The 72,089-nt window shown below is 46.0% G+C and overlaps 2 protein-coding genes and 1 long non-coding RNA gene across 3 annotated transcripts; 2 read left to right on the top strand and 1 right to left on the bottom strand.

Moving 5' to 3' along the window:
* The first annotated feature begins 46,851 nt into the window (after window positions 1–46,851).
* LOC139831230 (uncharacterized) lies at window positions 46,852–47,481 on the top strand. The gene is made up of 3 exons (XR_011745903.1): window positions 46,852–46,968; window positions 47,109–47,282; window positions 47,376–47,481. It is a non-coding gene; the product is annotated as an uncharacterized lncRNA (long non-coding RNA).
* Window positions 47,482–51,293: 3,812 nt separating this feature from the next.
* LOC127298679 (DEAD-box ATP-dependent RNA helicase 9) lies at window positions 51,294–55,526 on the bottom strand. The gene is made up of 7 exons (XM_051328518.2): window positions 55,063–55,526; window positions 54,088–54,215; window positions 53,573–53,981; window positions 52,886–52,984; window positions 52,568–52,792; window positions 52,274–52,435; window positions 51,294–52,195 (listed from the first exon to the last, which is right to left on the bottom strand). Exons 1-7 carry the CDS (start codon window positions 55,477–55,479, stop codon window positions 51,728–51,730), a joined length of 1,908 nt encoding a protein of 635 aa, XP_051184478.1. The 5' UTR covers window positions 55,480–55,526; the 3' UTR covers window positions 51,294–51,727.
* A 1,874-nt stretch (window positions 55,527–57,400) lies between these two features.
* On the top strand, window positions 57,401–60,472 carry LOC127298678 (nudix hydrolase 26, chloroplastic). The gene is made up of 6 exons (XM_051328517.1): window positions 57,401–57,651; window positions 57,728–57,778; window positions 57,938–58,030; window positions 58,208–58,302; window positions 60,056–60,170; window positions 60,256–60,472. The coding sequence occupies exons 1-6, from the start codon at window positions 57,439–57,441 to the stop codon at window positions 60,340–60,342; spliced, it is 654 nt and encodes a 217-aa protein (XP_051184477.1). The 5' UTR covers window positions 57,401–57,438; the 3' UTR covers window positions 60,343–60,472.
* Window positions 60,473–72,089: the final 11,617 nt, after the last annotated feature.

The following is a 72,089-nucleotide window of genomic DNA, read 5'->3' on the forward strand; positions in this document are numbered from 1 at the left end:
TTCAGCTGTTAGATCATTCTGAAACGTGACACGTCTTGATCCAGCCGTAATTTCCCAAGGTAATACGGCTTCCTGTCCATAGACGAGCTGGTATGGCGAAGTTTTTATAGCTCCATGGCATGACATGCGGTAGGCCCACAAAGCTTCTGATAACGTTTCATGCCAATTCCTAGGGTTCTCGTCAATTTTTCTCTTGATCAGCTTGATCAGGCTCTGATTGGACGCTTCAGCTTGCCCGTTGGCTTGAGCATAGTATGGAAATGATCGGATCAGCTTAATCCCCATGTCATCACAGAACTTTCTGAATTCTTTAGAAATAAAGACCGAACCTCCATCGGTCGTGATAGTTTGGGGAATCCCGAACCTATGAATGACGTGTTCTTTCACAAACTTGATCACATCTTCTGATTTCACCTTCTTCATTGGGACGGCCTCCACCCACTTGGTGAAGTAATCTGTAATAACCAAAATCCATTCATGTTTTTTACTTGACGCCGGATGGATTTTGCCGATCATATCCATGCCCCACCCTCGAAACGGCCAAGGCTTGATGATAGGGTTCATTGCTGACGCGGGTACCATCTGAATCTTCCCGAACATCTGGCACGCTTGGCACCCCTTGTAGTACTTGAAGCAATCTTCAAGCATGGTGGGCCAATAAAACCCTGATCGCCCAATTAGCCACTTCATCTTATGAGCCGACTGGTGAGTTCCACATGCGCCTTCATGCACCTCATGTAAGAGCCGATTAGACTCAGTTGGTCCCAGGCACTTGAGTAGTAACCCTTCCAACGTCCTGTAGAACATGTCGTCTCCTATGAGGACATACTTCATGGCCTTGTATCTTATCCGTTTAGGTGCCCCCCGAGCCGAATCTTTTAAGTAATTGAAGATTTCGGCTCTCCAATCATCCTGTTCCAAGAACTGCACCTGAACTTCTGACCCGTCTGATATGCCCTTATAGCCTGACGCCATTTGAGCGAGATCGTTGGCCTCGGTGTTTTGGGATCTTGGGACCCAATTAAAGTTGATGTACCAAAACTGTGTCATCAACTCACGGCATTCCATCCAATATGGGAAAAGCGATTCACTCTCGCACTTATATTCATCCGTGAGCTGGTTAATCACCAACTTTGAGTCTCCAAAAAGCTCTACTGCTTCTGCCCCGGCTTCCAGCAGCAACTCCATTCCCTTACGCACCGCCTCATATTCAGCGACATTGTTGGTGCAAGGGGTAGATAGTCTGATGGAAAAGGAGTATGTTGCCCCCCGAGGCGACACGAGCAGAATGCCGATGCCACAACCATCCTCACAAGCCGATCCATCGAAGAACATAGCCCATGCACATATAGATAGTGCTGCTATATTGGTATTGATCCGTTCAGCTATAAGATCGGCCAACGCTTGTCCCTTGACTGCTTTCGCAGGCTGATACCGAAGATCGAACTCCGACAATGCAAACATCCACTTACCAAGTCGGCCTTTCAAAACAGGGGCCGACAGCATGTGCTTGACAACGTCTGACTTGCATATGACGATGATCTCTGCCGTCAAAAGGATGTGATGAAGCTTGGTGCAGGTGAAGAACAGGCAAAGGCAGAGCTTCTCGACCTCAGGATACCTTGTCTCCGCGTCCAACATCCTTCTGCTAAGGTAGAAAACGACCTTTTCAACACCCTCATAGAGTTGCACCACCACCGAAGCGATGGACGTGTCAGCTACTGACAAGTAGATATAGAACGGCCTGTCTTGTTGGGGCGGAACTAGCACAGGCGGCGTTGTCAGATACCGCTTAATCTCATCAAACGCCTGCTGCTGTTCTGCCCCCCAGTGAAACTCGTCATCAGATTTAATTTTCACCAGTGCTATGAACGGCTCGATTCGTCCTGACAGATTAGAGATAAATCGTCGGACAAAATTGATCTTGCCGATGAGACATTGGAGTTCCTTCTTCGTGGTGGGCGGCTGCATGGTACGCACTGCCTCTTGACTTTTCAGGCCGATCTCAATTCCCCGTTCATGAACCAGAAAATCTAGGAACTGACCAGCCGTCACACCAAAGGCACACTTCTTCGGATTCATTCTCAGTCCGAACTTCCGAGTTCGGTCTAGGATGCATCGTAAATCATCCAAGTGTCCTTCCATGGAGACAGATTTGACTACCACGTCGTCGATGTAGATTTCCACCAACTTGCCGATCAGATCGTGAAATATATAATTCATGGCTCGTTGGTACGTTGCACCAGCATTCTTCAACCCAAAGGTCATGACTACATATTCAAACAAGCCTACTGCCCCTGGTACTCTGAATGCGGTCTTGTGTATATCTTCTGGAGCCATGAAGATTTGATTATAGCCGGCGTTGCCGTCCATGAAGCTCAACACCTTGTGGCCAGCCGCTGCATTGATCAACGTTTCTGCCACAGGCATCAGATACTCATCTTTTGGAGTGGCTCTGTTGAGATCTCGGAAATCGATGGCCACACGCCATCGGCCGTCCTTCTTCTCTACAGGAACAATACTGGAGATCCACTCAGCATACCTGCATGGCCTGATGAACCCGGCGGCCAACATCTTCTCGATCTCTTTCTTGACTTCTTCCAGAAATTCGGCCTTCATCTGACGTGCTCGTTGTTGGAACGGCCGAAATCCTTTCTTAAGGGGGAGCCGATGTTCAATGATGCTCCTGTCTAAACCAGGCATCTCTGTGTAATCCCATGCAAAGCAATCTGGGTATTCTTTTAACAGAGCTATCATCTGACCCCTGAGATGTGGATCTAACTTCTTGCTGATAAAAGTCGGTCGCGGCTTATCCCCAGGTCCGATGTCGATTTCCTCTAGCTCATCAGTTGATGTAAACCCATACCCTAGCTTCCCGTCACCTGTGAGGTCGACACCAAATGCAGGGAGAGCGTGTGGTACGGATAATACGGGCCGATTGCCGGAATCGGCCTTCCTCTTGATTGTCACCAGGATTTTTTGGAAGTGTCGGGACCGATCGCGTGGAACGGCTTCCTCCTTGTCGTTGCTATGAGAGCAGCTGCCCTCGTCTCTATCCTTACCAGGGTGGTGCCCAAGTCCTACCATGTTGATGTTGAACGAGCATCTTGGCTGGCACCTCCCAGGGCACGTGCCTTCCACCATGTCAACGGCGTATGCCGGTGAATTCGGCACTTCTGGTGCTGCCAACGCGAATGGCGGCGGTGGACGGGACTGGAGTGGCATCTCTCCTTGGTAAGTCCCGAGAGCTGGTCCTGACGGAGAGTATTGATGCCTCATGATCTCCTGGATCACCCGAAGAGCGACACGCTCCAAAGTGTTCACCAGGCTCTCAGAATGGCGGTGCAGCGAGTGAGCTACCATGTAGTTAATCTCCTGACGCAGAGACCTGGTGCGTTCTTCTGACGGGGCGGACAGGTCCACTCCATCGAGCGCGCCTTCAGGTGAGAACCCTTTCCACCGGACGCCATGTGAGCAGGTTCTGTGAAAAGAGCCGATGAGGTCGGCTTCGAGGATCGCTTTGACCTCGTCATACTTCTTCTTGAGCTCCTCGGTCAAATCCTCGTACGTGACTGGAGTGCCGTCCGCCATCTCAGATGTAGATGGCGAGGTGGTTGATGTCGAAGATCGTCCCACCGAGCGTGCCAGAATGTGTTGCGGTCAGAAACCCACCGGCGAGCAGCGACGGGCAACACAGTAGAGCCGGGAACAACTTAGGGCTGCGGCTGGCCCTGGTCCCTCCGAGCGACGGCCCGCAAAGATTCGGCACGCACGTCCGATGCTGGTGCAAGGACGTGCCACCTGACCTATACCTGGTCAGGAAGGTGATGAATGTGCCTCGCTTAGTTTCCTGCATGGCATACACGTAAACATTAAATACGAGCCTCGATCGGCTCTCAGGTTATCCTGTGAATCGGCTCAAAGAGCCGATCCACCCATGATTCGCACAAGGTGTATGAATATATGGTGGTCATGCTTGATCAAAACAAAGCTAAAACGATCTACTACGATTTAGGGTTTTCACCGCATAATCGGAACATCCTACTCGTGATTGAGCCTCGCGGCCACGCACGGTGATCGTAAGCCGATCCTAGACAAGGCCTAAAAACCAACACGAGGTTGATCCCCGGAACATCCTGTCTAGGGCTAGCAAACTACACCCTACGTGCCGCTGGATCCTTCAACCCTTTGTAAGGCCTAACTATGCAGATATTAAACTAATCCTTGCAGAACAAGGAGCAACCATAACGGATTGGATCTACTAAATAATGATCAAGCGGGGTGCCGCCCCTACACCTAAGATAGGTGTAAGGGCGGCTAGATGTCTAAGGGTTGCACGACGACAGCATATGATACGAAGAACAATGCTAACCCTAACACATCTAAGATAACTACGTTGCTCGCCATCAAAAAGGCTTCAGTACGAGCAACGCATGAACAGCGAATAAACTTGTACTGCCTAGATCGCAAGATGCGATCTAGGCAGCATGATGCTTACCCGGAAGAAACCCTCGAGACAAGGGAGTTGGCGATGCGCCTAGATTGGTTTGTGGTGAACGTGATTGTTGTTTATTTCATAAACCCTAGATACATATTTATAGTCCGTAGACTTTCTAACGTGGGAATAATCCCAACCGTGCACGAGTCAAACTCTAACTAATCGACACGTATCCTACTATATTACAGATACACGGGCAAACTAGCCCAAACTTTGCATATAAGGCCGATTCACGTATATCTTCCATGTATATTCTTCAAGTCCATCTTGATCGCGGCCCACCTCTGATTCGGTCAAATTCTGGTGATAACAGAAGTATAGTGAATCAAACTCCCCTAGATTGAATACCGATGGTTTACCTTCTCCAATCCTTTTGATTTCTTCTTGAATAAATTGATCATCCACTTGTTTTCTAATAATCTCATATTTCAAGTCTGAATACATCTCATCCATGATTCTCATGGTTGCTATACTTCCCAATGTATCACCTTGGATAAACAAAATCTGAGCTTCTTCTAGTTCTTTTCGAAATTCTTTTGGAATCTCCCATTCTGTAGGTTGATTCTCGGTACTTTTCCTACTTAAGGCATCTGCTACTACATTGGCCTTGCCTGGTGTATAGTTGATTGTCAGTTCATAGTCCTTAATCAACTCTAACCATCTCTTCTGTCTCATGTTTAATTCTTTCTGAGTGAAGAAGTATTTCAAGCTCTTATGATCGGTGTATAACTCACACTTGGATCCATATAGAAATTGTCTCCAACTCTTCAAAGCATACACAACTGCCATCAATTCTAAATCATGTACTGGGTAGTTGTGTTCATGTGGTTTCAACTGTCTTGATCCATAAGCTATTACTTTCCGATCTTGCATAAGAACACATCCAAGTCCATTCTTGGAAGCATCACAATACACCGTGTAATCCTTTCCAGGTTCAGGAACTGCTAACACCGGTGCTGTGGTTAACTTATCTTTGAGTGTTTGGAAACTGGCTTCACACTCATCAGTCCACACAAATGGAGTATTTTTCTTGAGTAACTTGGTCATTGGTCCGGCAATCTTCGAAAATCCTTCTATGAATCTCCGATAGTAACCTGCCATACCAAGGAATCCTCGTATCTCCTTAGCATTTTTGGGTGACTTCCACTCTAATACAGACTGAACCTTGCTTGGATTTACCGCTATGCCATCTTTGGTTATGACATGTCCAAGAAATTCAACATTATCTAACCAAAATTTGCACTTGCTGAACTTTGCATATAGCTGATGTTCTCTCAAAATCTGCAGAACTATCTTCAAATGCTTGGCATGTTCTTCTTTATCTTTGGAATAGATTAAAATATCATCTATGAACACTATCACGAACTTGTCCAAGTACTTCATGAATATCTTGTTCATCAAATTCATGAAAATAGCTGGTGCATTTGTTAGTCCAAATGGTACAACCAAGTATTCATGGTGTCCATACCTTGATACAAATGTTGTTTTTGGTACATCTTCTTTCTTGATCTTGATTTGATGGTATCCTGACCTTAAATCTATCTTTGAGAAGACTCCAGCTCCTTGAACTTGATCGAAAAGATCTTGTATCCTTGGTAAAGGGTACTTGTTCTTGATTGTTACATTATTCAAATTCCGGTAATCTCCACACATTCTCTTCCCTCCATCTCTTTTATCCACAAAAATAACTGGTGTACCCCATGGTGACACACTTTCTTGAATAAATCCCTTCTATTCCAATTCATCTATCTGAGCTTTCAGTTCCACTAACTCCTTTGGTCCCATCTTATATGGTGGTTGAGCTATTGGTGTTGTGCCTGGAATCAGATCTATTGTAAACTCGATCTCCCTATCGGGTGGCATTCCTGGTAGTTCCTTGGGAAATACATCTAGAAATTCATTTACTACAGGGATATCTTCAATCTTCACCTCCTTCAAGCTATTCAACTCCAATCCTATCTCCAACTGAGTATATTTGTCTCCTTGAAACACTATCTGACCTCCAATAGAGTTGCGAAGTGACACTGTCTTGTCTCCATAGTTGATCACTACTCCATTCTCCGTTAACCAGTCCATCCCTAGGATGACTGATATGTCCTTCATGGGAATAATGAATAGGTCCGCGAAATACACACAGTCACATATAGTGATGACCTGTGCTTCTTTCACGTGGGTTACTAAGATCGTTCCCCCCGCAGATAAGACAGTTATAGGGGTTTCTAACTTAGAACATCTAAGCCCGAATTTTTCCACAAATTCCCGTGCAAGAAATGATGTAGTTGCACCAGTATCAAATAATACTTTGCCAGGATGAGTAAGAATACTGAGCGTACCTAAAACTGCTTGCTCCGACTCTCCTGCTTGCTCCAAAGTTGTACAATTCAGCTTTCCATACGGCTTGCCCTTCTTGTTGTTGTTGTTGTTGTTGTTGTTGTAGTTGCGGTTGTTGTTGTTGCGGTTGTTGTTGTTGCCACTTCCACTTCGTCCTCCTGAGCTCTGTCTGCTCCAAGACGCCTTGTTTGGACACTCCGGCTTGATGTGTCCATCCTTCCCACAACCATAACAGATGATTCTGGGTTTCTGACAATCCTTCTGGACCTCTCTGGCCACAATTGTTGCAAATTATCTGATTGATTGGGTTCTGACTCTGACCTCCCCGGTTGTATTGATTACCAGTAGTAGGTCGAAATCGGGGTTTGAAACTCCGATCAGGTGTTGGTTTGCTAATTGGGTACTTCCTTGGCTCGATGCGAGCCCTCTTCCTTCTATCCTCTTGGACTTGCCTATAGTCATCCTCGAAAGTGATTGCCGAGTCAATCAGTTCCTGGAATTCAACAGTCTGTGCCAACCTTAGTTGCATCTTCATGTATGGATTCATGCCTTTCATGAACCGCTTCTTTCTTTTCTCTTCCGTGTCCACTTCTTCAGGTGCATACCTGGACAACCTGTTGAAATCCCGAACATACTGCATAATGGGTACAGTGTTCTGACGCAGTTCGTCAAACTCTCTCTTCTTCAGCTCCACCACGCTCTCCGGAACATGGGCATCCCGGAACTTCTTCTTGAACTCCTCCCAGGTGAACACCTTATCTGGAGGGTGTACTGCTACAAGATTCTCCCACCATGACGCTGCTGGTCCTGACAACAGATAAGTAGTATACCGAATCTTCTCCTTATCGTTGCAACCAACGGTCTTCAACTTCCTTTCCGTATCCATGAGCCAGTCTTCTGCATCCATTGGTTCTGGGGCTGATGCAAAAGGTAGTGGTCTTGCATTTTGGAAGTCTGATAAGGTTACTCCCTTGCCTTCATTACCCCTATCGTGGATGACATGGGTAAAGAAATCTTGCATGTTCTTGTTTTGACTCTCTTGATACCTCCTCCGATCTTCTTCCATTGCTCTCATGTACTGTTGGAAATCTGGATGCATCATTGGGTGTGGTGGTGGTGGTCCATTCTCTGCTCTAGCTGCTGCATCTGCCTCCTCTTTTTCTCTCGCCTCCCGCTCTCTCCGAGCCTCTTCGGTTTCAACTAACGCCATTCCCCCCTAGTCCTGTAACAAAGAGCGATTACTCATACTTACACCATGCGAATGTTTTCTGAGCTTAACTCATTGCCCAGAACTAGTCACACAATGAAATCAAGAAGCAATTCCAAAACAAACATTTATTATGTATATACACCGTATATAACATAACATACACACATATATTACATGTGGTACATATATAACCACTTATTTGGCTTCAAGCCCAAGCCAACGGAATTTAAAATACGTTCTATTACAATACCACCTATACTACTTCATTCCTCCTTGGATCTCTACTCCTCATCGTCTTCATTCGCCTCCGCATACATTCCTGGGGTCCATCCGGTACAGCGACTTGTCTTCCGGACACCGTCCGGAACGAAGGTCCTTCCAGTAGGTATGTAATCTGAATCAGACGAAGTGCCGAGACAGAGATCAGTCATGCCTAAGTAGCTAGACAATGACTCGTATGTATCCCCAGTAGGATACACACCTCCTTCTTCCATCATCCATGAAGGGTTTCTATTCACCTGCCCCGTCATCTTCTTCTTCTTCTTCTTCTTCTTCTTCTTCTTCTTCTTCTTTACTCCAGAGCTCTCACCTTCCTCGTACTGCGATGGTTTTGGTAACCCCATCTCCAAGTCTAAATAAATGGAATCAGTACCTTTCTCTTCCTGCCCATAGTGTTGGTTAACGTATTGGTTAACCCCACCACTCTCATCTCCTGTATCACATGGAATAGGCTCCTCCTCATCTCCGAAAGGTTCCCCAAAACGCCAACCAGTCAAATTCTCGATCGGTGACTCCGAGCAGTTTAAGTTCCATGAATGATCTCCCCCATATCCAGTATCATATGATGCTGACACATGTGTATAGTGTGGGACAAAGTTGGGTGTAAGTGGATCTCTCTTGGGCAACTGGTCACTCAAATCTACAAGGCTGTTGAGACTAAAGAAGGGTGTTGTGTATTGGGGTTGTGCCCTCAGATCATGCATCCGAGCTTGGACTTTATCAGGGTCCATGAACTCAGCTAGCATGTGGTCAATCTCACCCACCATCTTCATGTGTAAAAGGTACATCGTGGTCAATAAAGACTTACAACTGTCCATGTGCTTTGCTGCAGCTTCAGGACTTCTGTGTGCCAACACCAGATGATTCAGAGTGGGATCCTCATCTTCCTCGGCATGAGGTATATGGGAATACTCTGAACATAGCAGTTCAACTGACTTGTGTTGCCTTATCTCAAGGATTGCCTTGAATAGGGCCATGTGATAGGTTGTGGTGATGGTTTTGGCCTCCCCGTACGGCATTATACGACTCATCATCAGTTGCGCCGGTAGTTGGACCGGAACTCTACACTTGGTTAAGATCTCTCCGTCATAATAGGTATACTTGATAACAGGTATCCGTGGGTCACAATGAAGTTCCTTCAGCATCCCACACAGGAGAGCTGTGATTGGTCCATCATAATCACCGAACCAACCCTCAACCTTCCTCAAAGTCCTCTTAGGAAACGTGTACGCCATTATGGCTGAATACAAAAGCAGAATATTAGTAGTGATGATGCATCATAATAGCTGATGTCTACGCCCCCTCCTTTTCCTGTAGACAGTGTTGGGCCTCCAAGAGCAGAGGTTTGTAGAACAGCAGCAAGTTTCCCTTAAGTGGATCACCCAAGGTTTATCGAACTCAGGGAGGAAGAGGTCAAAGATATCCCTCTCATGCAACCCTGCAACCACAAAGCAAGAAGTCTCTTGTGTCCCCAACACACCTAATAGGTGCACTAGTTCGGCGAAGAGATAGTCAAATACAGGTGGTATGAATAAGTAGCAACGGCACCAGAAAAGTGCTTTGCCCAGGACAGTAAACAAGCAGTAGTAACGCAGTAAAACAGTAAACAAGCAGCGATAGCAGTATTTAGGAACAAGGCCTAGGGATCATACTTTCACTAGTGGACACTCTCAACATTGATCACATAACAGAATAGATAAATGCATACTCTACACTCTCTTGTTGGATGATGAACACCATTGCGTAGGATTACACGAATCCTCAATGCCGGAGTTAACAAGCTCCACAATTCAATGTTCATATTTAAATAACCTTAGAGTGCATGACAGATAAACACGACTAAACCAAGTACTAACATAGCATGCACACTGTCACCTTCACACTATGTAGGAGGAATAGATCACATCAATACCATCATAGCAATAGTTAACTTCGTAATCTACAAGAGATCACAATCATAGCCTACGCCAAGTACTAACACGGATGCACACACTGTCACCATTACACCGTGCAGGAGGAATAAAACTACTTTAATAACATCACTAGAGTAGCACACAGATAAATTGTGATACAAAACACATTGCAGTCATAAAGAGATATAAATAAGCACTTCACTATGCCATTCATAACAGTGAATAAGTATTCTGTGAAATATAGCCTAAGAGACCCACACGGTGCACACACTGTCACCTTTACACACGTGGAGATCACATAAGTAAAACCCACTTGACTAGCATAATGACATCTAGATTACAAGCATCATCATATGAATCTCAATCATGTAAGGCAGCTCATGAGATTATTGTATTGAAGTACATAGGAGAGAGATTAACCACATAGCTACCGGTACAGCCCCGAGCCTCGATGGAGAACTACTCCCTCCTCATGGGAGACAGCAGCGTTGATGAAGATGGCGGTGGTGTTGATGGAGGAGCCTTCCGGGGGCACTTCCCCGTCCCGGCGGCGTGCCGGAACAGAGACTCCTATCCCCCAGATCTTGGCTTCGCGATGGCGGCGGCTCTGGAAGGTTTCTCGTACCGTGGCTTTTTTCGTCTCGAGGTTTTAGGTCCAGGGGCTTTATATAGGCGAAGAGGCGGCGTCAGAAGGTCGAAGGGGCGCCGACACTATAGGGCGGCGCGGCCAGGGCCTGGGCCGCGCCGGCCTATGGTCTGGGTGGCCTGTGGCCCCCCTCTGGTCCTTCCCGGGTGTTCTGGAAGCTTCGTGGAAAAATAGGATGCTGGGCGTTGATTTCGTCCGATTCCGAGAATATTTCGTTACTAGGATTTCTGAAACCAAAAACAGCAGAAAACAGCAACTGGCCTTTCGGCATCTCGTCAATAGGTTAGTTCCAGAAAACGCATAAATATGACATAAAATATGCATATAACATGTAGATATCATCAATAATGTGGCATGGAACATAAGAAATTATCGATACGTCGGAGACGTATCAGCATCCCCAAGCTTAGTTCTGCTCGTCCCGAGCAGGTAAAACGATAACAAAGATAATTTCAGAAGTGACATGCCATCATAACCTTGATCATACTATTTGTAAACATATGTAATGAATGCAGCGATCAAAACAATGGTAATGACATGAGTAAACAAGTGAATCATAAAGCAAAGACTTTTCATGAATAGTACTTCAAGACAAGCATCAATAAGTCTTGCATAATAGTTAACTCATAAAGCAATAAATTCATAGTAAAGGCATTGAAGCAACACAATGGAAGATTAAGTTTCAGCGGTCGCTTTCAACTTGTAACATGTATATCTCATGGATAGTTGTCAATGCAAAGCAATATAATAAATGCAATATGCAAGTATGTAGGAATCAATGCACAGTTCACACAAGTGTTTGCTTCTTGAGGTGGAGAGAAATAGGTGAACTGACTCAACATAAAAGTAAAAGAAAGGTCCTTCAAAGAGGAAAGCATCGATTGCTATATTTGTGCTAGAGCTTTGATTTTGAAAACAAGAAACAATTTTGTCAACGGTAGTAATAAAGCATATGTATCATGTAAATTATATCTTACAAGTTGCAAGCCTCATGCATAGTATACTAATAGTGCCCGCACCTTGTCCTAATTAGCTTGGACTACCGGGATCATCGCAATGCACATGTTTTAACCAAGTGTCACAAAGGGGTACCTCTATGCCGCCTGTACAAAGGTCTAAGGAGAAAGCTCGCATTGGATTTCTCGCTATTGATTATTCTCAACTTAGACATCCATACCGGGACAACATAGACAACAGATAATGGACTCCTCTTTTATGCATAAGCATGTAGCAACAATTAATTTTCTCATTTGAGATTGAGGATATTGTCCAAAGCTGAAACTTCCACCATGGATCATGGCTTTAGTTAGCGGCCAAATGTTCTTCTCTAACAATATGCATGCTCTAACCATAAGGTGGTAGATCTCTCTTACTTCAGACAAGACGGACATGCATAGAAACTCACATGATATTCAACAAAGAATAGTTGATGGCGTCCCCAGAAACATGGTTATCGCACAACAAGCAACTTAATAAGAGATAAAGTGCATAAGTACATATTCAATACCACAATAGTTTTTAAGCTATTTGTCCCATGAGCTATATATTGTAAAGGTGAAGAATGGAAATTTAAAGGTAGCACTCAAGCAATTTACTTTGGAATGGCGGAGAAATACCATGTATTAGGTAGGTATGGTGGACACAAATGGCATAGTGGTTGGCTCAAGTATTTTGGATGCATGAGAAGTATTCCCTCTCGATACAAGGCTTAGGCTAGCAAGGTTGTTTGAAGCGAACACAAGCATAAACTAGTACATCAAAACTTACATAAAAGACATATTACAAGCATTATAAGACTATACATCGTCTTCCTTGTTGTTCAAACACCTGACTAGAAAATATCTAGACTCTAGAGAAACCACTCATGCAAACCAAATTTTAACAAGCTCTATGTATTTCTTCACTAATAGGTGCAAAGTATATGATGCAAGAGCTTAAACAAGAGCACAACAATTGCCAAGTATCAAGTTATTCAAGACATCATACCAATTACTACATGTAGCATTTTCCAATTCCAACCATATAATAATTAACGAAGCAGTTTCAACCTTCGCCATGAAAATTAAAAGCTAAGAACACATGTGTTCATACGAACCAGCGGAGCGTGTCTCTCTCCCACACAAGCATTTATTCAAACAAAAACAAAAACTAAAGCACACAGACGCTCCAAGTAAAGTACATAAGATGTGATCGAATAAAAATATAGTTTCAAGAGAAGGAACCTGATAATTTGTCGATGAAGAAGGGGATGCCCAAGGCATCCCCAAGCTTAGATGCTTGAGTCTTCTTGAAATATGCAGGGGTGAACCACCGGGGCATCCCCAAGCTTAGAGCTTTCACTCTCCTTGATCATAATATATCATCCTCCTCTCTTGACCCTTGAAAACTTCCTCCACACCAAACTCGAAACAAACTCATTAGAGGGTTAGTGCATAATCAAAAACTCACATGTTCAGAGGTGACACAATCATTCTTAACACTTCTGGACATTGCCCAAAGCTACTGGAAGTCAATGGAACAAAGAAATCCATCCAACACAGCAAAAGAGGCAATGCGAAATAAAAGGCAGAATCTGTCAAAACAGAACAGTCCGTAAAGACGAATTTTAAAGTGGCACCAGACTTCCTCAGATGAAAATTCCCAAATTGAATGAAAGTTGCGTACATATCTGAGGATCACGCATGTAAATTGGCAGATTTTTCTGAGTTACCTACAGAGAATTAGACCCAGATTCGTGACAGACAGAAATCTGTTTCTGCGCAGTAATCCAAATCTAGTATGAACCTTACTATCAAAGACTTTACTTGGCACAACAATGCAACAAAACTAAGATAAGAAGAGGTTGCTACAGTAGTAAACAACTTCCAAGACACAAATATAAAACAAAGTACTGTAGCAAAATAACACATGGGTTATCTCCCAAGAAGTTCTTTCTTTATAGCCATTAAGATGGGCTCAACAGTTTTAATGATGCACTCGCAAGAAATAGTATTTGAAGCAAAAGAGAGCATCAAGAAGCAAATTCAAAACAAATTTAAACCTAACATGCTTCCTATGCATAGGAATCTTGTAAATAAACAAGTTCAAGAAGCATAATGCAACAAGCATAGAAAAACTAGACAAGCTCAACTTCAAGATTTTAAGCATATAGAGAGGTGTTTTAGTAACATGAAAATTTCTACCACCATATTTTCCTCTCTCATAATAACTTTCAGTAGAGAAAACTCAACAATATAACCATCACATAAAGCATTCTTATCATGAGTCTCATGCATAAAATTATTACTCTCCACATAAGCATAATCAATTTTATTAGTACTAGTGGGAGCAAATTCAACAAAGTAGCTATCATTATTATTCTCATCATCAAATATAGGAGGCATATTGTAATCATAATCAAATTTATCCTCCATAACAGGCGGTAACAAAAGACTACTATCATTATAATCATCATAAATAGGAGGCAAAGTATCATCAAAGTAAATTTTCTCCTCAATTCTTGGGGGACTAAAAAGATCAAGCTCATCAAAACCAGCTTACCCAAGCTTAGAATTTTCCATAGCATTAGCAACAATAGTGTTCAAAGCATTCATATTAATAACATTCCCATTAGTATGCATATAAAGTTCCATGGGTTTTTTAATTCTCTCTTCAAACACATCATGTCCTAATTCAAGATAAAGTTCATAAAGATCTCTCATATTTTTGTTGTTTTCCATTATGCCTAACTAGTGTAAACAAGAAACAAAAAGTTGCAATTGCAGGATCTAAAGGAAATAGCTTCGAGCACAAACACAATGGCGTCAGAAAAGTACTTTACCTGGGACCGGAGTATGAGTGCCTTTTACCTTTCCTCCCCGGCAACGGCGCCAGAAAATAGCTTGATGTCTACGCCCCCTCCTTTTCCTGTAGACAGTGTTGGGCCTCCAAGAGCAGAGGTTTGTAGAACAGCAGCAAGTTTCCCTTAAGTGGATCACCCAAGGTTTATCGAACTCAGGGAGGAAGAGGTCAAAGATATCCCTCTCATGCAACCCTGCAACCACAAAGCAAGAAGTCTTGTCTCCCCAACACACCTAATAGGTGCACTAGTTCGGCGAAGAGATAGTGAAATACAGGTGGTATGAATAAGTAGCAACGGCACCAGAAAAGTGCTTTGCCCAGGACAGTAAACAAGTAGTAGTAACGCAGTAAAACAGTAAACAAGCAGCGATAGCAGTATTTAGGAACAAGGCCTAGGGATCATACTTTCACTAGTGGACACTCTCAACATTGATCACATAACAGAATAGATAAATGCATACTCTACACTCTCTTGTTGGATGATGAACACCATTGCGTAGGATTACACGAACCCTCAATGCCGGAGTTAACAAGCTCCACAATTCAATGTTCATATTTAAATAACCTTAGAGTGCATGACAGATAAACACGACTAAACCAAGTACTAACATAGCATGCACACTGTCACCTTCACACTATGTAGGAGGAATAGATCACATCAATACCATCATAGCAATAGTTAACTTCGTAATCTACAAGAGATCACAATCATAGCCTACGTCAAGTACTAACACGGATGCACACACTGTCACCATTACACCGTGCAGGAGGAATAAAACTACTTTAATTACATCACTAGAGTAGCACACAGATAAATTGTGATACAAAACACATTGCAGTCATAAAGAGATATAAATAAGCACTTCACTATGCCATTCATAACAGTGAATAAGTATTCTGTGAAATATAGCCTAAGAGACCCACACGGTGCACACACTGTCACCTTTACACACGTGGGACTAGGAGTCTCCGGAGATCACATAAGTAAAACCCACTTGACTAGCATAATGACATCTAGATTACAAGCATCATCATATGAATCTCAATCATGTAAGGCAGCTCATGAGATTATTGTATTGAAGTACATAGGAGAGAGATTAACCACATAGCTACCGGTACAGCCCCGAGCCTCGATGGAGAACTACTCCCTCCTCATGGGAGACAGCAGCGTTGATGAAGATGGCGGTGGTGTTGATGGAGGATCCTTCCGGGGGCACTTCCCCGTCCCGGCGGCGTGCTGGAACAGAGACTCATGTCCCCCAGATCTTGGCTTCGTGATGGCGGCGGCTCTGGAAGGTTTCTCGTACCGTGGCTTTTTTTCGTCTCGAGGTTTTAGGTCCAGGGGCTTTATATAGGCGAAGAGGCGGCGTCAGAAGGTCGAAGGGGCGCTGACACTATAGGGCGGCGCGGCCAGGGCCTGGGCCGCGCCGGCCTATGGTCTGGGTGGCCTGTGGCCCCCCTCTGGTCCTTCCCGGGTGTTCTGGAAGCTTCGTGGAAAAATAGGATGCTGGGCGTTGATTTCGTCCGATTCTGAGAATATTTCGTTACTAGGATTTCTGAAACCAAAAACAGCAGAAAACAGCAACTGGCCTTTCGGCATCTCGTCAATAGGTTAGTTCCAGAAAACACATAAATATGACATAAAATATGCATATAACATGTAGATATCATCAATAATGTGGCATGGAACATAAGAAATTATCGATACGTCGGAGACGTATCAATAGCTATAATAAAGAATTATCGCACTAAAATATATGGTTTTGCTATTCTCAAGTGAATAATCACCATACTTCTAGAGAATCCTTTACTATTTCTACTAGACTCCTACAGGTTTCTTCCCTATACTAGGTTTTTCCAACCTAAGGTCGCAACATTTGCTCTGATACCAGCTACGGTGACCCAGCATACCACTGCATGTTGTAGTATACAAGTCGTTGATATGATCTTTGTGAAGGAACTTCTTCACAAATTGCCATATCCCTCAGAGTGGTACAACAGAAACATTGCAGGTCATAAGATTCCATATATTATTACAAACATTGTCTTAACAAGTTGGTATTCTCACAGGTCCTATGAGAACACCCTAGGATACTACTAAAGTACGATTACAACTCATAACTAAGGATGAAAGAGCTCAACAACTTAATTAGGTAAGTTCTACGTTGCTCGGCTCTATGATGCTAGGGTATATCACTACTCCTCCACCTCCGTGTCATCGGGTCCGTAGACTATCCCTTAGTCTACCCCTTCAACTCCTCCGGTAAGATCAGGTTCCTCGTAGACCAGCTCGTAGCTTCCTTCTGGTGCTCCATCGGCGATAGCCTCCACTTCTGAATCACAGTCTAGCAAGGGTGTCGAAAGAAAGTGAGTACAGAGGTACTCAGCAAGTTCTAAAAGAGTAAAAGGTGTTTGATGCACTAGCTACGACCATTGATCAGGAAATCTCAGGTCAATGCATGTTTTGAAAACATTTCTGTTATCACCAGATTTTGGCCAAATCAGGAGGTGGGCCGTAAGGGAGATGGGCTTGGAAGATTACATATGGAAGATCTCTGAAGCGGCCTTGCACGAAGAGTTTGGGCTAGATTGCCCGTGTATCTTTAATTATAGTAGATTACATCTTAGATTAGAAGATAGAGTTTTACCCGTGCACGGTTAGGTGCACGCCTGAATTAGAAAGTCCCCTGGACTATAAATATGTATCTAGGGTTTATGGAATAAACAACAACCAACGTTCAACCAACCAAATCAATCTCGGCGCATCGCCAACTCCTTCATCTCGAGGGTTTCTACCGGTAAGCAACATGCTGCCTAGATCGCATCTTGCGATCTAGGCAGCACAAGCTCCACGTTGTTCATGCGTTGCTCGTACTGAAGCCTTGTTGATGGCGAGCAACGTAGTTATCATAGATGTGTTAGGGTTAGCATAGTTCTTCGCGTAACATGCTATCGTAGTGCAACCCTTGCGTATCTAGCCGTCCTCACACCTATCTCAGGTGTGGGGGCGGCACCCCGCTTGATCTTTATTTAGTATATCCGATCCGTTACGATCGCTCCTCGTTCATCGAGGATTAGTTTAATATCTGCAATAGTTAGGCCTTAAAAAGGGTTGGAGGATCCAGCGGCACGTAGGGTGTTGTTTGCTAGTCCTAGACAGGATGTTCCGGGGATCAACCTCGTGTTGGTTTTTAGGCCCTACCTAGGATCGGCTTACGATCACCGTGCGTGGCCGCGAGGCCCAATCGTGAGTAGGATGATCCGATTATGCGGTGAAAACCCCAGATCGTCGTAGATCTCATTAGCTTTATCTTGATCAAGCAGGACCACCATATATTCGTGCACCTCGTACGAATCATGGGTGGATCGGCTCCTTGAGCCGATTCACAGGATAACCTGAGAGCCGATCGAGGCTCGTATTTAATGTTTACGTGTATGCCATGCAGGAAACTAAGCGAGGCATCTCCATCACCTTCCTGACCAGGTATAGGTCAGGTGGCACGCCCTTGCATCAGCATCGGACGTGTGTACCAGAAGGCTTTGCGGGCCTTCGCTCGGAGGGACCTCGGCCAGCCGCAGCCCTAGGTTGTTCCCGGCTCTACTGTGTTGCCCGTCGCTGCCCGCCGGTGGGTTTTGGCAGCAACACATTCTGGCACGCCCGGTGGGACCAGCTTCTACATCAACCACATCGCCATCTACATCTGAGATGGCGGACGGCACGCCAGTCACGTACGAGGATCTGACCGACGAGCTCAAGAAGAAGTATGACGAGATAAAAGTCATCCTCGAAGCCGACCTCATCGGCTCTTTCCATAGAACCCGTTCACATGGCATCAGGTGGAAGGGGTTCACGCCTGATGGTGCACTCGATGGGATAGACCTCTCTGCCCCGTCAGAAGAACGCACCAGGTCCCTGCGGCAGGAGATCAACTACATGGTGGCTCACTCGCTACACCGCCACTCTGAGAACCTGGTCAACACGTTGGAGCGTGTCGCTCTTCGCGTGATCCAGGAGATCATGAGGCACCAGTACTCGCCGTCAGGACCGGCTCTCGGGACGCATCAAGGGGAGTTGCCACTCCAGTCCCGTCCACCACTGCCATTTGCGTGGGCAGCACCAGAAGTGCCGAATTCACTGGCATTCGTCGTATGCAAGATCGGTGGTGACCCTAGTGACTGCCAGTTCTTGCAAGAGGCGCCTAAGGAGATCCCTCATGGGTATACGTGCACATATGTGCCAGATTGCGGTAACTGGGCGCTCACAAACCAGGCCGCGACATCAGGGACTTCTGGGAAAGCAGGAGGAACGTCAGCAACAGATGTTGAGAAGCAGACGTGGCTAACTAAATATGCCACCCCGACGAACCTCCAGAGCTCAGCTCCTGCAGTTGGCTCAGAGCTGGAAAAGCAAACATGGCTGGCTAAGTACGCCACCCCGGCGAATCTTCAGAGTTCAACTCCTGCAGCCAGCACAGCGGATCAGATCAGCAACATACTGAGAGACCAGTTCGGCATGGTGCCGAAACGGAGGGCAATCGGCTATTCCAAGCCGTACCCCGACGACTACGAGATGATCCCGCTACCACCTAAATATCGGCTCCCTGACTTCTCCAAATTCAGTGGATCAGATGGTTCCAGCTCCATCGAGCACGTGGGCCGATATTTGGCACAACTAGGACCGGCCTCGGTGTCGGATCCACTACGCGTGAGGTTCTTCTCACAGTCCCTCACGGGATCGGCTTTCGGGTGGTACACCTCGTTGCCACCAGACTCGATCCGGACTTGGAAGCAGTTGGAAGAACAGTTCCATACGCAGTACCACTCAGAGGCTTCCGAGTCTGGCATTGCCGATCTAGCACAACTACGTCAGAAGCGTGGAGAAACTGTGACAGAATACATCCAGCGCTTCAGGAATCTTAGGAACCGATGTTATTCGGTTCGTTTAACTGAAAAGGAAGCAGTCGAGTTGGCAGTAGCGGGCCTCGCAACACCGCTCAAGGACATGGCCTCCCAAGCAGACTATCCCTCACTGGCGCACATGGTTCAGAAAAGCGCAAGATATGAACAGCGCCACCCGAACCTGTACCAGGACAAATTCAAGCGTGCAGTAGTCCTGGTTGAGGCGGAGGAAGACAAAGTTTCTGCGGGAGATCAAGAGGTAGCAGTGGCTGAATGGACTCGGGGGGGAGCCCCCGTGTCCTGCAAATGGGTAAAGCCACCAGGCCCGCCCAGGGGGTTTGATTTTGACGTGACCAAAACTGAGCAAATCTTCAACCTCCTGCTCAAGGAGAAGCAGTTGACGATTCCTGAAGGTCTCAAATTCCCCACGGTGCAAGAGCTGAACGGAAAGCCATACTGCAAATGGCATAACTCGCTCTCCCATACCACCAACGACTGCAGGGTGTGGCGTCAGCACATCCAAGCGGCGATAGAAAAAGGGCGGCTGATTTTCAACCAGTACGCCATGAAGGTCGACACCCAACCCTTCCCCGCCGTTAACATGGTAGAATGTACTTACCCTGAAGGTTGCCAGCCAGGGTCCTCGTTCAGCATCAACATGGTAGGACCTGGGCATCACTCTGGCAAAGACGGAGACGAGGGCAGCTGCTCCCGTAGCAAGGACACAGAGGAGGCCGCTCCACGCGATCGGCTCCGTCATGATGGAAAGCGCTACGTCACAGAGGGAGAAGTGAAGAACATGAGATATCAGCGACCCCTCTCTGATCACCTCCTTAACAAGTATGTGAGTCAGTATGACCAACGCCGACGATCCAGTGATGATGATGAAAGAGATCGTCTGGCTAGAGAAGCCAGAAGACATCGTCGGCACAATCACGATGAGGAGGAGCACGAGCGCCGTGCCAAAGGAGAATCAAGGGAGCAAGATGACAACGACAGGCACTGGGACTGCCCCTTCTTCAGACACTGCTGGGATTCAGGAATGAGCCGATTGCCCACAATCGGCAATTGCCCAGAATGCAACCAGAAGAAGAAGGAGGCAGCCAACGTGTCTGTGTTCAGGCGCTTAGGGCCTCTCCCGCCACAAAGCAAACGCGCTGAGTCCCCTCGGTGGGCAGATCTCGAGGATTCAGAAGATGAGGGACAAGAAGAAGAAGAAGACAGGTACCACCGGCCAAGGTGGTGCCCTGATGGACTCAGCCGTTCCCAAAAGCGCAGGGTTCAGCGATTGCGCGGCCTGGAGGAAGCCGAAAGGTTATACTTGCATACGTTAAGGAAGGCACGACCTGATCTGGCTGCGAAAGTTCAGCGAACCCTGGACGAAGAGGGTCGTCCACGGAAAATGGAGTGGCATCCCAAGCAAAGGAAAGCCGATGATGAAACATCGGCTGGTACAAACATGGTGCTCGTCCTCCCGACGGAGCTTAGTGCTCCACGATTCTACGATGCACTCAAGGTGGACGACAGCAAGCGCATCAAGTCAGAGGTTGGGCTGGTTTTATCCACCAGCCTGACCAAGTAGCTGAAGCAAAGCGATGGGCAAACGTGGCAAGGCTGATCCTTGTGATCGGCCCCAAAAATTAGGAAGGAGCATTACAGAACCTTCAGTCAGCGCCTCAATCGATATGGAGGCCGATTCCAGCAATCGGCTAAAATTATCTTCACCACATGTTTTGCTTGTGTTCAGCATCGAGCTACTGGGCAGCGGCCACGTCGGCGGATGAAAATCAGCACGAATCCTCGCGGAACCGACGTGCAAGTGCAGGGCCCTGGCTAACCACAAAAGCCGATATCTGCAGTCATCTGGCAGATTCGGCTCGGGGGGCATATAGTCAGATGAACATGTGCAGATAAACATGTGTAAACATGCGTGCAGTGAAACATTGGGGGCCAATTAGGAAAAATCGGCCAATAAAAAAAATTTGCACAAGAAGCGAAGCCGATGCACAGCCATCGACTCTAGTACAGTTACACAAGACCAGTGGAACATCGGCGCCCAGGGGAAGGAAACTGATCGATGGGGGCAAGTCTGGCTGATTCTTCATGGTGGCTATCTCGGATTACCAGATTACCTAAGGTCAGAGCCTATTCTCGCCGTGATTGAGGCTCGGGGGGCAGCTCGCCCTGAAAGTTCTCTGCTTTGGGGAGCCGATTTCGGTGAAATCGGCTGGCTCTGCATCATGACTCGGAAAGCAGATGGTGGCGCATTTGGTTGACTCACTGCTGTTCTCGCCTTAATGAAGGCTCGGGGGGCAACTGACTGCGCAGAAAATTTTGAGGAACTGGTGCGTGGCAATCGGCTCATTAGCCATTGACCGAATTGACAATCGGCTAAATTAGCATAAAAGGAATCGGCAAAGTCAAAACTGGAGGAATTCTTCATTGATAAACAAGATTCCTTACAAAGAATGAGTCGATTGCTCAAAGGGAGAGGTACGAAAAGAAGGGTCTGCTGACCAAACTGCTACTACTAGACCTACACTAGTGGATCCTATCTACGGACCGTCGCTGCCCTCGTCGTCGTCCTCGGAGCTCTCATCGGCACTGCTGCCGATGGGCTCTTCGTCGCTGCTTCCGTAGCCCTCTATGGGAGCTTCATCCTCCTCGTCATCATCGCTGTCGTCGTCATCCCACCACATGCGGAGACGTTTCGCCGGTGGGTAGCCCTCGAGGGAGTCGTCTTCGTCTTCCTCCTTCTCTTCTTCGGAAGAGGGACAGCCGTCCCAGGGGAGCAAGTCATCCTCGCTTTCCGATTCCAGTTCCCCATCGGCTAGGAACTGGAGATCTTCATCCCCGCTGGTCAGGGACTTGTCATCCTCGGACCAGACGGAGGAGGCATGGTCCTCCTGGTCCCATTCTTCTGGTGCGCGTACGTCCGGAGGTGTCTTGCGGGAGGAGGAAGACCCATAGGAGAGACCGGAAGAGGAAGAGGAGGAAGAAGACATGGTAGCGTAAGAGGGTTTTTTGGGTGCCAATGGCTGGAACAGAGAAAGGATGAAGAGGGCTAATCAATCGGCACGGTTAAATAAAGAGGAGCCTAGTAGAGATTCAATGCCGTTGCAGTTTCCGAGGGGGTGAGGCCAGAATTGTCAAATCATACAGAGAAGGTGAGAAGGCAAGCCATCATGATGAAGAATACTGCGACAGGTCTGCTCTGCCACGACATGACCCTTCGAAGGAAAAACAGAGTGGTTTTGAAATTATCATTACCAAAACCAGGGGGGCATGTGTTATCACCAGATTTTGGCCAAATCAGGAGGTGGGCCGTAAGGGAGATGGGCTTGGAAGATTACATATGGAAGATCTCTGAAGCGGCCTTGCACGAAGAGTTTGGGCTAGATTGCCCGTGTATCTTTAATTATAGTAGATTACATCTTAGATTAGAAGATAGAGTTTTACCCGTGCACGGTTAGGTGCACGCCTGAATTAGAAAGTCCCCTGGACTATAAATATGTATCTAGGGTTTATGGAATAAACAACAACCAACGTTCAACCAACCAAATCAATCTCGGCGCATCGCCAACTCCTTCATCTCGAGGGTTTCTACCGGTAAGCAACATGCTGCCTAGATCGCATCTTGCGATCTAGGCAGCACAAGCTCCACGTTGTTCATGCGTTGCTCGTACTGAAGCCTTGTTGATGGCGAGCAACGTAGTTATCATAGATGTGTTAGGGTTAGCATAGTTCTTCGCGTAACATGCTATCGTAGTGCAACCCTTGCGTATCTAGCCGTCCTCACACCTATCTCAGGTGTGGGGGCGGCACCCCGCTTGATCTTTATTTAGTATATCCGATCCGTTACGATCGCTCCTCGTTCATCGAGGATTAGTTTAATATCTGCAATAGTTAGGCCTTACAAAGGGTTGGAGGATCCAGCGGCACGTAGGGTGTCGTTTGCTAGTCCTAGACAGGATGTTCCGGGGATCAACCTCGTGTTGGTTTTTAGGCCCTACCTAGGATCGGCTTACGATCACCGTGCGTGGCCGCGAGGCCCAATCGTGAGTAGGATGATCCGATTATGCGGTGAAAACCCCAGATCGTCGTAGATCTCATTAGCTTTATCTTGATCAAGCAGGACCACCATATATTCGTGCACCTCGTACGAATCATGGGTGGATCGGCTCCTTGAGCCGATTCACAGGATAACCTGAGAGCCGATCGAGGCTCGTATTTAATGTTTACGTGTATGCCATGCAGGAAACTAAGCGAGGCATCTCCATCACCTTCCTGACCAGGTATAGGTCAGGTGGCACGCCCTTGCATCAGCATCGGACGTGTGTACCAGAAGGCTTTGCGGGCCGTCGCTCGGAGGGACCTCGGCCAGCCGCAGCCCTAGGTTGTTCCCGGCTCTACTGAGTTGCCCGTCGCTGCCCGCCGGTGGGTTTTGGCAGCAACAATTTCTTCAAAAGGTTTATTTTATTATGAAAACTATGCCCGTCAGTCTTCACAGGTTGACCAGAACTTCATGGAGTTCCTTTCCTGCCGCGTTCGCAGTTCCCTTCCCGGAACAAGGAGTGACAGCCACAATTTGATACACTCTGCAAAGGTGTGTTACTTTTCCCACAAGAGATCACATCCTTTTTGCCATCCGCAGGGACTTGCCCCCGTTCACACTTCCTTTGGTGTGAGGCCAGGTATGAAAATCCAAGCCCACACCGCCTTCTCCGCGACTCTGCAAACCCACCCTTTTGTCCACCCGTACACCACCAGTAGACTTCTCCCGATAATACGGCTTTACTCACGGTGTAATTTGGACAATCCATCATAGACCGTAGAGCTCGACATCACATATGGATGGGGATTTAAAAGGCTATCCCAACCTACGGCAGTGCCTCCAACACCCCGCAGCTCTACCAGTCCGTTGGCGTGCAGGAGGGAAAAGATACGGCTGGCTTCCCCAGAGCCATTATAGATCTCATGGTTAACGCGGTTTGTACGGCGCTAGAATCACTGGACGGCATTGGTAATTAATCCTAGGTTAATATAACCCATGCAATGGAACCTCCACCATATCAACACATACCATGGTTCCATTGCCAGCCACATAGTCATATTCATAGTTGGAAAAGTAACATTTTATTTGCCATGCAGGAATGATAAGTATATAGCTTTGCATTTAAAGTAATAGAAAATACTCAAGTTGGTATGAGCAAGGGTGAACTTTCCTGTGGACTGCGAGATAGTGCAGTTCAATGCAGTTGATGGAACCTGGACCTCGGGTTCTGTAAGAAGCATCATTGTCCGGTAAGGACAATGTTATAAAATCCAAATAATGCAGTCATGTATGTATTATTTTATGTGGAATCCCTTTACCCCAATGAGTTATTACAATTTAGGGTTGAGTTAAGATTTATGCCTTTGGCAGTAATTTGCAATTGCTTTAATGTGTAAACCACTTTAACTCTCATAAAGTAAAATGATTCAAAGTAAAACTACTTTAACTTGGTGATTCATTATTAATTCCAAAATAATTTAAAATAATAGAGTTGCCTCTATATTTTTGGAATAAAGAGGAATAGAGTATTTTCCTTTGGAAAATACCTTTTTCAAATTGAAATGACTTGGAATAATAGAATTTCATTTTAAAATGTTTGAAAATAAGTATTTTAACTTATTTGAGATTTTTCCTTGATTTTTAAATACAAGGAAAATAATAGTTTGAAATACCAAGCTTTTATTTTAAATACATCAGATTCATAAATTTGAATTTGTTTCTTAAATTCAATTTTATATCTTATTCTTGTTAAGAATAATTTTTCATTCACAAATCCAATTTTTAATGGATTTTTAGAGTTGTATTTTATTTACTAAAAATTGGTGAAATTCTGGCTATTTTCTTAATTGTGAAATGACTAAAATACCCCCTGGCCCATATTGGCCAGCCCACTTACTAAGGCCCATGGGACAGCCCACTAAGGCGTGCCCTATAACGGGTCAGTGGCGCCGAAGCGGCCCACCTCGCTCGCTCACTCACTCGTTCCTCTCACTCGCACGACCTAACCCTAACCTCTGGCGACACCCGTGGTGATGGCGTCGCCGCCATGGCCGCCGCTGTGCTCCGGCCATCTCCGTGCTTCCCTGACCTCGCCACCTACCTGATCTGGACCGCCGCGAGACGATCTATCGATCTGTCCGCGTGGTTTCTCCGATTGCTTCCTCTCCTGGCGAATCGCCCCCTCTCTGGATCTCGTGGAGAATCGCCTCGGGCGATTGGGTGATCTCCGACGAGCTCTCGCCCTCGCCGTCGACGTGTGCTCCTCCGAGACCGACCTGGCGCGGGTGCTGCTCACAGCGCCTATGTCGTCGTCTCTGTGCCGTGCTGCTGTGGTGGTGTTCGTCGGCGTCTTCCCTGGCTTTGCAGCTGCTATGGCCGCGCGAGCACTGCCTCGCCATGCCATAGCCTCTGCCACCAGGCGCGTGTAAGTTGCTCTGCTCCTTCTCCTTCTCCTCTCCATGCCTGTGCGCCTCCCAAGCTTCTGTGCTCCTTCTCCTCTTGTTCTACTGCTATCTGATGATCCTGTGATCATGCAGAGCCTTTCTACTGCTGCTTAAGCTACATGTGCTTTCATTTTCTGCAAGCTCTTGCCAATTTACCAATCTCTGGTACTGGCCAGTGTGTGTTGCTGGCTGTGCATGCCATGTGTTGCTTGCTTACTGCTTGCTATGCCATGCTGTTCATGCTTATGAGCTTGCTATGCTTACTGGCATATTATACTTGCTTGTCTAGGTGTACTGCTATGCATCTGTGACACTTGTGAAGGCCTGTGATGCCTGTGAGGTGCCTCTGTGCCTCCTGTATAATCCAATGATCCATTGGATCAACCATTTCATGTTGGCTAGCCTATCTGTGTGGCTTGACTTGGTTTAATTGATCCATTTGATCAATTAAATGTCAGTGGCTTGGTTGTGGATTAATTTCTGTGGCTAAGTGAATTATTTCCTTATTGATGCTGATGCTCAAGCATGCTATTGCTACTGTATGTATGTGTTGTTGCTCTTCCTAGCTCACTGGACTTGATCCAGTGGCTATGATGCAGTGACATGTGCTGTGTATAAATTAATTAATGATGAACTGCTTATGCAGTGATGATTAAATTACTTGCTTGTATATGAATTTGCTGTTCATGATTATCAAACAAGCAAATAGAGTCTGAATTCATTTCTGGATAGTGATGCTTTGTATTTGGCTTGACCTTGGGATGGTTCTAAGTGTGCTGTGATCTCAGTAGCCTTGCTACTGACTGGTTGCTCACATGATTGGTTGGATCTTGTTGGCTACTCATCTTTGCTTGCATATTTGGGGGTCATAATAAATATGAATGCCAATATGCTTGCCTGTGAAGAAATCTAGGGTTTCCTGATGGTTGCATGCTTAGGATTTTCTGTGTAGTCTTGGTTAGCTGCTAATCCTTGCAATACATCTACTGGTGCTATCTGTGCATGAGATCTTGCTAGTGTGTGCATCAGTGCATGTTTACTAGTTTCTGTGCACAAGATCTGTATCTAGATGGTTTCTGTTCTAGTGGCTTTCTAGACTGCCAGTGATCCTTGGTGAAAACCAAGTGATGATTTACCCTTTTGAGCATCTGCTCAATCCCATGACTGTGTCATGCATGATTTATGGATTAGATCCATTGGGTCTTCTCCAGGAACTAGGTATACCTTGTTCCAGCTCCTAGAGTGAGATTTTGTGTTGATGCAGACTTGTGGTTTGTGTCACAGCTCTTCACCTCCAGGTCTTGGATGATCTTCTCAGGTCACCATGATTTCTGGTGGTTGAATGGTTGTGTGTGTTGGTTCTGTTCTTGAGCAAGAACTGGATGAACTATGCTGTGCTACCTTCACCTTACCTTGTGAATCCTTATCTGGTCGACTGGTTACTGTTTCTAGGGTTTGTGCCCCTTTTATATGAACTCTACTTCTGTTCTTGCAATGACACACAAGCCTGGCTTGCTTTGGTGACTAAGCTTGTGCATTGCCTTGTTGTGGCCTGCCCAGCACACATGAGCTGTGTGCTCTCATATGCTGAAACTTGAGCCCCTGGTGGTGCTCAGGTTTTGTCTGCTGTTGCCCTTATCTTGTGTTGTCCAGGGCTTTGGACAAGCACAAGTGTGCAGGACGGTTGGTTCTGTCCAAACTGAATTCTGTCAACACTAAACTCTGTCCAAACTGAATTTCTGTTTAACACTTGACTCTCTGGCTATTACTTGTTGTTTTATGTTGCAGGTTTTGAAGATGAATATGACCATGAAGATATTCTTCAAGTCATTTAGTCTAGGTTTTAGTTTAGGATAAAAATTGCAATCTTCCTTTTTCATTTCTGTTTATTATTCATCAATTCTTGTATCAAGAATATTGTAAAGACAATGTAATTGTGTTATGTTAACAATAAAGCTCAAATTTTACTTATGAGCTTTTGATCTGTGTAATGTTTATATTCTGGAATAAATGTTGTATTTATTATTCACTTTGAAATTCAAAGTTATTTGAATTCATAATTTGTTTTTGAATTTGTGAATTCAATTTCCATATTCTTTTATACTTAGTGTTTGATATTCCAAATGCATCTTGCTTGTCAAATGAAATCAATTCCCCAAAACAACAAGATACAAAAGAGATCATGTCGAAATTTCCCTAATTCACCTTGCCTAACCCTAAGTGCAAAATGAGAGAGAACCTCGATCCCTCTTAGGTTTAGTTGCAATAAGGTGCGAAAATTTCCCCCGTTTTGCGATGAAATGCACATCCCATTTCTAAATCTACCCTTCGTTGTTCCTATGTTCTGGGTTATTACAAAAATCCGGCTGGTAATGATAGCCATGTTAGTCTTTTACAAGGAGAACATACAGAAACCTCCGTTACCATTTTCGCTGCGAAGAAAGAACACTCAGCGTGTTCAATCGTCCTCCTCGTTATCGTCGCCGTGGTATTGCCGGCGGCAGCGCGTTTCGTCAAACACCTTGATGCTCATATCCGCCTCGCCTAGGTAGGAGAATGTGAGTACGCAGCTGGCTTCGAGGTCGTGGTAGCGCGCGCACTTATCCCAGCCGGTGTGGAGGTATATCTTGTCGCGCCCGTCGAAGAGCACGTCCACCGGCAGTCGTCGTAGCCAGCCTCCCGCAGATGTAGCGCGGCCGGCTCGTTGCCGGCGACGAAGTTGGCGAACTTGTCCGGCAGCCTCTAGATGCTGAGTGGGTCACCCTTGAGGATGACGACGAACTCGAACAACACTTCTTGCTCTTCCTGCAGGTCCGACGACAAAGACGACGGTGTCGCAGGCGACGGCGACCGTGCAGCTCTGCTGCGGCCATGACCACGACCATGGCCGTGACCTAGGCCTCGGCCTCTGCCTCTACCAGCCATGGCGTCGACTCTTGAGATGGTGGCGGCTAGGGTTGGGGAGAGAGGCGCTAGGGTTTCTGTGTGAGGGACGGTGCGAGAGCGCCCCTTTTTATAGATCGGAGGGAGGCGGGGGAGCGGTGGCGGTCATTAACGCTGGCACGGAGAGCTAGGCGCGACGAGACACTTTGATGCGCCTCTGTGGAAACTGCACCGTCGCTGCGCGCCAATAACTTCCATCACGAGGTAGGCGACGGTTAGGTTTAACTTGAATGTGCCGCTGACGCGTCGGTCCCGCCACTCCCCGCTGGCGTCGACTTTTGGGATGTGTGGCTGACATGCGGCTCCCACGGCCAAAAATATTCGTCTCGCGAGGCGCTGGCGCGCCCGATTCGCGCCCTTCGCGAAGGGGTGGCACGGGGTTGCTGGCACTTCTATTGGGCTCGAAAAAGCGCCGACTCTATTTGGGGCGCGCCGGTGCGAGCCCATTTTCGAGGCCGGCCCCCATAACTCTGTCGGGACAGCTATGGGTGCGCCGGTGGAGATGCTCTTAGTAGGATCAGGTAGGATCAGGTGCTCTAGTTCCTACCAAAGAAACCAACAAAGGTCCCCCAAGTTTAATTCTTCACTTTTCCCAGTTGGTGTGCCCTCCATATTAATAGTATGAAAATCATGAGATTTTTGTGAACATTATTCATCGTCAAGAGTTTTATTATAAAAATCGTCACATCAAGGACTCCATGTCCTCCTTGATCATTAGGTTTGGACATTTTGCCCCAAAATACAAGTGTAGAAACTTTCTATTCTCCTGTACAATATATTTTCTTTTTTTTGAAACGGGCAAAAAAGCTTTTGCCTTATATTAATATAGGAGAAGAAAACATGGGGATGGCCGAAGCCAAAAAGAAAAAGAGAAACAAGGGGGGCTATCACAGAGGCTATCAGCCTAGAAGAAGCTAATCTGCACCACAGAGGCTATCAGCCTAGAAGAACCCAAAATATAGGAGAAGCTAGTCTGCACCACAGAGGCTATCAGCCTAGAAGTTCCCTAAGACCTTTTGCACCGGCAAGAACCCAGTCCTTGCCCTCCTCTCTAATTTTATGCATGGCTCCTGAAATCCTCTCCTTTCACTCTCCTAGCACCTATGCACGCGCATGCGCGTCTCCTCAAATCAATTCTATGGTCCATCCATATTACATAATATGTTGATAATTTCCTAGAATACTGCATTTCACATGACTTTCATCGAACATGATATATTACCGTACTTAAGCAGGAGTAATATACTCAAATTATCAATTATACTCTTGGAAAATGTTTTCATGACAAATGAATTTAAATGTTCTTATAAGCACTTATCCGGAAACACATCAAAATTTAGTTTGGGAAAACAAATCTTACTTGAATATTACAGGTTTTCCATTTTTTTATAATAAAATCTAGTTGCGGTCTAAACAATATGAAAATTATCATGTGTCAAGGTGTGACCTCATAAGACTATGTTAAAAATGAATTTTAGAAAATTTGGATTGTACAAATTCAAACTCATGCATCTCTCTCAATGCATCACTGTGTTCAAAGGCAAACTATGAAGTTTGAACCCCATGAAATTTTCTTCATTATTTGCACTTGAGGTGCAGACTAGCTTCTATCACTAATATGAACCAGTGATACTTCAAGATCCATGTTGTTATGGAATAATTAATATATCTATTTTTGAAATAGCAACTAAAGATGCATTATATATGTAGGACCTTTCAAAACTATTTATAAAAATGTTAATAGCCCCTCCTATCTGATACAAAAGGGTCCCATGATCACCCCAAGTTTGTCTATTGAAAGCTATTCTTGAACTAGACCACTTGGTTAACAAGAAACTAAATCCTACAATAAACATAGCATGAAAATGGCATGAGTAGATGGATTTAAATATTATGAACAGTTAAATATATTTTTCATATTTTTTAAAGTCCATATGTATTAATATAATAATTTTTTACAAAAGTGTTGGCTTTCATGTTTTTTCTCAAAAGAAAAAATAGAAAAAGTAAAATGATTTATTGGGTGTTTGGCCTAGCCCGGTTGGTTTTTTTTTTTTTTTTGAACTCAGCCCGGTTGGTTTTAATGTGTGATGCTTTATGACCATAACGGTTTCCTCATTTATTCATAAAGTGCATCATCTAGCATACTTTTGATCTCCCGTGGGAAATTTGGTCACATATCTTTAAAAATCTCTAAATTTTTGGTGGGTCACGGCCCACCTACTAAGTCCGCCAATGCATGGTGCATAGTGCTCGTGCACGGGAGTGCATGCGTCCTCACCTATGCGGGTGCATCGTAAATCTACTGCTTTTCATATTAGTCACTAGTTCTTCTCTCTAGTAGTGTGAGGTCGACTACTTCAGCGCGCTGCAGATTTGCATTGTTTAGTGCGCGCTTGGTTGAGAGTAGTGTTATGTTTATGTGTTTCCCATGTTGTCGCTAATACTTGTATCAGTTTTTATTTGGTTATTCATCCTTTAACTAGGAAACCAACTTCCTCGAAATTAATGGGCATTTGTCTCATGTTAAAAAAAACAAGGCTACTAATTATGTACACTTGGTTTTAAAAATAAAATTCTGTAGCGGGCTCCTCATTGAGTATGGATAGTGAGTACCCACATGCCACGGATCAACTAACAACTACTACCCCCGTTTCAAGAAATAAGGCCCACACGCATTCCAAGATGAACTTTGACCATAAAAAATAAGCAATAAAATTTTGATTATATTATATGTAATTAGCATCGTTGGATTCGTATTGAAAAGAACTTTTTAATGATACTAATTTCATACAAACAATCTTGATCTATTTGAAGTAATTCTTGGTCAAACAAAATGCTCGTAAAACGATGGCGCCTTATTCCTTAAAATGGAGGTAGTATAATCTTCACACATATGCACTTGTTTTGCGACGACCAGCAAGCACACATTTCTCGATTAAAGGAAAAATCCGGCACTGCATCACACGCAAAGCAGAGAGGCGAATGAATGATGGATGGATCGCCTAGGCTAGCGTAGCTACTGCTACACCATACATGCACATGAACTTGAGTGATGTTAGATGTATCTGTCTATTGTAGTTTCTCCATATGTTAGGGGGTTTTCTGCATATGTGCACCTGTACATGTACTATATATTGTGGCATTTGGCCCCCTGGTAATACAACAAGTATATTATCATAACATGGTATCAGAGCAAAATCGATTCTAGTTCCCGGCCGACGTTGCTTGTTCCCGGCCGAAGTTCTTCCTCCGCTCGATTCCCGGCCGAAGTTGGTCGATCTCCTCTGCTCTGCCTCGATTCCCGTCCCCGTCCTTCCTCTGGCCGATCTTCCTGGGATTCGCGCGGAGTCTGCCCCCGCCGGCCGATTCCGCCCGTCCCGCGCGTGGCGCCCGGCCGATTCCGCCCGCCCGACGCCCGCCTGACTCCGTCTCCGGCCGATTCCGCCCGTCCCGCGCGTGGCGCCCGGCCGATTCCGCCTGTCCCGCTCGTGGCGCCCCATCGGCTCCTCCCGATCCCGTCGCCATCCGCTGATCCCGTCGCCAGGCTCCTGTCGCCCATCGACTGATCCCGATCTCATCGATCTCCTGGCCCGCTTGGCCCGCTCGCCCCTGCTCTTCTTGATCCCGCGTCGGCCCTCTTTTTTCTGCGCCGGCCCTCTTTTTTTTTCCTGCTCGTTGACTTGATCTGAGGTAAAAAAAAATCAAAAAAAAAAAGAAAAAAAAACGTCGGCTGTTGTTATCCGATGTCTTCTTCCGCTGATCCCGCCTTATCTTTGGGCCTCCCATCGGTACTTGGTATTTGTTCGCTGCCTCCGTGTATGACGGCTCGCCATTCTTCGTCGCCGTTTGCGGCCTGTTCACGCGACTCTGTCCGCGCTTCACCGACTTTTGCGGCCTCTTCATGCGGCTCTGCCCGCGCTTCGCCGACTCCGTCTACGTCGGTCTCTTCATGCGGCTCTGCCCGCGCTTCACCGACTTTTGCGGTCTCTTCATGCGGCTCTGCTCGCGCTTCGCCGACTTCGTCTACGTCGGCCCGCCGCTGTACATCGACTTTTGCGGCCTCTTCCCGCGGTTATGGCCGCGCTTCGTCGACTCCGTCTACATCGGCCTGCCGCTCTACATCGACTTTCGCGGCCTCTTCACGTGGTTATGACCGCGCTTTGCCGACTCTGTCTTCATCGGCGTGTTGCTCTCCGTCATCCCCTTTGGTGGCCTCTGTGCGTGTGGGTGATAGCTCCTCGTCGGCACCTGATTGTACGTCGACCTCTCCAGTCGCGCCCCTCTCTGCGCATGAGATAGCGCAGCTTCACCGCCTGCTTGATGCTTGGGATTCCAGTTTACGTCAGCAGCCTCGCGGTCCGAGTCTCCGCCCTCGTCCTCATTGCACCTACTGTGGCAAGGTTGGCCACACTTCCTCCACCTGTTGGACGCGGGATCCCAGTTTACGTCAGCAGTTCCAGGATCGTCAGCAGGCTGGCTCTTCAGGATCTTCTACAGTTGCACTCTCTGATCAGGACATTCTCAGGGGTCATCGTGGTCTGCTCGCTACTCCAGACTCTTCCTCGCCGGGCGCTGCTGGTTCTGTGACTGCCTCTTCTGGCACTGCGCGACCACCACTTTCTACACAGTCAGGTACGTCCACGAGGAGAAGTGTGAACGAAAAGTGCTGGATCATGAAGACTAGGAGAGAAACCAGCAGCAGTCACGACAGAGGCGAAGCGCTCAAACCAGGCACGAGGGGCCTGTTTGAGACCATAGAGAGAACGTCGAAGACGACAAACCATCCCATTGGGAACAGAATACCCAGGAGGAGGCAGCATGTAAACCTCCTCACTCAACTCGCCATTAAGAAAAGCATTCTGAACATCAAGCTGGGAAACAGACCAGCGGCGAACAGAAGCAACAACAAGAAGGGTACGCACAGTAGTCATATGAGCCACAGGGGCAAAAGTCTCATCATAGTCACGGCCGTGCTCCTGCTGAAAACCACGAGCCACAACACGCGCTTTATAGCGCTCAAGAGATCCATCAGAGTGAGTCTTAATTTTATAGACCCACTTACACGTGATGGGACGAACACCAGAAGGGGGAGAAACAAGATCCCAAGTGCCAGTGCGCTCAAGCGCAGCGATCTCCTCAGCCATGGCAAGCTGCCATTCAGGATGACGCTCGGCATCCCGATAAGAAGTCGGCTCGGAAACGACAGAGAGACCATACTGACTAGGAGAGTAACGAACTGGAACACGACGCTGACGAACAGGTCGGGAAGGGGGAAGCTCATCTGCAGAAGACAAGTCATCAGAAGAAGAGGAAGAAGGGACAGCATCGGAAGGAGCCGAAGCCGGAGAACGAGGGGTACTAGGTGGACTAGACGAACGAGAGGATGGCGCCGAAGGGGGCGCATCAGAAGTAGGAGGGAGGGGAGGAGGGACAGCAGGGGGTGCATCCGGAAAAAGAAGAAAAGAGATATCATCCACCGGGTAAGTACCCGAGGTGGGGCGAGGATAGAAGGGACGCGTCTCATCAAACGTGACGTCACGAGAGATGCGCATCCGACGACCAACGGGGTCCCAACAGCGATAGCCCTTATGCTCATCACTGTATCTGAGAAAAACACACTCAACAGACTGAGCGATCAGTTTGGTGCGTTTGCGAGGAGGCAGAAGGACATAGCAGACGCAACCAAAAGAACGGAGAGTCGAGTAGTCTGGAGAAACACCAGAGAGACGCTCGAGAGAAATGCCACCCTGTAGAGCAGCGGAAGGCTGAATGTTAATGAGGTGGGCCGACGTAGCGACAGCCTCAGCCCAGAAATGTGGCGGAAGAGAAGAGGCAATCCACATATACACTTCACAACAAGTGCTACCCTCTCGTCCTCTCCTCTCTTTTCTTTATCCCCTGATTCCCTCCCAGTCGGCTACCAGGGGGAATCCTGTGGCATGGCAAGATTACACAAGGTGAGAAGGTCCAGGCCATGCGCGCGCATTAATTAGTGCGTTACAAGATATATGTATCTGAACAACCGATTTCCTATTTCACTTATATGAAGAAAAATTACAAAAAATATATATCTTGCTATCTAATTTACCTTGGAAACTAATATTAAGAAACCACAGTGTCCTCTACAAGGACAAAGGTAAAGAAAAAATAGAGTAGAGCAAACAAAAGGGAGCGCCTACAAGCTAGGCTATTCCCAACTAGGAAGACAATAATTAAAAGGGAGACATCAAAACTACTATAGTTGCAAAAGCTCTAAAAATTTAGAACCACGACACATTTTTTCACGACGAGGCGGAGTTCACGGGACAGAGGAAGCAACGGGCGGGGGAATTGAACGAAGGATGAAATGGATCAACGGAGTAGCAGGAAACGGAACGCTCTCGTCCTTTTTAGGTAGTAGAGATATTGCAAGGAGGTTCACATGTCGTTCTATTGGTTTGAAAAACCTTAAGTCAGCTACATAATGGAAAGCTGCCCGTGGTACAAGACTGAAGACTCCACACTGGGAAGGAGTTTCCTTTAATTTATTTTCTGGCAGCGTCGTCGGGAGGAGTTTGAATTCATTGTGAATTATCGATCATTCGTCACACATCCGGAGATCCCATATCCCTGCCTCCCTCTCCTATGGTTGATGCCCAGGGAATGACCTATTCATGCCTTTATCGTGGAATCCTGTGGCAATTTCTCTTTTCGAAAGAAAAAGAGTTCCCAAGAAACCATATTGTCCTCTACAAAGACAAAGGTGAAGAAAAAACAAAGTATAGCAAATCAAAAGGGAGCGCCCATGAAGAGAATAATTAAACGGGAGACCGCAAACTACTATAGTTGGAAAAGTTCTAAAAATTTAGAACCACGACGCATTTTTTTCAGACTGAACAAGGATCGGCCAGGGGAATCCTATGGCATGGCTGAGAACGTGTTGCCGTTTGAGTTTGGACACAAGGTTCAAGCCATGCGCGCCTTGATCTCTTCATGCATGCATGCCCCCCTCCCTCCCTGTCTCTCAGCTTTACGTCGGATCGGAGGCTGACTGAGTCTTTCAAATATTCGACGTCTCCCGCTTTAGTTTTATGTCAATCGGAAGATCGAGATCAATCAATCATTTTTCCCCATCTCTCCGGCACTCCTGTGCCCGTCCGGAACTACGGTACGGAGTATGCTTACAAGCAGACTATAAATACACGATCGAGGTGCTCCTTCCTTCCCCATCCATCCAACCAGCACCCCAAGCGCGCCCAAGAGCACCATTCGATAGCAAGCAGCCAGAGGCAGTGAGAGCAGAGGGAGGGAGCCGCGGCCATGGCCATGATCAAGAGAGTGGCGACGGAGCACCTGAGGCTGCTCGTCCTCATCTTCATGCTGGGCAACGGCCTCAACACAGTCCCAGCGAACCCGCCGGCCAACCACTGCGAGAGCGACCTCTACCGCCGCCTTCTCAACACCCAATATCGCCTCGTCGCCAACATCATCATGGCCGCCATCCACCTCCTAGTGGTCCGGATGGCCGTCAACATGGTCGAGGACCGCGCCGTCGCCGCCGCTCGTGCCGTCAAAGGCAGCGCCTTCGACGCTGCCCACGAGGCCGCGGCTGCCGCCGCCAACGGCATCGCCTTCGTCCCCGCCGGCTGGGCCGACCTGCGCTTCGTCCGCTCTCTGCTGTTATCAGGCATCTTCTTCTCCGGCAAGGCGTCCTTCCTCGCCGCTTGCGCCTTGGGGGACGGCTACCTCTACCGGAGCGGCTGCCACAACGGGCACAGCGCGAGCTCGCCCTGGGATAATAGCCTGACGGTGCTCATGATGCTCATGCACAGCTACTCCGCGTGGGTCGCCATATCCAAGAACTAGTCCATGTATTCGCCTTCGCGCCGGGCAGCAGCCGGCCGGCCGGTCGCCACTAGTCCGTATGTGTGCTTGTGTTGCTTAATTAGAGAGATCGATCCAGGTTGTCCTAGGTCCGTGTTAGGGGTATCCAGGTTTAGGAATGAAGGAGGTGCTTCTGTCAGTGTTCAATGTCTGTGTGTCTGTGGTTTGGAGTAACAATGAACGTGCAGTGTAAGTGTGTTAGGACTGAAGTAGGTGCTTCTGTGTTCTGTCAGTGTTCTGTGTGTGTCTGTGTGTCTGTGGTTTCGAATAACAATTAACATGCAGTTAAGTGTCTCGTGTTCTCTTGTCCTTGAGAATTTGCGGTACTGCTACTTTATCCTTGCTATGTTGTTATGTTGATAAGAACGAGCCGAGGCTGACAGAGTATCGTATCAGGTGACAGGGTAACTTCAGTAGCCTGGCAGTTGTTATGTTGCGAATTGAGACGAGATTAACCCTTTAAACCCCAAGCACGTACTATCATATCAACACGCGAAGAATGCCCAATACAGATGTACACGGAGCACAATGGTGCTGATTGGTGAACACAACGGGGGTGCAATCAAAAAGTAGATTGGGCTTATTCAGAACTATAGGGAAAGGAAACCAAGGAATCGAGCCGTGTGACACAATAAAATATATCTACGCTAGTTCGTGTTTCAGCGTGCATGATTCCAGTATTCCTACATATTAAGGGATTTCTTTGTTCCTAACCTTTTAGGGTGTGTTCGGTTGGTTTGGGGATGGGGTGGAATGGAATGGAACCGTTCCGCACCCAGAGCCCGTTTCTGCGTTCGGTTGCAAACTGGAATGGAATGAAGTGGTTCCTCCAAATGGAATATTCCCCTAGATCCGGAATGAAGTGGTTCCTCCGATTCGGCCAGACGAGGTGGAACGGGTGACTGTCACACGCTGATTAATTAAGTTTAGCAATAATTAATTAAGTTTAGCAATAATTAACCATGTTTAGCAATAATTAATCAAGTTTAGCACTACTTAATCAAGTTTAGCAAATAAATAATCGAGTTAGAATAATTAATCGGTGACTATCTCACCCATTCCATTCCATTCTCATCCCATTCCAAAACCGAACACAGGGATGGAACCGTTCCGTGACAAAAAAATTTGTCCAAACCGAACACATGGATGGAACAGTTCCGTGACAGATAGAATGGAAATCCACCCCATCCAAAAAACGAACACACCCTTAGAATTGCGCGATGCTGAATGGAATCTAGAGACTAGAGAGTCGGTTTGTTGGCAAAGTAAACTACTTTCTGAGATCAACTGTCTTTATTAATTCACTCCTAACTAGCTTACAAATGTTCATGCTATATCTTTTCTTGAAGTTCCCATTGGTGTGCGCAAGCGGTTAGACTATTTTAGGTCTAGATTATTTTGGCAATAGATGGTACTTTGCATGTTAATTTTGTATTTTGCATGTTAATAATTTTTGATAAAAACTTGGTCAAACTTAACATAGTTTGACTTTCTGAAGAAAAAAAATAGGCCTCAAGCCATGGGATGGAGGTAGTACTAAGAAAAGTATATAGGTTAACTAATGGACTATTTTATGTCAGCCAAAATATCAGGGAGGCCTAAAAATCAATGTACTCGAGTTTAAAAAAATGTTTATTAAGAAAGTGGCTGTTCAAATTGCTCAACGAAGAAGGATTATGGCAACAGTTGTTCCGCAACAAATATCTTAACAAAAAAACTCTTTGTCAAGTTCACGCAAAACCAATGGAATCACCTTTTTGGAACGGTCTTACGCGAGTTAAGAATAATTTCTGTAGCAGATGTCATTTCTATATAGGATCTGGATCAACAACACTGGTGGAAAAACAGGCTTCGGGTGAGCCCCATAAGTCGCGATGCTGCAGGAACCGCGACTAATGGTACCTTTAGTCGCGGTTCGGGAGGAGAACCGCGACCAAAGGCCCTGAGCCTGTGCGCTCGGTGGCCAGCCGGTGCACGTGGGGGTCTTTAGTCGCGGTTGGCCAGGCCAACCGCGACTAAAGGTGCCCGAAGGCGTTTAGTCGCGGTTGGCCAGACCAACCGCGACTAAAGCCCCTCCCCTATATATACCCATCCAGCAGCCAACACTTAGCCATTTGGTGCCATTCTCTTCACAAGCTTCACAAGTGGGTGTTAGGTTTGCTTTTGGTTCCTCTTATGCACATAAGGTGTTTGATGAAATGCCCCAAGAGCATGAAACAAACATGATATGAAGTGTTGGAGCCACACTTGAGCTTTCTCATTTATTTTTTCCTCCTCGATCGCGGTTAGCAACTTGAACCTTTGATGTGTCGTTGATAAAATGTGCATGTGTGTGTAGTTCATTGTTTAATTTATATTGTTTGTAGCTAGTTAGTTTAACAAATGCATGATGGTTAATTATATATTTTATATTATAATAATGCGAGATGAATCGACAATGGATGTACGGTAACCGACTCTCCGGCGAGTTCGGTGCGGGTTTGAAAGATTTCCTCGTAGTGGCCAATGCGAACAAGCGGGGGGTTTTGTTATCTGTCCATGTGTTAAATGTAAGAATCGGAAGGGTTACTCTTCCTCAAGAGATGTTCACATGCACCTGCTTCGGCACGGTTTCATGCCAAGCTATAATTGTTGGACCAAGCATGGAGAAAGAGGGGTTATAATGGAAGAAGATGAAGAAGGGGATGATTTCATCGATGAAAGCTATCTTGCTCATTTCGGTGATACTTTCATGGAGGATGCTGAAGGTGAAGGGGAAGGTGAAGGGGAAGGTGAAGAAGAGGCACGTGATGATCCCGTTGATGATCTTGGTCGGACCATTGCTGATGCGCGGAGACGCTGCGAAACTGAAAAGAGAGGGAGAATTTGGATCGCATGTTAGAGGATCACGGGAAGGCGCTGTACCCGGATGCGATGATGGTCTGAAAAAGGCTGGGCTACTGCTTTGGATTTGCTGAGATGGAAGGCACGAGCAGGTGTAGCTGACTCGGCATTTGAAAACTTGCTGAAAATGTTGAAGAATATGTTTCCAAAGAATAACGAGTTGCCCGCCACTACGTACGAAGCAAAGAAGGTTGTCCGCCCTCTAGGTTTAGAGGTTCGAAGATACATGCATGCATCAACGACCGCATCCTCTACCGCGGTGAATACGAGAATTTGAATGAATGCCCGGTATGCACCGCATTGCGTTATAAGATCGAGGCGATGACCCTGGTGACGATGTTGAGGGCCGAAACCCAGGAAGAGGGTTCCCGCCAAGGTGATGTGGTATGCTCCTATAATACCACGGTTGAAATGTCTGTTCGGGAACAAAGAGCATGCCAAGTTGTTGCGATGGCACAAAGAGGACCGTAAGTCGGACGGGGAGTTGAGACACCCCGCGGATGGAACGCAATGGAGAAAGATCGACAGAGAGTTCAAAGATTTTGTAGCCGACGCAAGGAACATAAGATTTGGTCTAAGTACGGATGGCATGAATCCTTTTGGCGAGCGTAGCTCCGGCCATAGCACCTGGCCCGTGACTCTATGCATCTACAACCTTCCTCCGTGGTTGTGCATGAAGCGGAAGTTCATTATGATGCCAGTGCTCATCCAAGGTCCGAAGCAACCCGACAACGACTTCGAGGTGTACCTAAGGCCATTAGGTGATGAACTTTTACAGCTGGGGCAGACCTGGTGTCCGTGTGTGGGATGAGCACAAAGAAGAGGAATTTGACCTACGAGCGTTGCTTTTCGTAACCATCAACGATTGGCCTGCTCTTAGTAACCTTTCGGGACTGTCAAATAAGGGATACAATGCATGCACGCACCGCTTACATGAGACCGAAAGTGTACATTTGCCAAATTGTAAGAAGAACGTGTACCTTGGGCATCGTCGATTTCTTCCGAAAGGTCATCCAAGAAGAAAGAAAGGCAAGCATTACAACGGCAAGGCAGATCACCGGCCGAAGCCTGCGGAACACACCGGTGCTTGAGGTATTTGATATGGTCAAGGATTTGAAAGTCATCTTTGGAAAGGGTCCTGGCGGACAATCAGTTCGAAGGAGCTGACGGGCACGTAGCCATGTGGAAGAAGAAATCTATATTACGGGAGCTAGAATATTGGAAAGTCCTAGAAGTCCGCTCTGCAATCGACGTGATGCACGTTACGAACAATATTTGCGTGAACATCCTAAGCTTCTTGGGCGTGTATGGGAAGTCAAATGATACAAAGGAAGCACGGCAGACCAAAGAAAGTTTGAAAGACCACGATGACCGGCATCCGGAACGGTTTCAAGGTCGTGCCGGCTACGCTCGACCAAAGAAGAGAAGGTCATCTTTTTGAATGCCTCGAGCGTATGAAGGTCCCGTCAGATTCTCGTCCAATATAAAGGGAATAATAAACATGGCGGAGAAAAAGTTCCAAAACTGAAGTCTCACAACCGCCATGTGATTATGACGCAATTGCTTCCGATTGCTTTGAGGGGCTCCTGCCGGAAAATGTTCGACCGCCCATTGTGAAGCTATGTGCATTCCTCAATGCAATCTCTCGTAAGGTAATCAATCCGGAAGTTCTACCACGGTTACGTAACGATGTGATCCAATGTCTTGTCGGTTTCGAGTTGGTGTTCCCGCCATCCTTCTTCAATATTATGACGCACCTCCTGGTTCACCTAGTCGATGAGATTTCCATTCTCGGTCCTGTATTTCTACACAATATGTTCCCCTTCGAGAGGTTCATGGGAATATTAAAGAAATATGTTCGTAACCGTGCTAGGCCGTAAGGAAGCATCGCCAAGGGCTATGGAAATGAGGAGGTAATTGAGTTTTGTGTTGACTTTGTTCCTGACCTTAAGCCGATTGGTCTTCCTCGATCGCGGCACGAGGGGAGACTAAGTGGAAAAGGCACGATCGGAAGGAAATCAATGATATGTATGGACGGCCATTCTCTCGACTCAAGCACACCACACGCTCTGACCAATTCCAGCTTGGTGGCTCCGTACTTTGAGAAACACAAGAATATTTTACGCTCGGACAACCCCGGGAAGCCCGAATCCTGGATTAGGAAGGCCCACATGGAGACTTTCAGCTTGGTTGAGAAAACATTTAATGAGTGACAATAAGGTTGTAGATCAGCTGTACATGTTGGCCAAGACACCATCTTCGACTATAACGACTTTCCAAGGGTACGAGATAAATGGGAATACATTTTACACGATCGCCCAAGATAAAAAGAGCACCAACCAAAACAGTGGTGTCCGCTTTGATGCAAGAACCGAGAATGGGCAAAAGGTCACATATTATGGTTACATAGAGGAGATATGGGAACTTGACTATGGACCCTCCTTTAGGGTCCCTTTGTTCCGTGCAAATGGTTCAAGCTAACAGGAGGTGGGGTAAAGGTGGACCAGCAATACGGAATGACAATGGTGGATTTCAACAATCTTGGTTATCTTGACGAACCATTCGTCCTAGCGAAAGATGTCGCTCAGGTTTTCTATGTGAAGGACATGAGTAGCAAACCGAGGAAACGGAAAGATAAGAAAACGATCAGTACATCATGCGATGATCCAAAGCGCCACATTGTTCTTTCAGTGGAAAAGAAACATCGTGGGAGTGGAGGACAAGACAGACATGTCGAGAAGATTATAATATGTTTGCTGAAATTCCGCCCTTCAAAGTGAACACCGACCCAAGCATTAAGTTAAATGATGAGGATGCTCCATGGATACGGCACAATCGTAAGCAAGCAGGGACACAAGGGAAGAAATGATGTGTAATAATTTATTGTACCAAACTTTGTTGAATGAATCATGTGAATTATATTACCCGTGATGTGTTTGGTGTCCATTTTCGAATGATTCAATTGACTCGAGATAGCACTGATGATACATGAAATTTGGAGTGACTAAGTCATACTCCTGCATGCATACATGAAATTTGGAGTGACTAAGTCATACTCCTTCATACAGGAAATTTGGAGTGACTAAGTCATACTCCTGCATACATGAAATTTGGAGTGATTTAGTCATACTCCTGCCTAGGCGTATAATATGCATACTCGTAGTCTTCATAGCCGCCGCCGTTGTACTGGTAGTCGTCGCCTTCTAAGTTGCCGGCGTCGTGCCGCTGTCGTCGCTGCTCGTCGGGCGGCGCTCGTGGCTCGAATCGAGGGTAGCGCAGCGGGGGATATCGCCGGCCGTGATGTAGTCCATGACGCTCTGCAGAGTCCGGCCGTACCACCATAGCCGACGGCCGGCCTCGTGGAAGTTTCCGGGGAGGCAGACCGTCCTCCTCATACAGCGAGCGCCCTCTCACGCCGATTGATGAAGAAGGCGTCCCAAGTATGCTGGTTATCGGGATGCCAACGGGGATTCATCCGCTGCTCCGGCGTGAGGTCGAGGTATTAGTGGTTCGTGATGGCCGCCCGGCGTGCAGTACCCTGAGGGACGGGAGGGACCGGCACGCCGCCGGCGCTTAGGCTCCCGGGCGAGACGCGGTAGCCCGGAGGGCAAGGGTAGTTCGAGGCGCAAAGCTCCTCCACCTGCTGGTAGGTTAGAGTGGGTGCGGTGGAAGCCATGAGAGAGTGATGAGAGATTGTAGAGATGTGATGCTGGCCAAGGCGGGCTACCTATATGTAGTAACAAATGGCGGGAAAAATGGGAGCGGGAAGACAGTTGGCGGGAAGAAAGAGGCGGGGAGAAAGTGGCGGGAAGAAATTGGCGGGAAAAAATTGGCGGGAAGAAAGAGGCCGGAAGAAATTGGCGGGAAACAATTGGCGGGAAGAAAGAGGCGGGAAGACAGGGAAGAAATGGCGGGAAGACGAGGAGGGAAGAGGGGGTCGGCGGAAAGAGGCGGGAAGAGGGGGCCAACGAACTTTTGAATTGAATTAGTTTTATTTTTATGAATTTTTGATAATTTGTATTTTTAAAATTTTGAATTGAATTAGTTTTATTTTTCTGAATTTTTTGATATATTATTTGTATTTTTAAGATTTTGAATTGAATTAGTTTTATTTTTATGAATTTTTTGATATATTATTTGTATTTTTAAGATTTTGAATTGAATTAGTTTTATTTTTATGAATTTTTTGATATATTATATGTATTTTAAACATTTTGAATTGAATTAGTTTTATTTTTCTTAGTTTTTTGATATATTATTTGTATTTTTAACATATTGAAATGAATTAGTTTTATTTGAATTAGTTTTATTTTTCTGAAATTTTTTGATATATTATTTGTATTTTTAAGATTTTGAATTGCATTAGTTTTTTTTCTGATTTTTTTGATATATTATTTGTATTTTTAAAATTTTGAATTGAATTAGTTTTATTTTTCTGATTTTTTTGATATATTATATGTATTATATGATTTTCAAAAAAGAAAAGTATTTTCAAAAAAGAGCTTTAGTCGCGGTTGGCACGGCCAACCGCGACTAAAGGTCCTTGCGCGAGGAAAATAAAAACACAGCGAAAATACCTTTAGTCGCGGTTGGGGTCCCCAACCGCGACTAAAAAATAACCTTTAGTCGCGGTTGGCGACCCCAACCGCGACTAAAGGCCCACCCCTATTTATACGCGCGGGCGCGGGCGCGCCCCATTCGTCTTCTCCGCCCGCGAACTTCTTCTCCGCGCGCCCGTCGGGCTGCCGTCGTCGCCGCCCGTCGTCGCCGCCCGTCGTCGTCCGCCGCCGTCGCCCGCCGCCTCGCCGTGCGTCGTCGCGCGCGCGCCGCCCTCTATCTGCTCGCCCGCCGCCGGCCCTCGCCGATTTTTGGCGCGCGCGCGCTCCGCGCCCTCGATCTCTGCTCGCGCCGGCCCTCGCCGTACACGTCGCCGGCTCGCGCCCGCCGCCGCCCTGGCCGGCGCCGCGCGCGCGCCCTCGCCAGCCGCGCGCGCTCGCTCGATCTCTGCTCGCCGGCCCGCCGGCCTAGCTCCGGCCACGCGCGCGCGCGGCGCCGCACGGTCATGCGCGCATGGCAGAGAGATGAGAGGAGGGAGGAGAGAGAGTGTGAAAAAAAGAGTGTGAAAAAAAACTAAAATTTGACCTAAAAATTGTAAACTAAAATTGTAAACTAAAATTTTAAACTAAAATTGACTTAAAAATTGTAAACTAAAATTTTGAATAATTAACTCAAAATTGTAAACTAAAATTTGACTTAAAAAAGAGTGTGAAAAAAAACTAAAATTTGACTTAGGAAAACTAAAATTTGACTTAGAAAAACTAAAAACTCAAGTTTGTGTAAAAAAAAAACTAAAATTTGACCACCGCGCGCGCATATATGGAGGGGGCAGCGAGCCCCTCGTCGCCCCCTACGTAAACTTAACAAAATCTTGACTTAACAAAATTTTGACATAACAAAAATTTAACTTAACAAAAAATTTACTTAACACCGCCACCGCCACTGCCACCGTGGCGAGGGTTATGTGTCCTCGGCGAGGGTTATGTGTCCTCGGCACCGCCACCGCCCTTTCGCCACCCCCCTTTCGCCAGCGCCCTTTCGCCACCGACCCCGCGTGTATATGGAGGGGGCGGCGAGGCCCTCGCCGCCCCCTCCGTATACGCGCGGGGTTTTTTTTTGTTTTTTTACGAGAGAGAGGATCGGCACCGCCACCTCCACTGCCACCGCCCTTTCGCCACCGCCACCGGTCTCTCGGTCACGCGGTCACTGCGAGGCGAGGTCGATCATCCGCATATACACATCTAATACGCGTCACCGCCACCGCCCTTTCGCCACCGTCCTTTCGCCACCGCCACCGGTCTCTCGGTCACGCGGTCACTGCATGCGAGGCGAGGTCGATCGTCCGCATATACACATCTAATACAAGCGTCCCCCCTCTCTCGCCTCCCTCGTCGCCCTCTCTCTTTATATGTAGAAGAGATGTGATAATGCTGGCATATACACAATTAATTTGTTTTTACTACATGTTTTCAGGACTGACATATGGCGGACGATAGAGCTGACCCGATTCTGGACAACTATGATCCGGACGCTGAAGACCATATGTTCGGCATTATAAAAGGCGATATTCCATATGTGCCGACCGGAGAAGAAGAAGATGATATTTCTTCTTATCTGAACCTTGAGGGTGAAGATGAAGGGCGCCGTCAGCAAGCAGATGATGCCGAAGAAACGTCGATAAACGACGATCTTCAATTGGAAGTAGCAACCACCTCCGGCGCCGAGGTATATATATATACATATTGAGCGTCTGGTGATACAACTAACTGATTTGAATAAATGTGTGTGTACTAACGCGCGCGACTCTCTTTCTTATTTTAGCCCTCGGCCGGATCGTCGAAAAAATCGAGTACGTCGTCAAAGCGTGGCGCAACCAAGACGATGAAAGCAGGAGAAACATGCACCATCGATGTTGTCGACGAAGCAACCGGCAGGCCGCTGGAGCCCAGCAAGAACGCCACCAAGTTTGTCAGCCAATGCGGAGCCGTTGTTAGAGACAACGTCTCGATCACCCGCCAGGAGTGGAATGAGCCAAAGAAGGCACGTGTTGGTTTCACTTTTGTCGATAAGAGAGAAAAAAAAGATTGCTTCAACAAGCTTATGGAACATTTCGTTCTACCTCCGGAATACCGCAAATACGATGAGGAGGGTAACAAGATTGCGGAAAACAAGGAGAGGCGCAAGCTAGTCAAACGATTCGCTTCTTTCTAGGATGGCCAACGCATTCCGGAAATACAAGCAAAATCTAGCCCATGACTTTGTCAACCAGGGCAAGACTCCGGATTTCAAAGGACAATATGAGAAACTGCAACATGATTGGCCAGAATTTGTGAAGCAAAAGAAATCGGAGCAGTTCCTTGAACTATCGAAAAAAAATAAGGAAAATGCGGCCAAGAAGGAGTACAATCATAAAATGGGGCCAGGAGGGTATCGCTTTTGGCAGCCTAAGTGGGAGAAGATGGAGAACGAGCTGAGTGAATATCTATGCGGAAGTTAGATATGAGCATCACTTCAAACATTACTGGGTACAAATTCCTCTGAGTGAATTGTTCCAGCTGTTCAATCTGCGCGACCTCGACAAATCTATCATCAGTTGCTACGTTCTGTAAGTGATTTATTAATTTCTACCCCATCTCGTTCATTGCCGGCCTGCACTATATATATATATATATATATATATATATATATATATATATATATATATATGTCCTAACTATCTTGTTGTGTACGCTATATATTATGCAGAATGAAGAAGCGGGAAATGCGAATAAGGAACATCCATGATGTTGGGTTCATTGACCCACACATCGTTAATTCATATGTGTTAGAACACCACCCCGCCGACGTGGAGGATGACCTGTGGCGGTTTATTAGAAAACAGCAACAGAAAAGTGATATTCTATTTCCTTACCATTTTGGGTGAGTGTTTCTGTCTTGAGCACATTCTCTTTTGTTTATGGTATGTGGCTAATCGATGAGTTATGCATGACTGTGCATGTATCGTGTCCGCAGGTTCCACTGGATTCTTATGGTAATTAAAGTTCAGACCTCCTCAGTTCTCGTCCACGACTCTCTGAATATGGATCCGGCGATTTGGGGCGACATGAGAAAAATGATGCAAAAGTAATTATTTTCATTCATTTGCGCTCTATATCGATCGGCCTATTTCGTTCATCATTTCCTAATATCAAGTAACTAATTAATAACTCTCTTGTTTATTTAATTTTCTTTGCCTCGTAGGGTTTGGAGACGGTTCGTAGATACCAAGGTCGGTGAATTCGAAAAGGAGCTACATTTTAAAATGGCGGTGCGGACGATCGGGGATATTCAGCCACCGGGGACCAATCTATGTGGATACTATGTTTGTGAGAGGATCCGGAGATACCGCAATGAGCGGGACCAGACGTGTGAGAACAACATCCCGAGGAATAACCTCCGGAAGACGCTTAGTCCAGTAAGCTCGCTTCCGACCACTTCAAGAGGAACTAGCTGGATGGTTGGCGAGGGAAGTCATCGATCCTAGAGGAGAACACTATTACGATGACGTAGAACTTTATATGCACCAGAATTTGTAACTAACTTGTTCAAAATTGTATATGGTCATCCGATATTGAATATATATTGTATATGGTCATCCGATATTGAATATATATTGTATATTCCTCTTGAATTCTTTTTGGTTCTAATTTCAAATTTGTTTGAAATTGTACATTCATATGCATGTATGTATACAGTACCGTAGAATATGTGAAACTCCTTCAAAATTAAAACCCAAAAGAAATAAAACAATACAAATTAAAAAGAAACCAGATTTAGGGGGAGGGGGGCTAAAACCCTAAACCCTGCGGAGGCCTTTAGTCGCGGTTGGCCAGAAGAACCGCGACTAAAGGTCCTCCGCCCTGGTGCTCCCCTGCGGCCCACGTGGACGGGCCTTTAGTCGCGGTTCGTAAGGAACCGCGACTAAAGGGGGGGGCCTTTAGTCGCGCTGCTTTGGTCGCGGTTGGGCCACCACGACTAATGGCAGTTGCCAACCGCGACCAAAGCCCTTTTTTCCACCAGTGCAATCCGGTTATGGAAGGATGTTTGGTTAGGTGATACACCTCTATCGTAGCAACATCCATCCTTATATAACATTGTTCAAATGAAATGTATTAGTAGCAAATGGACTGGCTCAAACACCGTTGAAAATTGGTTTTAGAAGAGTGTTGAATGAATATAAAGGGAATGAATGGTTGCATTTACGTTGTAGGCCTATGGCGGTTTAGCTATCATTACCCCTGACAGTTTTAAATGGAACCTTAATGATACATGTATTTTTTTTGTAAAATCTATGTACGTGGACTTGATGAATGGCATACTAGATTTTTACGTAAATATCTTTAAAAATGAAAATCCCGCTTGAAGTAAGATATTCATGTTGTTCCTAAATAATAAAGTGGTACTCACGAAAGATAATTTAGCAAAACGAAAATGGAATGGTTGTAGGATGTGTTGTTTTTGTGATTTTTTTGGAGACTGTGGATCACTTGTTTATTTCATGTCCTTTTGCACACATCATTTGGCTTATAGTCTATTTCAATTTTAATATACCTCCTCCAACTAATGTTACCAATATGTTTGGCAATTGGTTAAATAGAACGAATAAGAATAATAGAACTAGAATTCGTATTGGATTTTCAGCATTATGTTGGTCCATTTGGCGCATATTTGGGCCAGGTATGCGTCGCCGCGGACGGACCAATCACTTTGCGTCGCCCCGCTGGAGCAAGGCTCATACGCAATTTCGGTCACGATGGACACAAACGGTCGCTCAGCGTCTGCGTCGCTCCATTGAAGATGCCCTGAAAATAAAGAAGGGGAAAAGTGTGGGTGTTGGGTGGTGCGGGCGGAGCATAATACTTGTCGGAACGTCGAAGGAACCGTAAAGATAAACACAAACGTTTGTTCGGTTGAGAGGGACATGCAGGGCAGCAGGTTTGATTGTGAGAGACCAATAGCACTAGGCCAACTTAGGCTGGTCATAGTGCTAGTATCATAGCTAGTATCATGCATATTGGTCCCACAAAAATGATGATGTGGCAGCTAATTAAGGAGGAGAGAGGAGATTAGAGTAACATAGGTGGATACTGTATCATAGCACATATCACAAGAAAATTTAATGACAAACAAATCTTATACACAAATTTGCATTGAGATTCTAAAAAACAATAAATATAGCATGGCTATGATACTACTTTATGATATTACCCACTATAGAGATAGTATCATACACAAATATCATATGCATGATACTACTACATGATACTTACCACTATGATCAGCCTTAATCAGATCCAGCGCCATTTGGCATAGGTATGTTGCACGACGCTTTTTTCACGGAGGCTCAATCCATTAACTATGGCACATGATTAACTGCTGATCCTAAAAGCGATGCAAAGGATGCTATGAATCTATGCAATGGTGAGGGCCAACTAATGCCTAGGAAAAGAAAAGGTGATATGCAATGACAATAAATAAGGCATCTGGCAACAACAGGAATGACATCATCTTACGAAACAAAGAGTTTGATTTCGAGCCGCCGGAACCGAACTTTTCCGGCGGATTTACGGGTTCAGGCCAAATGTGTCGCAGATCAGTGATCGAAAAGATGGGCCGGTAAAATAAGTTCAGGGGACCGAACAAATCTCCGAACGGCCCCTATTAAAAGGGTTCGCGGAGGGGAGTTCGGGTCGCAAACCCTACTCCCCTCCGCCGTTCCTCTCCCTCCGCCGCCGCCAAGCACCATCTCCGGCGAACAATCCAGCGAGCACCAGGCAGCAATCCACCGGCCGACGGTGGGCGATGGCGTCCCGAGGCGGCTCCGCAGGCCGTGGCGCCGGATTGGGCGGCGGCGACTCGCCGCCGCGTCCGCCGTCTTCCGCACCGGTGCGGAGCGGCGCAAATGGAACCGGTCGGAGGGCGCGCGCAAGCGCAGCGCCCGCCGATGGACGAACTGGGGGCCCACGCCCCCAGGGAAGCTCGCCAGGTACGGCAACGCCGGCGAGGGCTCCTCGTCCGGCCAGTCATGCCGCGCACCGCGGCTCCCCGTCGCGTACAACAGCGACGACGACGACCTCGTCCCCGCGCGGTCGCCCACCTTCTCCGCCGGGGACTATGTCCACGGCAGCGACGAGGAGGACGCCGTCCTCGCGCAGACCAAGGCCATCAGCGCGGCGGAGGCTCACCAGCGTTTCCGCCGGGAGGAGGCGGAAGCCGTCCGCCTCATCCGTGAATACGAGGCGGCCCGCCGGGAGGCCCGCGTCCACCGTCGAGCTTGACGCGGACGACGCGTGAAGCTCATCCTCGACAGCGTCGGCACCATCTGCCGCCGACACGCTGCGCCACCACCGGCACCGCCGCGCGCGTAGGCCACTTTATAGGCCGCATTTTGCTTAGCTTAAGTAGCGCTCGCCGGTGTACCAGTACTATAGGTTTGATTTTACTTTTGATGCTCAATCGGAGCATCAATTTGATGTCAAACTATGATCATCGCCGAATTTACCCACGCCCTTTCAAATTCTGCTTTTTCAGTTCCAGTTTTACAAATTCTACTTTTCAGTTCCAGTTTTACGGTTTCTAATCCGCACCACTGCCAAATTCGCACGAACTATCGTTTTCAGAAGACTGAAAACCACTTTTTCAGTTTGCACTTTTTCGGGCTCTGTTAGAGATGCTCTTAAGGCACGCATGCTTGGTAAGGAGCAAAATAAAAATTTGTTGACAAATAAAGCTAGAACTCCAGCACTTGAGAAGCAAACATTGGACTTCAAACAGACCAGTGATAGTTTTACTTGCCACGACATAAGCAATAAATAGTACTACCTCTATCCATACATCCAAATTTAGAAAAATCTAACATCTTTCATGGACGGAGGGAGTAACTGAAGCGAATGCAGAAATAACCATCTGTAACATATTCTTCTAGAGACTATAGTTCGGGTCATTAGATAGGTCCGCTGAGGGCTGCTTAATACAATACAAAACTACAAAAAAAAGAAAAGCAGATATAATACTGTTATCCGCAAAGAACAGACACACTGCATATATTACAAGGAACCCTACTGCAAATAACTTGCAGCAGGAAAGCACAAAAGAAAAAGAACACAAAAAAGCCTCGTGATTATTTCCCGGCTGCCTTCAAAGCTGGCAGCTCCAGACAAGCGTATGGTGTTTGTTGCGCTAGAAATTCGGCCTTGGCCGAATAAGAAGAATAGTCACCTCTTCTGATAAGAACCATCACAGCTCCAGTTGGCTGGGTTTGGCAGTTTCCTCCAATTAAAGGGTTGCTAGGCTATGCTGAGTTGCCAAACCCAGTGGATAATCTTTTAAGAGCTTTTGCTTCCAAAGCTACCAAATCCACTGAAGCCAGAGCCACCGGAGCCGCTACCAAACCCACCTGAGCCAGAATCTCCAAACCCACCACTGGACCGACCAGATCGACCAAACCCTGAATCGCCAAATCCACCGCCACCGCCGCCGCCACCAGAGCGGCCAAACCCTGAATCACCGAATCCACCGCCACCACCTGAACGGCCGAACCCTGATTCGCCAAATCCACCTGAGCGGCTGAATCCACCACCTGAACGACCAAATCCTCCGGAATCACCGAACCCACCACCTCGGCTTGAAGAGTTGCCATAACCACCACCGCCGCGCCCACCGAAACCGCCGCCACCACCACGCCCACCGAAACTGCCGCCACCACGCCCACCAAAACCACCGCCTCCACTTCCGTAGGAATCGAAACCACCAGACATCATCAAGTCAGATCCTTCAACATTGATCTTCGGAAGCTGGGAATAAATCAACAAGTTGAGTGTAATGTCATGAAACATAATTCTAACAGAGAACTACACGATGCAAAACCTCACCTCTTTAAACTTGCCTCCAACGTCATTCTCAATCCCCCTGACAGCTCGACTTTCGTTGTAGGTGTGCATCGCAATTGCGGTACCCTTCTTCCCAGCACGGCCAGTACGGCCAGTCCTGTGAACAAATATCTCTGAATTGTTTGGCAATTCAAAATGTATCACCTGAAAAGGAACAAAAGCCAGTCAAGGAGTTGACAGAACATGTTCTACTCAGATGCACTTGCCGACACCAAACAGTTCAAATCACAGTTCTAAATGAGAAATGAAGAACTCAAAAGGCAGAAAAACACTAACCAGATCTACATTTGGAATATCCAAACCACGAGCAGCAACATCTGTAGCAATCAAAGTACTAAACCGCCCTTCGCGAAATCCTTGAAGTGTCCTCTCTCTCTGGGCTTGTGTAATATCTCCATGAAGGGCCTGGCACTGGATACTCCGACCCATGGCGTACGCCAAATTATCAGCATCCCTTTTTGTTTGCGTGAACACGATGCACTTACCGCCTTTAGCATGATCCTGGAACAATACAAAATTACTTGAGTGCCACAAAAAAACTAGATAGAAATTACATAGTACTTATTAAGTACTAGAAACACAGAACACCCTTGCCTTAATCAGTTGTCCAAGGACAGCAGGTTTCTCACGTTTCTCCGTGGCAATAGTAAACAGGGTAATTCCTTCTGCCAGCTTCTGGTCATCTTCACCCACCTAGAAAACAACAAGTATCATAAACCAGTTCCAGATGGTAGCTACTGATTTCTTAATAGAACAATGTGCAGCTGAAACCAAGAGCAAAGCTAACCCCTACTTTTTTCTCAGTTCATAGCATTGCAGTTAGTGATGTGAATTGGCTTTTTACTCTGGGGAAGTACCATACCACAATTTGCCAATACTAGCTTTCCCATCACTAGCGCTTAACAATTCAAGCTGAGTTTTGCAATTTCAGTACAACAGTAAGAAAAGAGAAATTTGCAGGAAGACTTAAACATTGGCATCGCTATAACAGTTTCCTTATATACAGCTCGATACTAACAATATGCTTATGTACAGACAACAGAAGTCAGAATTAACAGTTATGAAGAATATGGGTACCCAGCAGAAGTAAAATGCTAACATAAGAGAATTGAAGTTATTACTAAGGATAAGCTCTAATTCTAAGAAGATGACCATCCCAAATAGACACAGCAAATACATGGCAAACTAGTTCTGATATGGTTCCACCAATTATGCAATGAAATTGAAGTTGCAGGGTTGAGCAATTAGAGAAGTGTGAACACAACAGAAAGTAGCACTCACAAGGTCAACTACGACAGGATTCTTGAGGTACTTGGCTGTCAGCTTACGTATCCAGGGTGGCATTGTTGCAGAGAACATCAAGGTTTGACGTTTCACAGGCACCTTTTGCAAAATGACCTCAACAGCTTCATCAAAACCCACTGACAACATCTGATCTGCTTCATCAAGAACAACAAACTGGACCATTGACAGATCCAGAGTACCTCTTTTTAGCAGATCAATTACCCGCCCAGGTGTCCCAACGACTATATCAACACCATAGTCAAGTGCTCTTATTTGTTGCTGAATCGGAGATCCTCCATACACACAGAGTGTCTGCAGATTGGAAGAATCAACAAATTCTTTCTCAACTTGTTTCGCAAGTTCTCTTGTAGGCGCCAAACATATCGCCAGGGGGCCCCGTCCAGGTCTGTGAATCCAAATATTCAATTAAGATGAAAGTATGACGCAAGAGCACGTCAAAAGGTGTACAGGAAAAATATTAATGCATATGATCTTGAAAGTGTCCAACTTACTTGTTAGCTTTGTTATGGCGAATAATTTTATCCATAATGGGGATTCCAAATGCCAAAGTTTTGCCTGTCCCTGTTTTGGCACGACCAACCATGTCCTTTCCTTCCATTGCTGGCTCGAGGACAGCTTTCTACACATGACATGTAAAAAAGAAGCCAAATTTAACATCCAAAACATTTGAAACGTCCAGCAATGGTGGGTGATCAGGTAAGCAGCAAACAATCTACAATAGTGCCACGGTGATGACATATGGATGTAAAATAGGAAAATACTTGTAGGGGAGCTCTTGCTTCATTTATCTATACAAGGATGTTCTGATTGTTCAAATCTAGAAGCAGTAAGTAAGAAGTGCTGAGCATGCATATAACTAACGTATGCGTAAATCAACCAAGCGGGCAGACAATTGTACAAAGTGATGGAAACAATTCATCGACTGCTGAGCAGTTCCTCGCAACCATCAATTTGTGTCTCTGGTTATAACAATTAAGGTTATGTATGATGTAGAAATTTCTCTAGCAACAAATAATTTCTCCATTAGTACCAACCGAAGATCAAGTTTGCTTCACATTGGCAGTGAGACAGTTGAAGACAGCACAAAGCTAAATCATGGAGTTAACATGTTTCGTACGATTGCTGCATCTGAAAAATATCATACTCCCTATGTCTCCAAATAACTCTCTCAATTTTTTTTGTAAATACGGATGTATCTATAACTAAAATGTGTCTATATACTTATTGATCAAGTTATTTTGTGACGGGGATGGAGTACTGAGGACACCCCACAGGCAGAAATGCAAAACAATTGCCAACACTTAGCTATATTGTTATTTTATACGGGAATGAAATTAATTGTTCAGCAATCAAGCAGTATCTCGAGAGAGCAAGCAATTCACCGACGATCACAGGACGAAGTAATAACCACGCTCCAATCGGAGAGAGGAGGGGGAAAAGAGGCGGCCCCTGCCCGCTCCCGTTACCTGGATGGGGAAGAGCTTGGTGATGCCCTTCCCGGCGAGCTTGGAGACGATCTCGGGCGAGATCCCGAGCTTGGCGATCTCGAGCCCCTCCTCCTTGGCCACGCCCCCACCCCCACCCCCAACCTTGGCCCCAGCCCTGACCCCCGCCGCAGGCCTGCTCTCCTCCTCGTAGCTCCACCCCTCGTCCGCCGCGAACTCCGGGCGCGCGCCGGCCCGCGCGGCGCCCGCCTCGCGGAACCCGAGGAACGCCGGGGCCGAGTGGAACCAGTTCGCCGGCGGCGGCCGCGGGGCGAAGGCCGCCGCCTTCGCCGCGGCGGCGGAGGGAGCCGCGGCCGCCGGGCGGTGGCGCAGCGCGGCCAGGACGGCGGACGCGGCGCGCCGGCGGAGCGGCTCCGCGCGGCGGATCATGGCGTACATCGTGGGCGGCGGCGGCGGCGGCGGCTAGGGTTTATGGCGGCGTCGGGGTTTAGGGTTTTTTGAGGTGGAGGAGCCGAGGAGTGGGGAACGGGCGAGAGGGAATGGGTTAATAGGCGCAGGGCGTCGGATATTTCTGTGGCTCCGGCGCGCGCGTACGGGACAAAATATCTACTTCGACTGATGTCACCGACAAGTGGGACCGTATAGTTAGTGAGCCCTGGTGTCAGTGGGTAGAAATGGTGGAACCGTGGGTGAGGACGTATTGCTTGGAGGAAAAGCAAGGACGGTTGGGCCAGACGCTCTGCTCGGTTTGCTTTGCTTTGCTTCGTATGGGCTGTGGCGAGTAGGCCGACGCACGCTGCTGTAACTGCCACCTAGTCATTTCTCTTGAATGGGCCGGATATTCAAGTTCTCTAATAATTGCTTTTCGTCCAAGCAATAGATAAGAATCAATTCAATTTCAGAGAGAAAACTGAACTGCTAAGAGAAGAAGACAAATGGTACAATGGATAAAATAGTATTCTCTTGTTTCATTAGAGATGATGCCATAGCTAAGCGAAGGCATCCTTCTCTTTCTCCAATCTCTCTCCCCTAACTAGAGACAAAATCAATGGTGCTAATTACTTTAAATATATTAGAAAGTGTTTTTCAATATGAAATCAATGGTTCTATTATATATATAATATAATCAAAATTGTGTTGCTCAATTTTTATGGTTAAAGTTCATATTGAAATACGCGTACGCCTTATTTCTTGAAACGAAGGTAGTACATCATTATGTCACATGTGTTCTACTCATCTACATATTGGGTTTGGGGGATCAGAACTAGAAGATAAAATATGTATTAATTAAATGCATCCGCTAGAAACAATAGTAACATTTGTGACATATTATTGGAGTATAAAAATTATATAGCCTATAGTGAAAAGTGTCTCTGGCTCTTCGGCATCAATGCTCCTGCTGTTTAAAGAAAATGGAAAATCATATATATTTGTTTTAAAAAAATTAAAAATAAATCTGGACATAGTAAATGCGGTAACCTACAAGGGTGTAAAAATTTAATATGAAATTATTTATATTGTAGGCTACAAAATAAAGGCAAAATCTGTTGAAATCTGGAAATTTGAAATATGCATACCTAGATCCACATGTTTGTCATTTTATTTAGCCCATAGTATTTTGTATTTAAAATTGAAATTTTGCACGTTTACGGAATAATTCATTGGTACACCATGAATTTTTTTTTGAAATATATAAGTGTAAATTTTTATTTTAAAAAAACAGGGGGACTGGTACCCAGGAGCCAAAAGTCTCTATCCCAAGTATAGTTGGATATCGAGAAGTGGACATGGGGAGTTCTTCTAGTCATCATCCCCTATAGGATGCTGATGGTGATCATCAAAATAAAATTTGAAATGGGGGTGATCATCAAATTTGACATACTAATTCCCCGGTAAATAAATTTACCAAAGATCTGCAAGGAAAGGGCCCCCACGTCCCTAGTACTACATCAATTTTCCAAATTATTTTTTTAATTCTTTGAATCTTCCAACTCGCCCTTCGTTTTTCCCCGAAGGAACAGCAAGGCATCATCAAATTTGGCATACTAATACCCTCATAAATTCATTTTCCAAAGGTTCCTCGTGTAACATGATTCTCTAGTTTATCGATGTAGATACCATTTTTATTTGGGGTCTTTGAGTCTTCTAACTCACCCTTTGAATTTTGTTTAGGGTACTCTCTCTCTGGCCCTTGGAATTATCTTTTTTAGAGAGAACCCTTGGAATTATCTAGAAAATGAAAAAGAGCAGACGTGCTCGAGGCCCACGTTGCGACCACAGGGCAAACCAGTCCAGGCCAGGCCAGGCCAAATACGAAAGCAGGCCCACACTGACTTCACCCAATACCGCGGCCCCACTATCGTCTCTTCCACTTGCCAATCCATCTTCATCTTCTCGATGACGGTGGCCGCCGCACGCTGCCTCATTCTGACCCCCACCATATCCTCCTCCGCCTCCTCCTGCTCCGCCCTCCTCCGGTTCCCCAGGACCGTCCGCCGCCGCCGCCGCGCGCTCTCCTGCTCGGCCTCTCCCTTCGCCTCCATGGACGCGCCGCCGGAGGGCTACCGCACCAACGTCGGCATCTGCCTCGCCGACCCCTCCCTCACCAAGGCACCCGCCCCCTATCCCCGTACTTCCCGTTTATACTGACCCCTTCCTCTCCCGCTGATCTCTTCTCCTGCCGCAGATTTTCTCCGCGTCCAGGATCGACATCCCCACCGCGTGGCAGATGCCTCAGGTATAATCGAAGTTTCAAGACTCCACTAGCACTGTTATACTGCCACTCGGGAATTCGTTTTCAGTAGCCTAACTACCGATTACTTCCATCGGTATTGCATTATGCTACGCACGAACCCAACCCCTAGTTGACTTTCCGGGCTGCTCTGTGTCCCCACAGGGTGGCATAGACCCAGGCGAAGAGCCGAGAGCGGCCGCTGTGAGGGAGCTGAGGGAAGAAACCGGCGTTACATCCGCCGAGATCGTCGCCGAGGTCAGTCATCATTTTCAAGCATAGCATAAACGAAATGACCACTTCCAGCTGTCCTAAAGACTGATAAAACTGTCTCTGCCTTCTACGAATATGCGGTTGAACTAATCCGTTTCCATGACTATCCCCACAAGAGGTTTCTGCTGATCGGTCGTGTCCTGTGCGTCCGCGTGTGTGTAGGCTCCCAATTGGTTAACGTATGATTTCCCCGCGGACGTGAGAGACAAGCTGAATGCGAGGTGGGGGACCAACTGGAAGGGCCAGGCTCAGAAATGGTAAGCCTGGTACTATCTTGAGCTAAGAATGATGCCCAGTAACCACAGTTTGCTGTGGGTCTTTTCCCGTTTCGACCTGCAAGATTAGTCATACAAGAAACATGTTATACCTAATCAGCATCATTAGTTTGTTTTTTCTAAAAGAACCATTGAGTTTGAGTCACCCAATTTTCAGATGCCATTGCAATAAACATACAGCATACTCCAACCCCAAGATACAACTGGGTAGCTATAGCCCTCTCTGCAAACTACCACGCTATTATACTTGACATATAGTGATTCGCAAACTAAATCTGATACCAGTTGACTTGTTAGAAAAACCCATTAAAACATGTTGTATCGTAAGTATCCTTGCGGATATCTTAAAACGTCCTATTATACAGCAGCATCCTTACTGATATTAGAACATGCTTCACTATGCATTTTATGCAGTACACTATGAATTATAACTACAATGCAAGATCTTACATGCGTAGTTGTATGTGACATACATGTCACAATTCCATTTCCGAGAAACCATCTTTTGTATTGTTAGAAGTCTGTGTTTAACGCCTTACACGTAGCAGGATGCTCCTGTGCATTTGAGCTTGCAATTTTTAATTCTACTGATGCATTTGTATGCATGTGCCGGGTACATTGTGCACACTTGTCTTGCACAGTGTGCATGTGCATGTATACATGTCTCCAGCTGTAGCACATTGGAATAAATTTATATGGGAATCATGGACAAAAGTTCAGTAAGAAGCTCCTTAGGTGAGCATAGGTAGGAAAGTCTGAGGAGCCATTTAGCTGTGAGTGATGGACAGCTTGAATCTATCCAACTCACTCACATGCATCCAAGGGTCATACTTGGTACTGATCCAAGTTTTCGTAATGCATCCCTTGGTAGGAAGCTTCCTAATGAATTTTAGTACAGGACTTGTAGTTTCCCGTAGCCTGTGCTTGTTAGACAATATTTGGTTTCAGTGGAACTCTGGGATCCGAAGCCCGCAAATTGTTAGGCTACACGAAATTAACTCTAGTAAGGTCGAACTATGCATCTATATTGTTTTTTTTTGCAAAAAGCCTATATATTGGATTGACATAGGAACACAATCCATTTGTTGGCGACTGAAACTCTTTCTAAGTTACACCTCTGTTCTCTCATCTTATGGTCTTACGATTTTGATAGCTTGGTAGTGGGTACGTGCCCAGGGGTGGAGGCAGGATTGAACCAAAAGGGGCCCGAGCAAGCTCATTTTCATATAAGGGGGGGCAGGTCAAAGTAATCTCCACTGATTAGCCCCACCAATCACCTCTAAACCTGGGAGTTCTTTTTGCTGCATGTTGGCATAGGGTGGGCCGTGGCCCCTGCTGCCCCCCTAGCTCCGGCACTGTACATGCCTATTATCTTTCGTTGGTCACTGGTATGAAATTTGTGGTTGGTAGTTGGTATATATGGGTATCCCAAATTTGGCTCGAGTTTAGGGTTTAGTGATGTATGGTACAGCCCACTTATACCATCTCTTCACCTCTTTGATACTCTTCCATTTAGTCCTTCTAGGCTTGTGCCTTGACTCATCTTGTCGTGCATTTAGGTCCAGCTAGACTTGTGTAAGTTGCAACTTGGTCAGATGTTATCATGTGTTAATTGCTGTCAGTGGCACTTAAATCTTCCCGTTGTTCTTGATCGAAACATTGATCTATATACGTAAAACATTTATGAATTAACCATGTTTGTACTTAACTGCGGACTCATAATGCAAATGAGCAGGTTTCTATTTAGACTTACTGGGAGCGATGACGAGATCAACCTGATGGGTGATGGATCCGAGAAGCCAGAGTTCTCGGAATGGACATGGATGACACCTAAGCAAGTGATAGAGAAGGTGAGCTGCTTTCTAGCTCAATAATACCCGCCCTCCTGTTCCTTCAATCTGGGATACGTGCCTAATATAGTTCCATGTCGAGCAGGCTGTTGAATTCAAGAAGCCTGTGTATGAGGAGACACTAAAGCACTTCGCCCCGTATCTACAGTCTGATCCAACGACTTCATCATAGATTTGTGCGGCTTCCATAAGTTATATGTCTAGAGCTGCATACAGCCTCAATAATTTTCTCAGAATGTACCTGAACCGTGCGAGTATTTTTGGCATTTCGCCGCTAAATGTTATCTTGCCATTGGATCCCAGTTGTCCGGTTGCGCCTCACGAGTCTGCATTGATATGAGTACGCTGTTACAATAAGAATCTAGCTACAGTCTCCTCCTATGCTTTGTTCCGTTTCTTGTTCTGGCTAATTTTCGTGCCATGCAACAAACCAGAAGGGCTGGGTTTTTATTTTATTTTTTATAAACGGAAGGGGCTGGATATTGTCAGCAAGAGAAAATAGTATTGCCCCTGTCATCAATCCTTTCCAATTTCTTGTCATCGACATAACTCGAATTTACAGGTACAACCAACTCCTTGGCAGCAGCTTCTGATACTTAGGTTCCAACCATGAAATTTTGTATAGATGAATATGTTCTTAGTATCACTTGGCAACAAATATCACAAAGACCTGAATCGGAGAATAACTTGCTGTGGGAGCACATGATCAATTTTAGCATTCTACATTTTGTACTACGTGTCTGTCATGATATTGTCTGTCTGATAAGCTCATGAGGAAATGCAATGCGATGTGGCTGGTTACGGAGATGGATGCACCTCCACTGCAGAGTTGAGCTGCATCAGGATTTGCCATGTTAACCGTCAGGTATAAATTCTTCCTATTAGGAATATGATTGATCCAAACCTTGCCATTCTGTTCTGTTCTGTTGTGTTCATAATGCGAGAATAACTACGTTAGATTTGTTAGATGTGCTCACATCAGTTAAGTTTTAACCGCTGATATCATGTTATTTGTATCCAGCTGAAGAACATTTAGGAATGTAGGACTGGAGCATATCATTTGGGCATTATTTTTTCAGTGCATTTGCAGTGAATTTTAATAGGTTTCTTTCTTGCGATTAATTGCATGGATTTCTTGTCTAGTTTAAGGTGTTTGGTGTCATTCTGGTCACTTGTTCACCTCATCTATTCTGTGCTTATAGGTTATACCATAATTCCCACGAGCAATATAAACGACTTGAATACGATTTGAAAGTGGAGCTTCTATGCCATTTTGCCCTCTGTAGTGTAAGGCTTTTAGCTTACATGGAAATTAGGTTGTCGAAGTTTTAGAACAGCACATTATGAATTTGTTGTCTGCATGCTGCACTCTCGTGTATGGCAGGAGTATTGGCATATACGAATGGTGACAAATGCAATCAGATATTTAGTAAGACTATGATTTATGGTTTTGAGTTTGTACTCTGCATCTTCGTGTTGGCATTTTCGTCTGTATATCTTTAGGATGAATATTTTCTGGGGAAATAATTGCTATGTGATGTTTTTGTTTTAGTTTCTCATTTACTGTCACTAGTCAAAAATGATCGGCATTGTCTGTATTGAAATGTGCATGGCTGTATTCATTTCTGGTATTAGTCATCTTCATTTTATCTTACGTGTCCTATTTGTTTTAAAACCTGAGTATTGTATGGTCGACTTCCTATGCTCTGAGCTTTCAGCTTGCTATATCATGAAACACATGCTTCCATAGTGAGTGATTACTTTAATCTCATTCTCCTGATAGAAACTTGACTATCGGGGAAAAGTTCTTGTTTGTGAGGAGCAATAACTGCATGTTATCAATTAAAAAGGGAACATCTGTATATGTTTAGGAAGTTATTCACATTCTGTGGTGGTTATGCCATGTTGCATTTATTTATGGTATAGTGCCAACTTAGGAAAGATGAAGTAGCTATTTCCATATATCACTAGCTTGCGAAAATTCAGGTTATTATGTGCATAGCTTTAGATACCATTACAAACTAGAGATTGCCATCAATTCACTTCAGGCTAGAATCTTGTGTGATTGCTGGCTATAGATATTTCATTTATCTTTTCTCCCTTGCATATGTGACAGAACATGTAACATTTTGCTGTTGAGATATTATGTTCGTTATGTGATGTTTTATTCTTTTATTTCTATTTGGTCTTACAAATTAAATACTGTTACATGTTTTCTACAGATGGAGATGGACATGGAAGACGATTCCCTCAATGATGGTACTGTGTTCTGTTCGAGATGACGGTACAGGGTTTTAAATATTCTCAATTTTTTTTGATCCGATGACAAACTGTTCCCTTATTTATTTATTCCAAACCTTCATTTCCTTCTGCTTCTTCCCCAGAGATCGCGTGTGTGTGTACTAAAATTGAAGATGCCCGAGTCGCCTGAATCTTTATGTCGTTCCTGCAATGCTGGAGTTTTTTGGTAGCAGAAATGAAACAACGCTATATAAGAAGACCTCAGTGACACCCGCCTGAAGCTATGTTTCTCGGTGACTGGATAGTTGCTCATACAAACTTTGGTGCCCTGGAGGGTATTTTTGGATTTTTAGGCTTGTATTACCCGCCTCTAATGACAGATATGAATTAGGCATAATATTTTACGAGGACAATGAACAGAGAGACCAGGTGTATTCAGGTGATCAGTTCCATTCTTTTTAAACTCCAAGTCATGGTATGACGAGGCTGGTTGATTTTAGACCAGTTCTAATGACTGGCTTCGCATTTGCTTGTTTCTCTTTGTTCTGTACCATATTTTGTGTTCTTTTCTCAGGATATGCAGCTCATGGTCGGATCCCTTTTTCTGTGTGGGGATTGTGGGATCCCTTCACAGTTCCTTGTGTGGTAAAAGTGATCATTTTGTACTGACAGATAATAGTCATCTAGCAATGCTGTCGTGTTTGGTCTTCTTCGTACAAAAGATTAAAAGTTTTTGTTCTCCGTAATTTAATCCATGTCTAACCTTTCAACTGTCTGAGATTCTGAGAACATTTTTTTTTCCCCCTTCACTTTGCTGCCAGATGAGGTACCGAGCACAACGATCCCGCTTAGAAATAAAGGTTTCACTAGTTAGGTGAGCTTTATTTAGTTCCTTTTTCTGGAAGAACAAGGAGCTTTAGTTCAAACAAAATAGGCCAAGCGAACGGAATGCTTCCCAAGGGGATCTAGTTTGTTAGAGAGCTGAGCACTGAGCTGGCTCTTTTTCTTCTTCTTTTTGATATGAGCTGGCTCTTCTTTTGTTGCTCTGCCTTTGATAGCTGCAGAATAAAAAAAACTATGAAATGAAGTGAAGACTTGATCGCTAGGACAAGCAAGATTTGAAATTCTTGTGAACTAGCAGAATTCGTTGCTGCAGATAGGCAAACTTTCACCCTGAAAAGTCGAGCTGATGATCATATGGTGCATGCAAGATCAAGATTCAAGTCGATGTGTTGTTTGCGTAATGCTAACTAATAACTAACTAAGTAACTAGTGATGTTCCTCTAATACAATTTCCTGCAATTAGTTCAGTTGGCACTCATGGTTTGTAACATAAACCACAGATTCATTTCTGCCTTTGGCGGCGCTTTGTCATGGTGGCTAGCTCTGAATTCCAGGCAAAGTAATGCTGCAAATAGCACACTGCATGTGGACCGCTGAGCTTTGCATGTCTTTAAACGACCGATCGCAAATGCAATGCAAGGACCTGAAGAAGTACGAAAAGGGCAGGACAGCGGTTAATTAGCAAAAGGTCAATTTGTTTTGCGGAAGGAAGACAAGCATGAGGTTGCAGTACTACTCGTCCAGACACATTTTTGTCCTCAGTTTGAAACCTTCCATTTTCCTTTCTACCGCTTCCTTATAAAGCCCTCATTACTTAAATTTTAAGGAATATGATGCAAACCATCACTCTGCCAGGTTCCTTAACACAAACTATTTCTCATAAAATTGCCGATCTTTCTTGTATTTGGCTTCCATTCTTGTCTCACTGTTGGCGGGCGGCGGGCTAATGGAAGAAACTGGGTCCACATAGTTGCCCCTTCCCACGCGATGAGAGGAGCCTCCCTTCGGCCCCTTCAGCCTCGCCTTTGACAATTAAGAGTATCTCCAATCGCGTTCTCTAAAGCGATCTCCAAAACTTTTTGAGGCGCGCCGGACCTTTAACCGGCCCCGGTTGGGCGCCCCAAAGGTCCTTTCCATCCGGCGCATCCCAAGATGTTGTCCAGCATCTCGAAAACGTCCCCGCTCCACAGGAGACGCTTCGGGCGCGCCGAACAGAGCAAGAAACGAGGCAGGGAGTGGCGGGCCCGACGCGTCATTGACACACGAATGAAGCGCTGCAGCTTTGCCTTAATGGCGACGGAGGGCAGGCGAGACGCCCCATCGGTGCTGCCCGCCTTCCCGACGTGTCTCTGCGCCTCCTCCACGCGTCGTCGCCGGTCGCGCGCCACCGCTTGTTCCCGCTCTTTCTTCCCGCGGATTCTGGCCTCTTCTCGCGCTTTCTTCCCGCCTATTCCCTTCCCGCGTCGTCGGGGCCTATAAAAGGTCGCCTCCGCTCAACAGACGCCACCACAGCCGTCGGCATCCCTTTCTCCACAGCAAAAATGCGTCATTGCCTACACATCACCTACGCAATGATGAGCTACGCCGGCGGCGGCCAGTTGCCTCCACCACAGTCTCTACTTCCACCTCCATCTCCACAACCACCGAAGTTTGACGTTGACCCGGAGCTGGCGGACAACGAAGTGTGGGAGGAGGCAGCGCAAGCGGCCACCATAGAGGCGTTTGATGCTGCCGCGGCGGAAGAGACACGCCTCAGCCAGAGGGAGGAGATGGACGAGCGGCGGCGCGCTCCGAACGAGCCGGAGCTACGGTGGAGTGCACATGATTGCACAAGCAGAACGCATTGAGGAGCTGCGGGAGCGGCAGCGGCTGCGCAAGCTCCAGCAACGGTAGCGGCGGAAAGAGCTGAAGCAGCATCTGCAGGAGGAGGCAGTGGCAGCGGAAGCGGCAGACTGGGAGGCGGAAGCAACAGTGTTGGCAGCAGCGGCGGTGGAGGAGGAGCAGGACGACGAGGATGAGGAGGAGGATGGCGACATCGCCTGGTCCGATGACGAGCTAGACCCGGAGGAGCAGGCGGCGCATCAACGGGCGATCGTCGAGTCCTTCGAGTCGCAGAAGAAGCTTCATGACAACGCCCGTGCCCTCGAGGAGGAAAATGATGCGCGGGTTCGCGGCGGCGTCGAACTCTCCCTCCAGCAGGAGGAGCAGCGGAGGGGAGGCGACGACGCAGCGGGACATCGTCTTCTCATCACGCTCCGAAGGGAGAGGTGGCGTGCGGCGAACGAGCAGCGACGGAGGGGAGGCGAACGGCGCGGGACGTCAAACGCACTGCCGGGCGGCCAGTAGGCTAGGTTTTAGATGATCCTTAGCAGTTTTCATTCAAACTTGTAAAATATAATCGAATTTGAATGAAAACTTTTATTTTCGTGCATCTTTATTGTTTTGGAGCCTCTAAATGGGGGCGCGATTGGGGAGCGACGCATCCAAAGCGCGGCACCACGGTGTCCCCCAAACGTTCAATCCGACGCCGTTTGAGGACCGCTTTGAGAGACGCGGCTGAAAATGCTCAAATATTCTTTGTTGCGCCACCGCTCCCCTACTAGGAAAAACACTATAGGGGACCCTCACTGGTAGTGCACAAGCTTAAGGGTTTGTGTAGGATTTGGTTCCTATGAGAAAATTTTCTATACATGTTGTTTGATTCATAGGAACATAGCCTATAGGAAAAATTCCTATAGGAATGTAATTCCTATAGGAAAAAAGCATTAGCCCATACCTCATGGAAAAATTCTTTTGCTACAATCAAATAAACTTCATCTTCCTATATGATTCAAGTAGACATGTCATTTCAATCCTATACCTTTCCTATTCCTATTTTTTCCTATCCTTCAAATCAAAGGAACCCTAAACGCTTAGGATTGCTATTAGCAGTCGTGGGCTGAAAACGTGCACACGATTGATTTGTATGCTCGTGCTGGTACCGTTTAGGAGATAGCGCACACAACTACTCCGTACTAGATGGGCTCTAAATGCAATCAGGTTTAGAAAGTACCCACATCGGACGCCAATGAAGACACGTGACTGTGTCCATACTCCATAACGGTCGCATGTCCTTTTACTTACCCGCTTCCAATATAGTAGTTGACTTTTGGATGGCCATTGCCGCACGAAAATAGGTAAAATGGCCGTTGTAGCATGTCCTATTTTCGTATGGTACTACTAATTAGTTTATAAAAAAAAATCATTCGAGATGGACATGTGTTATGTCATCTAGTTCTAAGAAAAATTAACAAACATTAATTTCGATCTATTTTTCAAAATAACGCCATGTTTTGGTAAAATGGCTTTAGATATTTGCATACGACTTCCCATGAAAAAGCTTTTTATATGAAAATCAATGTTGAGGAAATCGTTTATCGCGGTCAACTCAGTCGGCTGGCGATTAACGATTAATAGGCAAATCGGCCGATTAATCGAGCAATAAATGAGTTGATCGGGCGATAAATGAGTTTATCGGCTAATCGGTGACAACTGAATAGGGATTAATCGGGCGATTAATCGTTGAATCGGACGATTTTTTGAACAGTGATGAAAATATATATGCGGAAAATTTTACATCCGATCCGATTTCAGCTGCCTACGAAAGTCTATCAATTTTTTACATTCCAAAAAATCAAAAATGAAAACAAAGTTTGTAGGGAGGTTTTAGATTTCGATGAAAAATAATGTAAATCTAAAAAAGTTCTCTTTCTCGCTTCTCCATCCTCTTTCCCTTGTCATCTTCCACTTCTCCACCTTCTTTTCTCATCCTCTTTTCCTCGTCCTCTTCCACTTCTCCACCTTCTCTCCAGGGCCGAGCCGGTAAAAATTGAGGCCCTATGCGAAATTTTAAAATAAGACCCTTTAGCACTAGAAAATGTTAGCTATTCATGTCAATCAGAGTATCTTAATTACATAGAATTTGGAATCAGGCTTTCCTATATTGACTCCTACAAAAAAAGATGAACAAAAATACAACACAGTTAAACAAATTTGAGAATTGGGATTGAGAAACACCTAGCTAGTACCGATGTAGCCTGGTAAATCAACTACAGAATCGATCGGAGGATCGTAGGAAGAACATTTGCAGAATGCCAGGATCCACCGTCCACGGAAAGAGGCGGCGACAGAAGACGAACTAAGTAGTGACGCGCTCACGTCGCTTCGTCAAGGGAGCAAGGGAGTCAGTTGATCGTAGGCTTGATCGATCATCCCCATGTTCTGTGGATCGCCCTGGCTGCTCGCGCTCTCGGGTATCACTATTAAAAGGGTTGCCTTCGCGAAGGGCAGTGCCCTCGTCCGTGCGTCCACAAAACGAGCCAGCTTAAGTTGCCTCAGTGCGTACGTCGCCGCGCGCGTACTCGTCCCGCGCCGCGCGCGTAAGTTGCCTCGCGCGTACTCGTCCTGCGCCGCGCGCGTACTCGTCCCGGCCACGCGCGTAACCGCGCAGGTACAGTGAGTACAAGTACAAAACAGCACACAAGCAGGTACAGTCACGCACAACACAGGAGTACAGTTGAACACACATGCGAAATCTGCACACTCACGCACACGAGCGATGCGATCGCACAACACACGAAATCTGATTGAACACACAGCGAAGTAAGTACAAATCTGATCACGCACACGAGCATGTGATCGTCCACACGAGCAATACGCACAACACACGAGTACAATTAAACACACGAGCGACTACAAGTACGATCGCAGACGAGCAGTACAAACGCGCATACGAAGGTGATCGTGAACACAAGCAAGTACATGTACAAGTACGATTCAGCGCACGAGCAGATCTGATCGCGTGTAAATACAGTACAGCCCCCGCATTACTGCACGAGTACAGTTAGCGAGTAAAGGGAAAAATTACACCAAATACACTAAAAACAGAAGTACTTATCAGTTGAAACACGAATACAGTTAGGTACAGACCACAGGTACAACCACAATATTATTGGAAGTACAAAAAAAAGTATCTCCAAACCTATCAACATGGGATCTAGTTTTGAAGATCTCGACGCGGGGATCTCAAAAGTGAAAACGGTTCGTGATTTGGACTTACGGTTCTCGAGATATTTCATTTTGAAAAAACGAATCTACAAAAAAAAGGGAAAAACTGACACAATCTAGCCTCCCCGTTGCTTTCTCTTTCCTTCCTCATCCCCACCTTGCTTCCCCTTGTGACACGTGGCGAGCAGGGAGACCACTTCCCAGAGATTTTCTGGCACCACAGCGCGCCACTTGTCGCGTGCGGAGCGAGTTGCGTTTCCTTCGCGAAGGTCGGCCTTTTTCTAGAGTTTTCCCGCGCTCTCCCATCGGTTGGGATTCCTTGGGAAGGGTCCAGGTAAGGCCGGCCATTTTACTTTTACATGTTGATTTTTTTACACTGAATAATTGTATAGGCCTATACCAAAATTTGGGGCCCCAAAATTTATTGCGCCCTGTGCAACTGCACAATTGGCACTCCTGCCCGCCCGGGCCTGCTTCTCCTCTCCTACTCTTTCGCTTCTTCACCTTCTTTCCCATCCTCCTCTTTCACTTTTCCAGCGCCTTCTTTCTGTTGCCACCAAACCAATGCCCTGCTCCGTTTCCCATCTCCGGCACCTTGCTCCGCCACCGCCAACGCCCTGCTTCATCTCCTCTCCTCTTCTAGATCTCGTGAACTCCAAGAGGAGGCGACATGGACTTAATTGCTTTACTTTTGTTTTTAGGGTGTTCTGTGTAAAATCACGTGGACAGTTTGGCGTTGGTCCTGGCTTTTTAAAAATAAAAAAACACACACTAGCAACGGACCAAAAACACGCACACAACTGGTATAGTAATATTAGCCCGCCAAAATCGACACGTGACTGGTACCTGGACTACCAGTGGTGAGGTACCAGTCGCAGGTCAGGACACGCGACTCGCAGCTAAAATACACACGCGACTGGTAGCCTATTATGTACTAGTTCCCCTTGTGTACTCCATCCTCCGACCATTTTGCCTATTTTCGTGCGGCAACGGCCATCCAAAAGTCAACTACTACGCGGTGCCGCGGTGGAATATGAAGTTACATGCGGCACGAGCTGACACGGCATATAAGTTTGTATCATTATGGAGTTTAATAGTAAATATTATACAAAGAGAAGAAAGAAGAAAATAATAAATATATAATAAATCTGCGGAAGTACCTATTCCCTATCACTCTATGAAATTATAGTACAATTTCATTTATAAGTGGGTATGTCTTTGGGTTCTAGGGGTAGAGCCTTCTATAGACCGATTAGTGAATTGCTATTGGCTGAGAGTTTCTTCCCTGATCATGGGGCCAACACCATTAGATTCTCATGCCGGAAAATAAGTGGTTTGATTGAATTCAGATAAGTACACACAAGCACAATGAAACCCCCAAAGCACTACATAGTACAAGCGTCATGTATGAGAGCATCTCCACTCGTTGGCGCTCCCCACGTCCAAATCCGGCGAAATTTTCGTCCGGATTGGAGGAAGATTTGGCCTGGGGAGCGCCGAAGTTCCAGCCGTCCCCCCGGCAGGAAACCCCCAACCCCGACCATTTGACATATTTCAAACAAATTCAACATAAAATTTAACAAGTTCGGCGAGCAAGAGTACGAAAATTGCTGAAACAAATTCGGCGATAATTAGTACAATGTTTAACAAGTGCTGAAACAAATGAAGCACACAATTTCACAATTTTTCAAACAAATTATGACAGACTAGTTGGCGTCGGCGTTGGCGTTGCCTCGGAGCGTCCATATGTGCTCCACCAGATCATCTTGCAACTGCTGATGCATTGTAGAGTCTCGAATCTCCTGGCGCATAGCAATGAAGGCGGCCCATGATCAAGGTTGGCAATTTTACCCATGGGTACGGGTACCCGCGGGTACCCTGCCCGTATGGGGAGGGTATGGGCACGTTTTTGTACCCATGGGTGGTACCCATACCCTGCTCGTCAAGTTGTGGGTAGGGCATGGGTATGACTCCATACCCGCGGGTATACCCATACCCTGCCATGTCCACATTCAGCTGAAGTTATATGTGAAGCCTTGTATGAATGTCTCGTTGAGTGGCACCTTGAGAGGAAGATCTCCACCATCACTTTGGACAACTGCACATCAAATGACAAGGCTATGGATATATTACCAGATAAGTTGGACACAAGCTCTCTCATGATGAATGGTCAACTAATGCATATGCGTTGTGTCGCTCACATATTAAACTTAATTGTGAAAGATGAAATGAGTGTCTTAGAGCATGGTATTGAAAGGGTCCGTGATAGTGTTGCATTTTGGTCAGCCACACCTAAAAGGCATGAGAAGTTCGAAAAGATGGCAAAAACTTTGAACATAGAGTATAACAAAAGGATAACTCTTGATTGTAAGACTAGATGGAATTCAACTTATACCATGATTAGCATTGCAGTACAGTACATAGAGATATTTGAAAAATTAAAGGCACGTGAAAAGAAATTTAAGTGTTGCCCAACCAAAGATGATTGGAAGTTTGCAAAAGAAATATGTGATAGGTTGAAGCTCTTTTTTGATATAACTGAGTTATTCTCGGGCACCAAGTATGTCACGGCAAATATTTTTTTTCCTAAAGTGATTACCATTCGCTTAGCCATAAGGAAATGGGGTAACAGTGACAATGAGCTTATACAAAAAATGTCTGAGGAAATGAAGGATAAGTTCGAGAAGTACTGGAAAGATATCCATGGTCTTATGTCCGTTGCAACAGTTCTTGATCCAAGGTATAAACTCGATATTCTTAATGCTCTTTATGGTCCCCTCTATGGACGAGAGCATGCAACCACAGAAATAGAGAAGGTGAGGAAGTTACTGATTGGATTAGTGAAGCAATATAAAGACGAAGTTGAAGGTGAGGATACATGGGATGCTTATGTTGCTGAGCCAGTTGGAGAAGAAGATGAAGCCATGAAACTCTATGATCTGTATATGTCTAGTCGTCCCACTGTACCTTCTTCATCAATCCATACAGAATTGGACTTGTATTTGGAAGAAGCTTGTCTTCCTAGAACACAAGAACTGGATATCATCACTTGGTGGAAGGTTAGCGGCTCGAGGTTTCCTACCTTGCAAAAACTTGCTCGTGATATATTGCCTATTCCCATAACATCTGAAGAGTACTAAGTGCGCATCGTAGTAGACTTACTCCGAATGTGGCTGAAGCTCTCATGTGCATGCAAGCTTGGTCTCGTGCTGATATGTTAGGTAATATGGTTTTGCACTTGCATTTGTTTCTCTACTTTGCAGATAACTTGCCATTTACTAATGTTGGTTATTTCATCAGGTGGATGGGATTCTACTATCTTTGCTACATTTCAGAGTGTTCTTGAGGATGATGAAGAAGATATGGTAAATTACTAAAATGCGTTGATATAAAATTAGATGTGCATAGTTTACTAATGTTTTTTTTATCATTTGTTGCGTCTGTAGGATGAGTCTACTTCAATCATCACTCAAGAGTGAAGATGCGGCACTGCTTCTATCTCTGTTGGGTTGGCGGTTGACGGCTGGTGTTTGTGCTCTCTAGATGCTGTCCAGCAAGCTGCTGTTTGTGCTGGTCTAGAGTAGCTGGTGTAGATGGCCCAAAGAACCAACATCACTTGTCGTTGTGTTGTCCGCTAGCTATTTCCGTTGGCTGATGCTGGTGCTAGATGTTGGCTTTTCGCTGAGACTATGAAATTTACCTTTCTGTTGTTATTTGTTACTTGCTGGCTATTATGCTCTGAACTATGTTAAGTCGTGGTGTCAACCATTGTCAAATTATCATGTCACT

This window comes from Lolium perenne, chromosome 5, assembly GCF_019359855.2.
Source record: "Lolium perenne isolate Kyuss_39 chromosome 5, Kyuss_2.0, whole genome shotgun sequence".
In the NCBI taxonomy this organism is placed as follows: domain Eukaryota; kingdom Viridiplantae; phylum Streptophyta; class Magnoliopsida; order Poales; family Poaceae; genus Lolium; species Lolium perenne.

What these genes read in the sequence shown, in the direction of transcription:
- LOC127298678 (XM_051328517.1), top strand. Translation starts at nt 57,439, where the DNA reads ATGACGGTGGCCGCCGCACGCTGCCTCATTCTGACCCCCACCATATCC. An exon ending in CCGACCCCTCCCTCACCAAG is followed by an intron (nt 57,652 to 57,727) that starts GCACCCGCCCCC and finishes CTCCTGCCGCAG; the next exon opens with ATTTTCTCCGCGTCCAGGAT. An exon ending in CCGCGTGGCAGATGCCTCAG is followed by an intron (nt 57,779 to 57,937) that starts GTATAATCGAAG and finishes GTGTCCCCACAG; the next exon opens with GGTGGCATAGACCCAGGCGA.
- LOC127298679 (XM_051328518.2), bottom strand. Translation starts at nt 55,479, where the DNA reads ATGTACGCCATGATCCGCCGCGCGGAGCCGCTCCGCCGGCGCGCCGCG. An exon ending in TCCTTGGACAACTGATTAAG is followed by an intron (nt 52,793 to 52,885) that starts GCAAGGGTGTTC and finishes GTATTGTTCCAG; the next exon opens with GATCATGCTAAAGGCGGTAA. An exon ending in ATATTCCAAATGTAGATCTG is followed by an intron (nt 52,436 to 52,567) that starts GTTAGTGTTTTT and finishes GTTCCTTTTCAG; the next exon opens with GTGATACATTTTGAATTGCC.